General features: G+C 44.4%; 4 protein-coding genes and 1 long non-coding RNA gene across 15 annotated transcripts; 4 read left to right on the top strand and 1 right to left on the bottom strand.

Moving 5' to 3' along the window:
* Window positions 1–13227: 13227 nt before the first annotated feature.
* Window positions 13228–19109, bottom strand: fbxl15 (F-box and leucine-rich repeat protein 15). Of its 2 annotated transcripts, XR_005053290.1 has the most exons (7): window positions 18932–19109; window positions 18479–18638; window positions 17854–18356; window positions 16033–16180; window positions 15695–15736; window positions 14969–15067; window positions 13228–14238 (listed from the first exon to the last, which is right to left on the bottom strand). XR_005053290.1 is itself a non-coding variant. In XM_036988298.1 (6 exons), the coding sequence occupies exons 1-5, from the start codon at window positions 18955–18957 to the stop codon at window positions 15695–15697; spliced, it is 879 nt and encodes a 292-aa protein (XP_036844193.1). In that variant the 5' UTR covers window positions 18958–19109; the 3' UTR covers window positions 13228–14238; window positions 15652–15694. The 2 variants fall into 2 exon arrangements, 1 of the variants encoding a protein (XP_036844193.1); XM_036988298.1 differs by lacking the exon at window positions 14969–15067 and having other exon boundaries at window positions 15652–15736.
* Window positions 19110–19223: 114 nt separating this feature from the next.
* On the top strand, window positions 19224–21835 carry gpx9 (glutathione peroxidase 9). Its single transcript, XM_036988307.1, has 6 exons — window positions 19224–19364; window positions 19932–20228; window positions 20388–20481; window positions 20883–21013; window positions 21200–21330; window positions 21493–21835. The coding sequence occupies exons 3-6, from the start codon at window positions 20397–20399 to the stop codon at window positions 21548–21550; spliced, it is 405 nt and encodes a 134-aa protein (XP_036844202.1). The 5' UTR covers window positions 19224–19364; window positions 19932–20228; window positions 20388–20396; the 3' UTR covers window positions 21551–21835.
* A 756-nt stretch (window positions 21836–22591) lies between these two features.
* Window positions 22592–28797, top strand: LOC110531574 (NADH dehydrogenase [ubiquinone] 1 beta subcomplex subunit 8, mitochondrial). The gene is made up of 5 exons (XM_036988305.1): window positions 22592–22792; window positions 23197–23323; window positions 23662–23761; window positions 27523–27678; window positions 28631–28797. Exons 1-5 carry the CDS (start codon window positions 22681–22683, stop codon window positions 28721–28723), a joined length of 588 nt encoding a protein of 195 aa, XP_036844200.1. The 5' UTR covers window positions 22592–22680; the 3' UTR covers window positions 28724–28797.
* A 6893-nt stretch (window positions 28798–35690) lies between these two features.
* On the top strand, window positions 35691–60512 carry LOC118936687 (protein transport protein Sec31A-like). 8 transcript variants are annotated; one of them, XM_036988332.1, is made up of 28 exons: window positions 35691–35887; window positions 37060–37175; window positions 37554–37677; window positions 37797–37992; window positions 38475–38570; window positions 38729–38737; window positions 39105–39245; window positions 40639–40781; window positions 41348–41447; window positions 41966–42127; window positions 42646–42822; window positions 44411–44644; window positions 45216–45383; window positions 45600–45738; window positions 45972–46150; window positions 46544–46670; window positions 46998–47143; window positions 47324–47497; window positions 48619–48795; window positions 49077–49113; window positions 49147–49320; window positions 49680–50099; window positions 50542–50586; window positions 52580–52635; window positions 52955–53116; window positions 53765–53884; window positions 54040–54111; window positions 58853–60512. In XM_036988332.1, exons 2-28 carry the CDS (start codon window positions 37097–37099, stop codon window positions 59030–59032), a joined length of 3837 nt encoding a protein of 1278 aa, XP_036844227.1. In that variant the 5' UTR covers window positions 35691–35887; window positions 37060–37096; the 3' UTR covers window positions 59033–60512. The 8 variants fall into 8 exon arrangements, with proteins under 8 accessions (XP_036844227.1, XP_036844206.1, XP_036844209.1 ...); XM_036988311.1 differs by having other exon boundaries at window positions 35692–35887; window positions 49077–49320; XM_036988323.1 differs by having other exon boundaries at window positions 35695–35887; window positions 42670–42822; window positions 49077–49320.
* Window positions 50595–52543, top strand: LOC118966074. Of its 3 annotated transcripts, none has more exons than XR_005053297.1 (3): window positions 50595–50707; window positions 50770–50815; window positions 50999–52543. It is a non-coding gene; the product is annotated as an uncharacterized LOC118966074 (long non-coding RNA). The 3 variants fall into 3 exon arrangements; XR_005053295.1 differs by having other exon boundaries at window positions 50595–50815; window positions 50999–51681; window positions 51722–52542; XR_005053296.1 differs by having other exon boundaries at window positions 50595–50815; window positions 50999–51378; window positions 51454–52542.
* Window positions 60513–61297: the final 785 nt, after the last annotated feature.

A 61297-nucleotide genomic window follows, 5' to 3' on the forward strand; every position in this document is an offset into this window, starting at 1 on the left:
GTTACATCGGTCATCCTACCTGTCCAGGTCATTTCTCTCTGCTGTTACATCGGTCATCCTACCTGTCCAGGTCATTTCTCTCTGCTGTTACATATGTCATCCTACCTGTCCAGGTCATTTCTCTCTGCTGTTACATCTGTCATCCTACCTGTCCAGGTCATTTCTCTCTGCTGTTACATCTGTCATCCTACCTGTCCAGGTCATTTCTCTCTGCTGTTACATCGGTCATCCTACCTGTCCAGGTCATTTCTCTCTGCTGTTACATCGGTCATCCTACCTGTCCAGGTCATTTCTCTCTGCTGTTACATCTGTCATCCTACCTGTTCAGGTCATTTCTCTCTGCTGTTACATCGGTCATCCTACCTGTCCAGGTCATTTCTCTCTGCTGTTACATCGGTCATCCTACCTGTCCAGGTCATTTCTCTCTGCTGTTACATCGGTCATCCTACCTGTCCAGGTCATTTCTCTCTGCTGTTACATCGGTCATCCTACCTGTCCAGGTCATTTCTCTCTGCTGTTACATCTGTCATCCTACCTGTCCAGGTCATTTCTCTCTGCTGTTACATCGGTCATCCTACCTGTCCAGGTCATTTCTCTCTGCTGTTACATCGGTCATCCTACCTGTCCAGGTCATTTCTCTCTGCTGTTACATCTGTCATCCTACCTGTCCAGGTCATTTCTCTCTGCTGTTACATCGGTCATCCTACCTGTCCAGATCATTTCTCTCTGCTGTTACATCGGTCATCCTACCTGTCCAGGTCATTTCTCTCTGCTGTTACATCGGTCATCCTACCTGTCCAGGTCATTTCTCTCTGCTGTTACATCGGTCATCCTACCTGTCCAGGTCATTTCTCTCTGCTGTTACATCGGTCATCCTACCTGTCCAGGTCATTTCCACACCCCCAACCCCCTAAGAAGTTCCCTAAGAACAAATTATTTTGGCTAATCTTGGTACAAAAACATGATGTAAATGGATTCTTCAGAAACCCTTCCATCTACGCTCCAGGTCATCAAATAAGTCAACACTCAATGCACACAATGTCACTCACTATACTCTTAGAAAATAAATATCTGGATACAACTAAAAATAGTTTTATTGTATTCTTAATATAGGAGAGCCCTTAAAAAAAATCTATATAGAACCATTTTAGCTAAACAACAACTGTAACAATGTCTTTTAAAGACAATAAGTGCTTATTGGGCAAATGTATTTATGTTTTCAATAAACATTTTCAGATGAAATATAGTTTAATTGCCTGTTACGTGAACAGTGTTTCAGAGGGTTGGGTACTGTCTGTGGCAGAACATATACACAATACCACTGACAGTGGATGAGTAAAGATCTGTCTGAGGGGACGTTTAATTTGAGACAGACAACAGCAGCCTTGACCTTGATGGTGAAGAACAAAACATGGCAATAGCTGGGACATATAGTATGCAGACTATCACCAAAACACCGCCTGCAATTAACCTACACACTGGACACGGGATGGGAAGAGATATCCAGGAAGTCCAAAAGAGATGTGGAGAAGAACGACCTGATGTAACTGTTGTACCAGACCTGCAGTGTGTTCTGGTCCAGACCACCTGATGTAACTGTTGTACCAGACCTGCAATGTGTTCTGGTCCAGACAACCTGATGTAACTGTTGTACCAGACCTGCAGTGTGTTCTGGTCCAGACCACCTGATGTAACTGTTGTACCAGACCTGCAGTGTGTTCTGGTCCAGACCACCTGATGTAACTGTTGTACCAGACCTGCAGTGTGTTCTGGTCCAGACGACCTGATGTAACTGTTGTACCAGACCTGCAGTGTGTTCTGGTCCAGACGACCTGATGTAACTGTTGTACCAGACCTGCAGTGTGTTCTGGTCCAGACCACCTGATGTAACTGTTGTACCAGACCTGCAGTGTGTTCTGGTCCAGACCACCTGATGTAACTGTTGTACCAGACCTGCAGTGTGTTCTGGTCCAGACGACCTGATGTAACTGTTGTACCAGACCTGCAGTGTGTTCTGGTCCAGACCACCTGATGTAACTGTTGTACCAGACCTGCAGTGTGTTCTGGTCCAGACAACCTGATGTAACTGTTGTACCAGACCTGCAGTGTGTTCTGGTCCAGACCACCTGATGTAACTGTTGTACCAGACCTGCAGTGTGTTCTGGTCCAGACGACCTGATGTAACTGTTGTACCAGACCTGCAGTGTGTTCTGGTCCAGACCACCTGATGTAACTGTTGTACCAGACCTGCAGTGTGTTCTGGTCCAGACGACCTGATGTAACTGTTGTACCAGACCTGCAGTGTGTTCTGGTCCAGACCACCTGATGTAACTGTTGTACCAGACCTGCAGTGTGTTCTGGTCCAGACAACCTGATGTAACTGTTGTACCAGACCTGCAGTGTGTTCTGGTCCAGACCACCTGATGTAACTATTGTACCAGACCTGCAGTGTGTTCTGGTCCAGACGACCTGATGTAACTGTTGTACCAGACCTGCAGTGTGTTCTGGTCCAGACCACCTGATGTAACTGTTGTACCAGACCTGCAGTGTGTTCTGGTCCAGACCACCTGATGTAACTGTTGTACCAGACCTGCAGTGTGTTCTGGTCCAGACAACCTGTGTAACTGTTGTACCAGACCTGCAGTGTGTTCTGGTCCAGACCACCTGATGTAACTGTTGTACCAGACCTGCAGTGTGTTCTGGTCCAGACCACCTGATGTAACTGTTGTACCAGACCTGCAGTGTGTTCTGGTCCAGACCACCTGATGTAACTGTTGTACCAGACCTGCAGTGTGTTCTGGTCCAGATCACCTGATGTAACTGTTGTACCAGACCTGCAGTGTGTTCTGGTCCAGACCACCTGATGTAACTGTTGTACCAGACCTGCAGTGTGTTCTGGTCCAGACAACCTGATGTAACTGTTGTACCAGACCTGCAGTGTGTTCTGGTCCAGACAACCTGATGTAACTGTTGTACCAGACCTGCAGTGTGTTCTGGTCCAGACCACCTGATGTAACTGTTGTACCAGACCTGCAGTGTGTTCTGGTCCAGACCACCTGATGTAACTGTTGTACCAGACCTGCAGTGTGTTCTGGTCCAGACCACCTGATGTAACTGTTGTACCAGACCTGCAGTGTGTTCTGGTCCAGACCACCTGATGTAACTGTTGTACCAGACCTGCAGTGTGTTCTGGTCCAGACAACCTGATGTAACTGTTGTACCAGACCTGCAGTGTGTTCTGGTCCAGACAACCTGATGTAACTGTTGTACCAGACCTGCAGTGTGTTCTGGTCCAGACCACCTGATGTAACTGTTGTACCAGACCTGCAGTGTGTTCTGGTCCAGACCACCTGATGTAACTGTTGTACCAGACCTGCAGTGTGTTCTGGTCCAGACCACCTGATGTAACTGTTGTACCAGACCTGCAGTGTGTTCTGGTCCAGACCACCTGATGTAACTGTTGTACCAGACCTGCAGTGTGTTCTGGTCCAGACAACCTGATGTAACTGTTGTACCAGACCTGCAGTGTGTTCTGGTCCAGACCACCTGATGTAACTGTTGTACCAGACCTGCAGTGTGTTCTGGTCCAGACCACCTGATGTAACTGTTGTACCAGACCTGCAGTGTGTTCTGGTCCAGACGACCTGATGTAACTGTTGTACCAGACCTGCAGTGTGTTCTGGTCCAGACGACCTGATGTAACTGTTGTACCAGACCTGCAGTGTGTTCTGGTCCAGACGACCTGATGTAACTGTTGTACCAGACCTGCAGTGTGTTCTGGTCCAGACGACCTGATGTAACTGTTGTACCAGACCTGCAGTGTGTTCTGGTCCAGACGACCTGATGTAACTGTTGTACCAGACCTGCAGTGTGTTCTGGTCCAGACCACCTGATGTAACTGTTGTACCAGACCTGCAGTGTGTTCTGGTCCAGACCACCTGATGTAACTGTTGTACCAGACCTGCAGTGTGTTCTGGTCCAGACCACCTGATGTAACTGTTGTACCAGACCTGCAGTGTGTTCTGGTCCAGACAACCTGATGTAACTGTTGTACCAGACCTGCAGTGTGTTCTGGTCCAGATCACCTGATGTAACTGTTGTACCAGACCTGCAGTGTGTTCTGGTCCAGACCACCTGATGTAACTGTTGTACCAGACCTGCAGTGTGTTCTGGTCCAGACCACCTGATGTAACTGTTGTACCAGACCTGCAGTGTGTTCTGGTCCAGACCACCTGATGTAACTGTTGTACCAGACCTGCAGTGTGTTCTGGTCCAGACCACCTGATGTAACTGTTGTACCAGACCTGCAGTGTGTTCTGGTCCAGACAACCTGATGTAACTGTTGTACCAGACCTGCAGTGTGTTCTGGTCCAGACCACCTGATGTAACTGTTGTACCAGACCTGCAGTGTGTTCTGGTCCAGACGACCTGATGTAACTGTTGTACCAGACCTGCAGTGTGTTCTGGTCCAGACCACCTGATGTAACTGTTGTACCAGACCTGCAGTGTGTTCTGGTCCAGACAACCTGATGTAACTGTTGTACCAGACCTGCAGTGTGTTCTGGTCCAGACAACCTGATGTAACTGTTGTACCAGACCTGCAGTGTGTTCTGGTCCAGACCACCTGATGTAACTGTTGTACCAGACCTGCAGTGTGTTCTGGTCCAGACCACCTGATGTAACTGTTGTACCAGACCTGCAGTGTGTTCTGGTCCAGACCACCTGATGTAACTGTTGTACCAGACCTGCAGTGTGTTCTGGTCCAGACCACCTGATGTAACTGTTGTACCAGACCTGCAGTGTGTTCTGGTCCAGACAACCTGATGTAACTGTTGTACCAGACCTGCAGTGTGTTCTGGTCCAGACCACCTGATGTAACTGTTGTACCAGACCTGCAGTGTGTTCTGGTCCAGACCACCTGATGTAACTGTTGTACCAGACCTGCAGTGTGTTCTGGTCCAGACGACCTGATGTAACTGTTGTACCAGACCTGCAGTGTGTTCTGGTCCAGACAACCTGATGTAACTGTTGTACCAGACCTGCAGTGTGTTCTGGTCCAGACCACCTGATGTAACTGTTGTACCAGACCTGCAGTGTGTTCTGGTCCAGACCACCTGATGTAACTGTTGTACCAGACCTGCAGTGTGTTCTGGTCCAGACGACCTGATGTAACTGTTGTACCAGACCTGCAGTGTGTTCTGGTCCAGACGACCTGATGTAACTGTTGTACCAGACCTGCAGTGTGTTCTGGTCCAGACGACCTGATGTAACTGTTGTACCAGACCTGCAGTGTGTTCTGGTCCAGACCACCTGATGTAACTGTTGTACCAGACCTGCAGTGTGTTCTGGTCCAGACCACCTGATGTAACTGTTGTACCAGACCTGCAGTGTGTTCTGGTCCAGACCACCTGATGTAACTGTTGTACCAGACCTGCAGTGTGTTCTGGTCCAGACCACCTGATGTAACTGTTGTACCAGACCTGCAGTGTGTTCTGGTCCAGACGACCTGATGTAACTGTTGTACCAGACCTGCAGTGTGTTCTGGTCCAGACCACCTGATGTAACTGTTGTACCAGACCTGCAGTGTGTTCTGGTCCAGACGACCTGATGTAACTGTTGTACCAGACCTGCAGTGTGTTCTGGTCCAGACCACCTGATGTAACTGTTGTACCAGACCTGCAGTGTGTTCTGGTCCAGACCACCTGATGTAACTGTTGTACCAGACCTGCAGTGTGTTCTGGTCCAGAAAACCTGATGTAACTGTTGTACCAGACCTGCAGTGTGTTCTGGTCCAGATCACCTGATGTAACTGTTGTACCAGACCTGCAGTGTGTTCTGGTCCAGACAACCTGATGTAACTGTTGTACCAGACCTGCAGTGTGTTCTGGTCCAGACAACCTGATGTAACTGTTGTACCAGACCTGCAGTGTGTTCTGGTCCAGACAACCTGATGTAACTGTTGTACCAGACCTGCAGTGTGTTCTGGTCCAGACCACCTGATGTAACTGTTGTACCAGACCTGCAGTGTGTTCTGGTCCAGACAACCTGATGTAACTGTTGTACCAGACCTGCAGTGTGTTCTGGTCCAGACAACCTGATGTAACTGTTATATTTAAAATATATATATATATATTTCACCTTTATTTAACCAGGTAGGCTAGTTGAGAACACCTTTATTTAACCAGGTAGGCCAGTTGAGAACACCTTTATTTAATCAGGTAGGCTAGTTGAGAACACCTTTATTTAACCAGGTAGGCCAGTTGAGAACATCTTTATTTAACCAGGTAGGCCAGTTGAGAACACCTTTATTTAACCAGGTAGGCTAGTTGAGAACACCTTTATTTAACCAGGTAGGCTAGTTGAGAACACCTTTATATAACCAGGGAGGCTAGTTGAGAACACCTTTATTTAACCAGGTAGGCTAGTTGAGAACACCTTTATTTAACCAGGTAGGCTAGTTGAGAACACCTTTATTTAACCAGGTAGGCTAGTTGAGAACACCTTTATTTAACCAGGTAGGCTAGTTGAGAACACCTTTATTTAACCAGGTAGGCTAGTTGAGAACACCTTTATTTAACCAGGTAGGCTAGTTGAGAACACCTTTATTTAACCAGGTAGGCTAGTTGAGAACACCTTTATTTAACCAGGTAGGCTAGTTGAGAACACCTTTATTTAACCAGGTAGGCTAGTTGAGAACACCTTTATTTAACCAGGTAGGCTAGTTGAGAACACCTTTATTTAACCAGGTAGGCCAGTTGAGAACACCTTTATTTAACCAGGTAGGCTAGTTGAGAACACCTTTATTTAACCAGGTAGGCTAGTTGAGAACACCTTTATTTAACCAGGTAGGCTAGTTGAGAACACCTTTATTTAACCAGGTAGACTAGTTGAGAACACCTTTATTTAACCAGGTAGGCTAGTTGAGAACACATTTATTTAACCAGGTAGGCTAGTTGAGAACACCTTTATTTAACCAGGGAGGCTAGTTGAGAACACCTTTATTTAACCAGGTAGACTAGTTGAGAACACCTTTATTTAACCAGGTAGGCTAGTTGAGAACACCTTTATTTAACCAGGTAGGCTAGTTGAGAACACCTTTATTTAACCAGGTAGGCTAGTTGAGAACACCTTTATTTAACCAGGTAGGCCAGTTGAGAACACCTTTATTTAACCAGGTAGGCTAGTTGAGAACACCTTTATTTAACCAGGTAGGCTAGTTGAGAACACCTTTATTTAACCAGGTAGGCTAGTTGAGAACACCTTTATTTAACCAGGTAGGCTAGTTGAGAACACCTTTATTTAACCAGGTAGGCTAGTTGAGAACACCTTTATTTAACCAGGTAGGCTAGTTGAGAACACCTTTATTTAACCAGGTAGGCTAGTTGAGAACACCTTTATTTAACCAGGTAGGCCAGTTGAGAACACCTTTATTTAACCAGGTAGGCCAGTTGAGAACACCTTTATTTAACCAGGTAGGCTAGTTGAGAACACCTTTATTTAACCAGGTAGGCTAGTTGAGAACACCTTTATTTAACCAGGTAGGCTAGTTGAGAACACCTTTATTTAACCAGGTAGGCTAGTTGAGAACACCTTTATTTAACCAGGTAGGCTAGTTGAGAACACCTTTATTTAACCAGGTAGTCTAGTTGAGAACACCTTTATTTAACCAGGTAGGCTAGTTGAGAACACCTTTATTTAACCAGGTAGGCTAGTTGAGAACACCTTTATTTAACCAGGTAGGCTAGTTGAGAACACCTTTATTTAACCAGTTAGGCTAGTTGAGAACACCTTTATTTAACCAGGTAGGCTAGTTGAGAACACCTTTATTTAACCAGGTAGGCTAGTTGAGAACACCTTTATTTAACCAGGTAGGCCAGTTGAGAACACCTTTATTTAACCAGGTAGGCTAGTTGAGAACACCTTTATTTAACCAGGTAGGCTAGTTGAGAACACCTTTATATAACCAGGGAGGCTAGTTGAGAACACCTTTATTTAACCAGGTAGGCTAGTTGAGAACACCTTTATTTAACCAGGTAGGCTAGTTGAGAACACCTTTATTTAACCAGGTAGGCCAGTTGAGAACACCTTTATTTAACCAGGTAGGCTAGTTGAGAACACCTTTATTTAACCAGGTAGGCTAGTTGAGAACAAGTTCTCATTTGCAACTGCGACCTGGCCAAGATAAAGCATAGCAGTTCGACACATACAACAACAAAGAGTTTTACATGGAATAAACAAACATACAATCGATAATACAGTAGGAAAATCGATATACAATGTGTGCAAATGAGGTAGGATAAGAGAGGTTAGGCAGTAAATAGGCCGTGGTGGCAAAGTAATTACAATATAGCAATTAAACACTGGAATGGTAGGATGTGCAGAGGATGAATGTGCAAGTTGAGATACTGGGGTGCAAAGGCGCAAGATAAATAAATACAGTATGGGGAGATTGGATGGGCTAGAGGTGTATTTGGAGGGCGAGTTAGTTAGGATAATATCTATGAGGGTGCCCATGTTTACGGATTTGGGTTTGTACCTGGTAGGTTCATAGATAATTTGTGGGAGATTGAGGGCATCAAGCTTAGACTGTAGGATGGCCGGGGTGTTAAAGCATCTCCCAGTTTAGGTCACCTAGCAACACGAGCTCAGAATATAGATGGGGGGCAGAGGGTGGTGTCCAGGGCACAGCTGGGGGCAGAGGGTGGTCTACAACAAGCGACAACGGTGAGAGACTTGTTTCTGGAAAGGTGCATTTTTAGAAGTAGACGCTCGAATTGTTTTGTTTACAGACCTGGATAGTAAGACAGAACCCTGCAGGCTATCTCTGCAGTAGATTGCAACACAGCCCCCTTTGGCAGTTCTATCTTGGTGGAAAATGTTATAGTTAGGGATGGAAATTTTAGGGTTTTTGGTGGTTTTCCTAAGCCAGGATTCAGACACGGCTAAGACATCCGGGTTGGCAGAATGTGCTAAAGCAGTAAATAAAGCAAACTTAGGGAGTAGGCTTCTAATGTTAACATGCATGAAGCCAAGGATTTTACGGTTAAAGAAGTCAACAAATGAGAGCACCTGGGGAGTAGGAGTGGAGCTAGGCACTGCAGGTCCTGGATTAACTTCTTATGGCTGCAGGGGCAGTATTGAGTAGCTGGGATGAAAGGTGCCCAGAGGTGCTCAAAGTAAACTGCCTGCTCCTCAGTCCGAGTTTCTAATATATGCATATTATTATTCGTTAGGGATAGAAAACACCCTGAAGTTTGTAAAACTGTTTGAATGATGTCTGTGAGTATAACAGAACTCATATGGCAGGAAAAAACCTGAGAAGAAATCCAAACAGGAAGTGGAAAATCTGAGGTTGGTGGATTTTCAATCCAGCCCCTATTGAATACACAGTGGGATATGTTGTTCCACTAGATGTCAACCGTCTTTAGAAACTTGTTTGAGGATTCTACTGTGAAGTGGGACCGAATGAGAGAGGAATGAGTCAGAAGTCTGCCAGCAGTCACGTGCTGGTCATGCGCATTTCACATGAGAGGTAGCTGCGTTCCTTTGCTTTTCTGAAGACAAAGGAATTCTCCGGTTGGAATATTATTGAAGTTTTATGTTAAATACATCATAAAGATTGATTCCATACATCGTTTGACATGTTGCTACGGACAGTAACGGAACTTTTTGACATTTCGTCTGCAACTAGGGAACGCGCTTCATTACTTTGGATTTGGATTTGTTTACCAAACGCGCTAACAAAAGTAGCTCTTTGGACAAAAATGATGGACATTATCGAACAAATCAAACATTTAATGTGGAACTGGGATTCCTGGGAGCGCATTCTGATGAAGATCATCAAAGTGAATATTTATAATGCTATTTATGACTAATGTTGACTACCCAATATGGCGGATATCTTTTTGGCTGCTTTGTTATCTGAAAGCTGTACTCAGATTATTGCATGGTTTGCTTTTTCTGTAAAGCTTTTTTGAAATCTGACACAGCGGTTGCATTAAGGAGAAGTGTATCTATATTTACATGTCTAACAATTGTATTTTCATTGACATTTCGAATGAGTATTTCTGTAAACTGTTGTGGCTCTCTGCAATATCACCGGATGTTTTTGGAACTAGTGAACATAATGTGCCAATGTGTACTGAGATTTTTTAAATATAAATATGCACTTTATCGAACAAAACATACATGTATTGTATAACATGAAGACCTATGAGTGTCATCTGATGAAGATCATCAAAGGTTAGTCATAAATTTGATCTCTATTTGTGCTTTTCGTGACTCCTCTCTTTGGCTGGAAAAATGGCTGTGTTTTTCTGTGGCTTGGCTCTGACCTAACATAACCATTTGTGGTGCTTTTGCTGTAAAGCCTATTTGAAATCGGACACTTTGGTGGGATTAACAACAAGATTACATTTAAAAATGGTATACGATACATGTATGTTTGAGGAATTTGAATTATGAGATTTCTATTGTTTTGAATTTCACTGGCTGTTGTCATATCATCCCGTTAAACGGGATTACAGCCCTAAGAAGTTTTAACCTCTACATCACCAGAGGAACAGAGGAGAAGTAGGATAAGGGTACGGCTAAAGGCTATGAGAACTGGCCGTCTAGCACGTTCGGGAACAGAGAGTAAAGGGAGCAGGATTCTGGGCACGATAGCATAGATTCAAGGCATAATGTACAGACAAAGGTTTGGTAGGAAGAGAGTACATTGGAGGTAAACCTAGGCATTGAGTAATGAAGAGAGAGATATAGTCTCTAGAGATGTTTAAACCAGGTGATGTCATCGCATATGTGGGAGGTGGAACAACATGGTTGATTAAGGCATATTGATCAGGGCTACAGTGAAATAAGACAGTAATCACTAACCAGGACAGTGATGGACAAGGCATATTGATATTAGGGAGAGGCATGCATAGCCAAGTGATTGTATGGGTCCAGTGAGTGGTTGGGCTGGCTGGGGACACAGCGATTCAGACAGTTAGCAGGCCGGGGCTAGCAAGCTAGCAGTTAGCAGCTAGCAGAAGGGCCTTAGAGGTACGTCGCGATAGGGGAAAGTCTGTTTTTGCCTCCTAATGCAGTGATGTCGATAGACCAGTCGTGGAATTAGTAGGGTTCCAAGTAGCAGAGGGGTCTAAGTCCAATTGGCAAAATGGGTATAGTGGTCCAAGAAACTTGACGATGGATCAGCTAACAGTCCAATATGCTCTAGATAGCTATCAGGCCGTGGTTAGTTGGTTGTTGATCATTGCTAGACAGACACTTTCAAGTCTTGCCATAGATTTTCAAACAGATTTCAAGTCAAAACTGTAACTAGGCCCCTCAGGAACATTCAATGTCGTCTTGGTATACAACTCCAGTGTATAAATATTCTCAGATAGACATGATTGGATGGTCCTTATTACACATTGAATACAACTAGTTTCAATACTGCAACTCCTCAGTTGAACAATACAACGTGGGGTGATCACATTAAAATAGACTGTGTTGTAGGGTATTGTCCAGCTGAAAGGTGATGTCATCTCCCAGCGTCTGGTGGAAAGCAGACTGAACCAGGTTGTCCTCTATGACTTTGGCTGTGCTTTTAGCTCCATTCTGTTCATTTTTTATCCTGAAAAACTCCACAGTCTAGTAGGCAAGTTAGTTGAGAACAAATTCTTATTTACAATGACAGCCTAGGACCAGTGAGTTAACTGGGGCGGCAGGGTAGCCTAGTGGTTAGCGCGTTGGCCTAATAACCGAAAGGTTGCAAGTTTATATCCCCGAGCTGACAAGGTAAAAATCTGTCATTCTGCCCCTGAACAGGCAGTTAACCGTCATTGAAAATAAGAATTTGTTCTTAACTGACTTGCCTAGTTAAATAAAGGTTAAAAAAAATATTTAAAACTGCCTTGTTCAGGGGCAGAACGACAGATTTTTTACTCTTGACAACTCGTGGATTCAATCCAGCAACCTTTCGGATACTGGCCCAACGTTCTAACCACTAGTCTACCTGCCGCCCCCCAAAATCAAGGAAGATCATCAGGTAATAAATATGTATGATGTTCTATGTGCTTTCAATGATGATGTTCTCTCTCCCCCACCCCCTTGTCATTTCGTGCTAATTTGATGCCCGATCCCAGATAGCACACAAACCTCTGCCCAACGTAGGCACGATGTAACCATTACGCATTGGGATAATGCAGTTTAGACATAGTTTGTTAATTGGAAAGACGTCTTGCAGACATATATTTTTTTTCAGATACTACATTTTAAATGATGCAATTCTACATCGTTTCTACATCGTCCAGACATCAACATTCTATTCTCAAAAGCATTATAGGCTACTCTGCCTCCTCGGGCATTAAGCCTTAGCTAACCCACAAGAACACTTCAAAATATACAGTATTTGGTTACCTCAGGGACTGTCTCTGTATGTTTGTGCATCTTCCTTCAGATATTTACTGGCATAATATTCCTGTTGAGGTGTAACACTGGGTCCTCCAGCTAGTCAGAGAGCTGTCAGCATGTGAGGGTTCCTGAAGTAAGACCAACAGTGTTAAAAGTTCAAGTTGATTTCATTCAGCTTGTTGTTTGAGCGTTTGCTTGAGCCTGTCTGGGAGTGCCAGATGGGTGAGTGGGGTTTGCCAGATGGGTGAGTGGGGTTTGCCAGATGGGTGAGTGGGGTTTACCAGATGGGTGAGTGGGGTTTGCCAGATGGGTGAGTGGGGTTTGCCAGATGGGTGAGTGGGGTTTGCACTTTTTGGATTATTCCATTGATTGCATTGCACCAGGCAAACTAAATCAAGCACAGCATCTAAAAGACAACAGGCACAGGGTTGGTGCCATCCCCTACTGCCATTGTGGCCTTGAGCAAGGCATTTAACCCCTAAACTGTTACAAGGGTAAGGCTGTAAAACTGACCCTGTGTTGCTCCTAGCCTGTTGCATTAACAGTCAGGAGGCCGAGTACTGTGACAGTAAAAATACCCCACTTCTCAATTCGCAGTGAAGCATTGTGGGATAATTAGAAGAACAGTGTCACCTTCCATGCCTGAATTTAAGTACGTTTTCACTTAAAGTTCAATGCCGTGCACATGTACAGCCATCTGTTTGTTACAGGGAGAGAGCATTCCTTCCGGTTGTAATGTTATGTTTACACAAAGAGAAGTCCTGTTCCTTCCAACTGCCACCCAGAGAACGTAGTAAGATAACTAGCAAGACAAAGATAAAAACGCTCATTGGTTATAGATAGTGCTTTATATTCTCAGATAGACATGATTGGATGGTCCCTTATTACACATGGAATACAACTAGTTTCAATACTGTAACTCCTCAGTGGAACAATACAACGTGGGGTGATCACATTAACATAGACTTTACACTGCATGTTCCTCTCATGTTTCTTCCCAGATGTAAAACTGAGATTGTTTTTCAATAGTCACATATTACAAACAGAAACGTGTCCTTCTTCATAGCCTACCATATGAGAAAGCTTATGGAACTAAAATGTCGTTTTACAACTAGACCTACATGTTTTCAGACATTCAACATAGAAAAGCAGATTTCCTGAAGTAAACAGGCAAAAGGAGGAGTTCAAGATCACGGTATACAGAGTCTTATAACATGTTAAAATGACACATTTTAACAAAATGGTGGGCTGGGCCAAGACTGATCAGCTCAACTAACCATTAAAAATAATATTGTACGAAGAGAAGAGTTTCAGTCAATGTAAGGTCAATGCAAACACACAATATAAAACGTTTATTTACCGAATATAAAACATTTACTTACCTAATATATAAAAGTTTACCAAGCTAATCTGTATGAGACATTTAGAGGTGTATGTATCGTACACTTAGCAGAGTAACATGTCAATAAACACACAAAAACTCAACAATATGCTCTTATAGTTACGGCTTCTCCTTTGGTTGGAACGGTCCTTTTTTTAAAAGCTATAGATCACAAGACCATCTAAAGTGTTGTTAGTGTGTGATGAGATACAAATTAAATACCGCAGGAATCTTTTGGACTCGTGACAGCGTTACTGAAAAGTGCACGGCTTCCTTCAGTCTTTTCCTAAGTGCATAATTATAATCTGCAACATCACTGTAATAAATAAAAGAGACAAGTTTCACAATATATTTCCCATATACATCCGTTTTTGTTTGTTTCTTGAATTGCTTAATTGATGTCCCAGCATACACAGGGTGTGTTTCAATTGAAACAGGTCATTCTCCTAGTGGAGGAAAACCTGCACAAAAAAAAAACAATACCTCTGGTTACATAGACTGCAGAACATTAAAGTAGAGCCCAATATTCTGTCCTTTGTCCCTAAGTACGCACTGCTTTTACTGGTAATTACTGGTATAATAAATATTGTGGAAACTGTCTAGCCCGTACCTACACCTATCCAATACTTTACATATGGGGAGTAGTGAACAAGTGCACACTTCAGGAGATTTGTAGTTACATAACATTTATACTGCATGAATACATAGGAACACACCTAAACAGGTATTTAGAGCAAAAATACTTAAATATTTAGCTGATTCTGAGAAGTGTTAGCTAGCGAGCTAGCCTACCTGTTTCCAGTTGGTTGGATGAGTAATACAGATGTTCCTTAGCCTAGCTAGCCTACCTGTTTCCAGTTGGTTGGATGAGTAATACAATGTCCTTTAGCCTAGCTAGCCTACCTGTTTCCAGTTGGTTGGATGAGTAATACAGATGTACTTTAGCCTAGCTAGCCTACCTGTTTCTAGTTGGTTGGAAGGATGAGTAATACAGATGTCCTTTAGCCTAGCTAGCCTACCTGTTTCCAATTGGTTGGATGAGTAATACAGATGTACTTTAGCCTAGCTAGCCTACCTGTTTCCAATTGGTTGGATGAATAATACAGATGTACTTTAGCCTAGCTAGCCTACCTGTTTCCAGTTGGTTGGAAGGATGAGTAATACAGATGTCCTGTAGCCTAGCTAGCCTACCTGTTTCCAATTGGTTGGATGAGTAATACAGATGTCCTTTAGCCTAGCTAGCCTACCTGTTTCCAATTGGTTGGATGAGTAATACAGATGTCCTTTAGCCTAGCTAGCCTACCTGTTTCCAATTGGTTGGATGAGTAATACAGATGTACTTTAGCCTAGCTAGCCTACCTGTTTCTAGTTGGTTGGAAGGATGAGTAATACAGATGTCATTTAGCTTAGCTAGCCTACCTGTTTCCAATTGGTTGGATGAGTAATACAGATGTAATTTAGCCTAGCTAGCCTACCTGTTTCTAGTTGGTTGGATGAGTAATACAATGTCCTTAAGCCTAGCTAGCCTACCTGTTTCTAGTTGGTTGGAAGGATGAGTAATACAGATGTACTTTAGCCTAGCTAGCCTACCTGTTTCCAATTGGTTGGATGAGTAATACAGAGGTATTCTAGCCTAGCTAGCCTACCTGTTTCCAATTGGAAGGATGAGTAATACAGATATATTCTATCTAGCCTAGCCAGCCTACCTGTTTCCAATTGGTTGGATGAGTAATACAGATGTTCCTTAGCCTAGCTAGCCTACCTGTTTCCAATTGGTTGGATGAGTAATACAGATGTACTTTAGCTTAGCTAGCCTACCTGTTTCCAATTGGTTGGATGAATAATACAGATGTCATTTAGCCTAGCTAGCCTACCTGTTTCCAATTGGTTGGATGAGTAATACAGATGTACTTTAGCCTAGATCTGGAGGTTGATGAAGGGAGCGAACCCCACCACATCCTGCAGTATCACCAGGGAAATAGACAAACAGACAACAACAATACATTATAGATGATACTTCATATCCTTTCAGGTGGACATTTTGTTTTGTACGGTCCTTACAGTACAATTGCTTTCATCAATGCCTCAGTGAAACAATACAAGACACTGTGTGTTCAGCCATTCACATTAAAACGTGTTATTAACGCGATGTTATTAATTGGGGGGAGGGTGATATGTGATTTTTCAAATACACTAATTGTTGTGTTATAAATGACAGTAGTACTTGTACATGAGTGCGTCCTTCGCCCTCATACCTGCAGCAGCACAAGGGCCCTCTGTAGTGGTGGCTCCACGTCAATCTCAACGTTCCTCTTCCGCAGGGGGTCCAGACTGGACTCAGTCACGTTGTGACAGTGGTTCACCTTCAGAGACTGCAGCTTGGGGCAGTACTCTGCAACAGTCCTGCACGCACACACACACAGCAGGACCAAAAGGTGTAAGGGCAGGTTTACCAGTGGATATCAAAGTAGGAGTGCCAGTCTCCCCTTCATCCAAAGCAAGCTGGAGCAGGATGTACTCTGCGACCGTCCTGGACACAGCACGAAGAGGGTTCTTACAGGTGTGCCATTGCAGATGATCTAAAAAATGTGTCATGACATTACCCTGTTGGGTGAGGTTTATGACCCCCCCCCCCCTCCCCTCCCCCATAAATACCTTTTCTCTCTCTACTCTACAGAATGGACTCTTGGAAAGCCTTTTTTTAACATAGAGATAGTATGGTAACATCAAAAGGTTGGGGAATGGGACAATATTTCTGTAATCCAACCAGTTGAAAGTGTCCGTTGTTACTTAAAGAATATGATGTCAGATCAGTTGTCGTCTGGGACATTATTACTGATGATAGGATGACATAAATTCTATCTTGGAAAGTCTACACATTCTAGTTATCAGATTCACATGAAATTGTTATGCAATTGAAATGTTTAAATATGAAACTATTTGTGAAAATATTAAAATGTAATTTTATCTTTCTAAATGAGAGAATTGTTTTCATAAGTCATTTTATGCTCACTCAGTGGCCACGCCCAACTGTCTGGAGAGGGATGAAACATGTCCTTCTCTTCCCCAGTATAAAGCCTAGACTAGTATATGAACCTGACTAGAACCTGACTAGTATATCAACTTGACTAGTATAGGATCCTGACTAGAACCTGTACCAGACTAGCATGTGAACCAAACATGGTAATGAACCAGACTAGAACCTGGCTAGTACATGAACCTGGTTAGTACATTAACCTGACTAGTACATGAACCAGACTAGAACCTGACTAGTATATGAACCTGACTAGTATATGAACCAGACTAGTATATGAACCAGACTAGTACATGAACCAGACTAGTACATGAACCAGACTAGTACATGAACCAGACTAGTACATGAACCAGACTAGTACATGAACCAGACTAGTACATGAACCAGACTAGTATATGAACCAGACTAGTATATGAACCAGACTAGTACATGAACCAGACTAGTACATGAACCAGACTAGTATATGAACCAGACTAGTATATGAACCTGACTAGTACATGAACCAGACTAGTATATGAACCAGACTAGTATATGAACCAGACTAGTACATGAACCAGACTAGTACATGAACCAGACTAGTATATGAACCTGACTAGTATATGAACCAGACTAGTATATGAACCAGACTAGTACATGAACCAGACTAGTACATGAACCAGACTAGTACATGATCCTGACTAGCATATGATCCTGACGAGTATATTAACCTGCCTTGTACACGAACCTGACTGGTATATCAACCTGACTAGTATATGATCCTGACTAGAAGCTGATTAGTATATTAACCTGACTAAATATATGAACCTGACTAGAGCCTAAATAGTATATAACCCTGACTAGTATATTAACCTGACTAAGTATATTAACCTGACTAAGTATATGAACCTGACTAGAACCTGAATAAGTATATGAACCTGACTAGAACCTAAATAGTATATATGACTAGTATATAGATAACCTACATTAGCAAAATACAAGCACACACAGACAGAGAGAGATGATACCAATGATTTGAGCAGTCAGTGTATCAAAACAACAGTACCTGATGGAGTCGTTCCTAACCCTCAGGCAGCCTGTCAGGTCCAGCTGTTCCAGCTCCCTGCAGTTCTTGGCCACTTCCTCCACAGACACGTCTGTAATGTTGGCGTTGACCGCCACAGACAGCGACCTCATCTTCAGACACTTCTTGGATAAATAGCAGATGGCCTCGTCTTTGAGCTGGCGGCAGGCAGTCAGGTCGATGGACCTCAGGCCCCCACAGTGGTCAGCCAGGCTGCGTATGGACAGGCTGTCCACCCATTCACAGTGGGCCAGGCCCAGGTACTGCAGGTGTGTGCAGCTCAACGACACCGCTACTAAGGAGTGACGGGTCAGCCGGTCACATCCCCTCATGTCTACTCTCAGCAGGTGCTGGTTCTGGCCAATCACAGGCAGCAGCTCCGTGTCTGTCACCCAATCGGAGCAGTTCTGGACGGACAAGTTCTGTAGGACTTTGTTGTCCCTTAGTATGTTGCAGAATGCCTCCTTGGGAAGGCTAGGCCCTATCTGTGAACATTACAGGAGTGTGATCTTAAACTGAGTATTAGGCTAAATAGTGTATGAGCATTTAAGTACAAGAAACTGTAAGGAAATCCTGAAATAAATAGAATGGGTCATGTGTGGCCTACCTGTGTGAGGTCAAAGGTGCGACAGTTGGCCAGGTACACCTGGATGAGGGCATAGAACTGCTTGCTCACTCTCTGTAGCCGCACCAGCTGGCGTAATGGCAGGTAGCAGAAGATGTGCGTTACCAACACATCCTCCCAGGGCAAATCCAAGAGGTGACATCTGCCAACAGACATTTCAAACTTGATCAACTGATGAACAAGTTAATGGACAAATTTAGCACAGTCACACATCAACGTCTGCCTCGCGTTCGAACTAGCTCTACAAAGATTGATGGCTAGATATGTAGCTAGCTAGCTCAAGCGTAAAGCATGTGATGATTCTGCAGGACATGCATTCTCCAACTGCCGTAGCAAACTACAGTAGTAAGAATAGGTAACTAACGGTTAGCTAGTTCTGCTGACACGTTTTTATTGTAACGTTAAAACAAAAATACGTGCTTACAAAATACATACTTGCAACACTCTGTTTCCGCATCCATTTTGAATCCGCAGAAATATGCGAGATAGCTACATGTACAACGACAGTTTGTTAGCTATCTAGTGAGCCTTGGTTGAAGCTTGCTGGATCAGCGACAGCTTTTTTGGCTGTATTCCCAAACTTCCGGGTTCGGTCACTGGGTACGTTCCAGAATGCAGAGTCAACCTCTCTGCGCAGGAATAGGGAATCTATATCTCAGTAAATGTGTTTGTTTTGGGAGAAATAAAGCTGAGAAAAATAATACATTGGAGTAGTTATTGATGGTCTTTGACAAGTATGTGCGATATTTTGGTTAAAAAAAAATATACGACCGAGCGTTAGGATCCAAGTGACATTCGACGCCTGTGGATTTTACCGATACGCACCACCGGTCAATGTCTGTTACACGAGAGGAATATTATCTTTGCTGTAACCGCTCCAAATAAGGGAAAGCATTTCTTTTCTTTTGTCATATTGGCAATCGTAGGAATGACTTGATCAGTTCTTTATCAGAAGGAATTATTTTTATTATCCAATGGTTGCTCACAATGTGAAGAGCTTTGATTCATGTCAGTAAATAAAAAGTGTTCTACAAATGCAATGTATTAAAATGTATAGCAAACAAAAGGTATGGGCCAATCTTTGACACAGCAATAACCAATAGGCTCAATTAATTAAATATTAAATTCCATCTAAGCTTTGGTTATGTTGATCATACTTAATTCTCTACCATGTATAAAATAATCAATAATATGACGATATAGTACTTTATTTGTTTATTGTAAAATAGATCATATGTCCTATAGTGACCCCAGGAACGGCACCAATATTAGTATTTATTAGTATATTATTAGTATTTCCAATATATGCATTGATTTTCTTACATACCTGTCAAGTGAATAAGGAGAGATAACCAATGACTAACTGTCACTAACATGATCTGCATACCCATGCAAACTGTTGAACAAATAACCATCCTGTCAATTCATCTCTTAGCATGCCGCGACACAATGGAGTCAACCACGCTGAACAACTGCTGAGCCTATAGTTATGGTTCTCTGAATGAGGAGGACCAACCGGGTGGCTTTAGTGAATACCCACCGCAGACTGCTCTGCTCTGGATAAAGGCTACAAGCTAAAGAAGAAGTAGAACCTCTAATGGCGTGCGTTAAATCAATCTATGATTTCAGCGCTGAGACCTTGAACGGTCAGAGCGTTCCTCTCGGTATCTACAGGGGCAAGGTGCTCCTCATTGTCAACCTGGCCACCTTCTGAGGGTCAACGATAGAGGAGGTAGGCTAACGAGGATTCATGGTGCCAGCCTATACAGGCTAAAAGCCTAATGCGGGCATAGGCCAAACCTTTGATTGTGTTGTAGTATTAGAGATATTCTAGAGTCAGCCCAAGGGGAATGTTGAGGTGGTGTTCTAATTGTATGTGTCATCCTAACAGTACCACAGAATGAATGCACTCATGGAAATGTTTGGTGACCTCAACTTCACTGTCCTGGGATTCCCCTGCAATCAGTTTGGTCTTCAGGCACCTGGTAAGAGAGTCTTTTTGAAATAACAATAAAGGTTTTTGATCTGTTGTAACTTACAGGCCTACTTTGTCTCTAGGAGTAATGCTATGTGTCAAAACGCTCCCGAGTGGCGCATCGGTCTAAAGCACTGCATCTCACTACAGACCCTGGTTCAATTCCAGGCTGTATCACAACCAGTTGTGATTGGGAGTCCCAAAGGGTGGCGAACAATTAGCCCATTGTTGTCCTGGTTAGGGGTAGGCCGTCATTGTAAATAAGAATCTGTTCTTAAATGACTTGCCAAGTTAAATAGTATGCTTGTTTGTCATGCGTGATGACGAGACCAGTCTGTTTTTATAAATGCCTCTGTTTCAGAACTAATAAGCTCACTGGTCTGTTGCATTTGTTGTTGTTTCTTCCTTCAGAGGTAAATCATGAAACCCTCAACCTTCTCAAGTATGTAAGGCCAGGTGGGGGGTTTGTCCCCAAGTTCCCTGTGTTTGGCAAGATCGAGGTCAATGGGTTGAATGAAGAACCTCTTTTCGCCTATCTCAAGGTAGTATATTTGACATGTCCTCTTTTCGCCTATCTCAAGGTAGTATATTTGACATGTCCTCTTTTCGCCTATCTCAAGGTAGTATATGTCCTTATGCACTATTATGTACTGCACTCTGGGGACAAGTTGAATACCTTATGGACATTAGACCTCACTAACAGCATGTGTTAATGTCTTGTACAACAGGAGTCTTTGCCCTATGTGAACCCTGTCATAGGAGATATAAAGAAGTTCTACTGGTCACCCATCAAAGTCAACGACATTCGCTGGAACTTTGAGAAGTTTCTAATCGATTCTGATGGGGCGCCTTTCAGGCGGTAAGTTAAACACATTAATGAAACATGATTTGACAGTATATATAACATGTATCAATCATTCATGCATTCATTCATTCAATTAATTAATTAATTCATTCATTAACAAATAAGATTTGAAAATACTTAATGTCCTATTCTATAATGGCCTCTCCTTTTCCCCAGTTATGAACTTCATGGCCCTACTGAGAAAGTGGAAAAAGACATTGCAGGCCTACTATAAATGGAGTCATCTGTTCCCTTTATGGCTGTCAAGAAAGTGGGTCCTTCATCAGCAGAGGCAGAGTGACGATCCCTCAGTAAATGCAGACTAAATGCAGCTGAGCTGGATCTGATGGAGAAGGGAGAAGGACTCTGAGTTTCAGTGCATTCACTCAGAATATTAGATCCCTCCAGCCCCTGTTGGTGACCAGTAGGCATATCACTATGGTCTCAATATAACTAACTACTCCCTTTTGTTATTGTTGCAAAACAGAGGAAGTCAATAAATCTTTTGGCTGAAATCTTACAATGTGTTGTCCATTTAAGTGTTTAACATTGTTAAAACAACATGTGTAGGCTACAGTAGGAGAAACCCAAGTCTCCAGCTGCATAGAAACTCAAGCCTACTTGTATGGAAGGATATACAACATACACCATTTAACCGAGCACTGTGGATGTTTGAGAATAAAATAAACAATTCACTATTTGGATTGTTTTATGTTTGACATTTCTATACTTTGACATTTTTACGATCAAAGAGACTGCTATTCTGTAAAAAATACCCCCTTTTTTAAAGGAGGTAATGATGGTAGTAGACAAGGAAGAAAAGTGGAATATGTTTTGAGTGAATATGGAATGGAGGATATCACAGAACCTTTGGAAAAGCTACAGAAGAAGGAAATTGAACGTGACGAGAGTGAAGGTTGAATTAACTGCGGTGGCAGGTGGTGTGGTGAGGGAGCTTGGCGTCACGTGTAAAAACAGGGACACGTCCTCCAGTAGCTCAGAGATGGAGCCTGAGAGTGAGGTTGAATTAACTGCGGTGGCAGGTGGTGTGGTGAGGGAGCTTGGCGTCACGTGTACAAACAGGGACACGTCCTCCAGTAGCTCAGAGATGGAACCTGGGAGTGAGGATGCAGTATGGGGAGGACCGCCGAGTTTGAATGAAGTAGAATCTGGTCCAGTAGGACTGACATTTTTGGAGAAAGTGGTCGCTTGGCCTCACCCTCCAGTACAGTAGATGGCGGTGTATGCACCTTCAAGTTGGATGCAATCCACCAACCAAATCCCAAAGAAGAAGCGAAGAGAAGAAAAAAATAAAAAAAAAATTTCCCGAAGTTGTCACCGGACGCATGCGTATTTCACTGTTCAATGTCACAGCAACAATTGAACATGGCTGCCGTGGGTTTCAGAAATTGGGCTCGAGCTCTTTCCAGGGGGAAACAGCCAGGCTTCTCGGCGCTTTTCTCCCAAATCAGAGCAGGTTGGTTCATGGATCTGTATCGTTGTACAAATGCAAAATGCCTGCATCACGTTGGAATGGAAGTTAGAACATGCCAGGCAAAGTGTCGCTAACCTTGAGCTAGCCTACAACAGAGCTGCATCTCGTTCAGTGGTTTACTAACGTTAGTAAAAGCTTCATTCAGTATTATGTAGCTAACTGTCTACGATCAAATATTAGGCTAGATCCCATACACGGTAACCTGGCCAGCCAACTTTGCTGTCTTTGGATAACTTGTGCAAGTAGCTACGCTAGGTATATACACTGTATATTTCTTAAAGCAATTCCTAACGTTACTCTCAAACGGCTAGTTAGCTAACAATCCCACTCTGGTTGATCATGGGGCTAAATGGTACTGTATTAACTTATTTCCAAATGTTGTATAGCCTCTGGACCTTCCAAGGGCATGCTGCCAGGGCCATACCCCCAAACGCCCGAGGAGAGAGCAGCTGCAGCGAAGAAGTACAACATGAGGGTGGAGGATTATGAACCAATCCCGGATAATGGCGAGGGGTAAGGTAGCGTGGATAAGGAAGGGCACACATGCTATTGTTTTCCTGTCATCTATACACCACCCCATTACAGCAGGAGCTATGTTGCTTTGCCAGACAACTAGCAAATTGATTTGGTAATTCCGTCATCTCACTGAAATGACTGAGGCTCTGCATCCCAAACGGTATACAATTCCCTACATAGTGCACTAGTTTTGACCAGAGCCTTATGGGATGCACTATATATAAGGTATGAGAACCAATATTGGACAGCAATGGGAGTTTTAACGTTTCAGGATATGTGCATTACCTAAGGTTATTCACCTACACACTTTTTTTTTTCCTGTTGTGTTTCTGTAGGTATGGAGACTACCCACAATTGCCAGACAGATCCCAGCATGAGAGAGACCCCTGGTATTCCTGGGACCATCCAGACCTGAGGAGGAACTGGGGGGAGCCGGTAAGATAGAGGAGGAACTGGGGGGAGCCGGTAAGATAGAGGAGGAACTGGGGGGAGCCGGTAAGATAGAGGAGGAACTGGGGGGAGCCGGTAAGATAGAGGAGGAACTGGGGGGAGACGGTAAGATAGAGGACGAACTGGGGGGAGACGGTAAGATAGAGGACGAACTGGGGGGAGACGGTAAGATAGAGGACGAACTGGGGGGAGACGGTAAGATAGAGGAGGAACTGGGGGGGAGACTAATAGTGTTGTCAAGATACAGTATCAGATCTCACTCTACTTACACTGAACAAAAATATAAATCCAACATGTAAAAGGTTGGTTTCATATGCACAAGGTAGTAAAAAAAAATGCATATTTCCAATTTTGATCATTTGTTTACATCCCTGTTATTGAGCATTTCTTCTTTGCCAAGATAATTCATCCACCTGACAGGTGTGACATATCAAGAAGCTGATTAAACAGCATGAGCATTACAAAGGTACACCTTGTGCTGGGGACAATAAATGGCCACTAAAATGTAATGTTTTTTCACACAACACAATGCCACAGATGTCTCAAGTTTTGAGGGAGTGTGCAGTTGGTATGCTGACTGCAGGAATCTCCACCAGTGTTATGTTAATTTCTCTACCATAAGCCGCTTCAATGTCATTTTAGAGAATTTTGCAGTACTTCCAACCGGGCTCACAACCGCAGACCACGTGTAACCACGCAAGCCCAGGACCACCACATCCGGCCTCTTCACCTGCGGGATCGTCTGAGACCAGCCACCCGTACAGCTGATGAAACTGTGGGTTTGCACAAACAAAGAATATCTGCACAAGCTGTCAGAAACCGTCTCAGGGAAGCTCATCTTCGTGCTTGTTGTCCTCAACAGGGCCTTGACCTGACTGCAGTTTGGTGTCGTAACTGACTTCAGTGGGCAGATGGCCACTGGGAAAGAGGGGGAGGTGTGCTCTTCACGGGTGAATATCGGTTTTAACTGTACCGGGCAGATGGCAGACAGCATGTATGGCGTTGTGTGAGCGAGCAGTTTTCTGTTGTGAACAGAGTGCCCCATGGTGTGGTTATGGTATAGGCAGGCAGACATAAGCTACGGACAATGAACACAATTGCATTTAATCAAAGGCCATTTTGAATGCACAGAGATACCGTGCTGCAATCCTGAGGTCCATTGTCGTGCCATTCATCTGCCGCCATCACCTCATGTTTCAGCATGATAATGCACGGCTCCATGTCGCAAGGATCTGTACACAATTCCTGGAGGCTGAAAATGTCACCGTTCTTCCATTGCCTGCATACTCACCAGACATGTCACCCGTTGAGCATGTTTGGGATGCTCTGGATCCACGTGTACGACAGAGTGTTCCAGTTCCTGCCAATATCCAGCAACTTCACATATCCATTGAAGAGGAGTGGAACAACATTCCACAGGCCACAATCGACAGCCTGATCAACTCTATGTGAAGGAGATGTCGTGCTGCATGAGGCAAGTGGTGGTCACACCAGATACTGACTGGTTTTCTGATCCACACTCCAACCTTTTTTTTGGTAAGGGCGTTTGTGATCAACAGGTGCATATCTGTATTCCCAGGCATGTGAAATCCATAGATCAGGTCCTAATGAACTTATTTCAATGACCGATTTCCTCATGAACTGTAACTCAGTGAAATCTTTGCATGTTTGGTTCATTTCTTTTTCAGTGTATATTAAAAATAAAAGACATCTGCCTACAAGTATCGTGACTACACAACTGACTAATAAGACTATATATTAGGTCTGGGACCATACCAGTATCCCGATACTTGTTTAGTATCGTGACTACACAACTGACTAATAAGACCTTGTTTAGTACCGCGACTACACAACTGACTGCTAAGACTATATAGTAGGTCTGGGACAATACCAGTATCCCGATACTTGTTTAGTATCGTGACTACACAACTGACTAATAAGACTATATATTAGGTCTGGGACCATACCAGTATCCCGATACTTGTTTAGTATCGTGACTACACAACTGACTAATAAGACTATATAGTAGGTCTGGGACCATACCAGTATCCCGATACTTGTTTAGTATCGTGACTACACAACTGACTAATAAGACTATATATTAGGTCTGGGACCATACCAGTATCCCGATACTTGTTTAGTATCGCGACTACACAACTGACTAATAAGACTATATATTAGGTCTGGGACCATACCAGTATCCCGATACTTGTTTAGTATCGCGACTACACAACTGACTGCTAAGACTATATATTAGGTCTGGGACCATACCAGTATCCCGATACTTGTTTAGTATCGTGACTACACAACTGACTAATAAGACTATATAGTAGGTCTGGGACCATACCAGTATCCCGATACTTGTTTAGTATCGCGACTACACAACTGACTGCTAAGACTATATAGTAGGTCTGGGTCAATACCAGTATCCCGATATTTGTTTAGTATCGCGACTACACAACTGACTGCTAAGACTATATATTAGGTCTGGGACAATACCAGTATCCCGATACTTGTTTAGTATCGTGACTACACAACTGACTGCTAAGACTATATATTAGGTCTGGGACAATACCAGTATCCCGATACTTGTTTAGTATCGTGACTACACAACTGACTGCTAAGACTATATATTAGGTCTGGGACAATACCAGTATCCCGATACTTGTTTAGTATCGTGACTACACAACTGACTAATAAGACTATATAGTAGGTCTGGGACCATACCAGTATCCCGATACTTGTTTAGTATCGTGACTACACAACTGACTAATAAGACTATATAGTAGGTCTGGGACCATACCAGTATCCCGATACTTGTTTAGTATCGTGACTACACAACTGACTGCTAAGACTATATAGTAGGTCTGGGACCATACCAGTATCCCGATACTTGTTTAGTATCGTGACTACACAACTGACTAATAAGACTATATATTAGGTCTGGGACAATACCAGTATCCCGATACTTGTGACTCGTGACTACAACTGACTAATAAGACTATATAGTAGGTCTGGGACAATACCAGTATCCCGATACTTGTTTAGTATCGTGACTACACAACTGACTAATAAGACTATATAGTAGGTCTGGGACAATACCAGTATCCCGATACTTGTTTAGTATCGCGACTACACAACTGACTGCTAAGACTATATAGTAGGTCTGGGACAATACCAGTATCCCGATACTTGTTTAGTATCGCGACTACACAACTGACTGCTAAGACTATATAGTAGGTCTGGGACAATACCAGTATCCCGATACTTGTTTAGTATCGTGACTACACAACTGACTAATAAGACTATATATTAGGTCTGGGACAATACCAGTATCCCGATACTTGTTTAGTATCGCAACAAGAAAACAACACAAAGCAGATTAACTCATTTAGGAAAACGGCGCTAATGTTGGAAACAAACATGTTACCCAGAGTCACATTTTGTATTTATTTTCCAAGCTATAGCACACAACATTTTACACAAAGCAGTTTTTTATAAAGAGCCAAAGAGTTGCTTCGTGTAAATGTTTTGCCATGGGAAAATATGACAATATTGATATCGTTACTGTATTCACAGTGCGCCACTTGTTGTTTACTGTAAATTATTGTGTACATTTATGCACGTAGACATTTGAAAATGGCAGGACGTGAATGTGTGTAAGCTACGACTCATTATCTGCTCATGTATTTCCCCCCTGACTCATTGACAATATGGTTCTCGCCTGTTGCATGTTTTCGTTCTAGATCCACTGGGATTTTGACATGTTCATCAGGAATCGAGTGGACACGTCGCCCAGCCCTGTGGCCTGGCACACCATGTGCAAACATCTGTTTGGTTTCGTTGGATTCATGCTGCTGATGTTCTACCTTGGGGAGAAGTTTCCATCTTACCAGCCGGTGGTAAGTATTGCATTGAGCAAAGCATCAGTCTTTGTCTCCGTTGTAATCGCTGTTGTAACCCCCTAAGATGTCACAGACCAGAAGATAATATAATTATATGCCTTTCCTGTTGTATTGAAACCCTTTCCCATTTTGGTATCTCAAGACCTTTTTTACTATGACGGCAGGGTAGCCTAGTGGTTAGAGTGTAGGGACGGCAGGGTAGCCTAGTGGTTAGAGTGTAGGGATGGCAGGGTAGCCTAGTGGTTAGAGTGTAGGGACGGCAGGGTAGCCTAGTGGTTAGAGTGTAGGGACGGCAGGGTAGCCTAGTGGTTAGAGTGTAGGGGCGGCAGGGTAGCCTAATGGTTAGAGCGTTGGACTAGTAACCGGAAGGTTGCAAGTTCAAACCCCCGAGCTGACAAGGTACAAATCTGTTGTTCTGCCCCTGAACAGCCAGTTAACCCACTGTTCCTAGGCTGTCACTGTAAATAAGAATTTGTTCTTAACTGACTTGCCTAGTTAAATAAAGGTAAAATAAATAAAACATAAAAAAATCTGGATTTGAGAAGGGCTTTGGGTCTACCCCGTGGACACTAACATGGGATTTTACAGTTGGAGCAACAGACCTGATCCCTGAATACAGTTTAATGACGGGTGTACACGGAGTCGGAGATGATGCTACTGCTGTTAGTGTTTTCATTTGTTTCCTTGCCCTGCTACCAATTCAATAGTGTGAAGACATTGGTAACTGAAGTGCATTTATCATATTCCAACATATTTTGCTATTTCATTTCCTTATGATATTTCTGCTTTCTGGTATTTATTGAAGACCATTTGAGCACCTCTCACACACTCACCAAACACATGTTTTTAAAAAGTACAAAGGTCTTCAAATGTCCTCTTCTGTAGGAAAGGTGAATAGGTACATCCTGTCTGATGCCCCCTGTTAGGTCATCCCTGTTCTCTATTACAGGCACCCAAACAATATCCTTACAGCAACCTGCACCTAGAGAGAGGAGAGGATCCCGAGAAACAACCTGAAGAAGTCAAACATTTTAACATTTAAATATCTGCTTCTCTAAATGTGTATATTTCTGTCTAATAAAGAGTTATTAGTGTGACTTCAGTCACATTCCTTGATCTTTGATCTAGATCTTATTCTTTGGAAAGCTACTCCTTCTAAATCACATCACACTGATGTGTTCTGCCTACAACACAATGTCTTGACTAGTTCGTTTTTGTTTCGGTATGTTGCATTGAAAGTGGCTAATATTGCGTTGATTCAATCACAATTCCCACAGTAAAGGGAAACGTTGATAGTGTTAATTAAGGGAGAACAGTTCAATCTCATGCATCTCTGCGCAGGCTGTATGGCAGTCATGGGGAGTGGGGCGCCCGCCCACGCGAGCAGTTTAGAGGGAACATTGGTTATGAGTACGCTTGTCGTCGGCAAGTACTAGGGACTTTTTTTTAGGATAAAAATAAATGGAATAGAGTTCAGCGCAGGCAGAATCTTAGAGAAAAACATTGCTTTCTAATAGACACTGCGAGACAAATTCACCTTTCAGCAGGAAAACAGAAGCTCCCGAGTGGCACAGTGGTGTAAGGCACTGCATCTCAGTGCTAGACCCTGGTTCGATCCCGAGCTGTATCACAACCGGCCGTGATCGGGAGTCCCATAGGGCGATGCACAATTGGCCCAGTGTCGTCCGGGTTAGGGGATGGTTTGACCCGGGTAAGCCGTCATTGTAAATAAAGAATTTGTTCTTTAACTGACTTGCCTAGGTAAATAAAAGGTTAAAAAAATAAACTAAAACACAAGGCCAAATATACACGGGAGTTGCTTACCCAAGGTGAGAGAGTAACAATGGAAGCGGAAGTGATGCTTAATTATTTTGGCGTGAGTGAAGATAGAGGAACTCACCGGAATACTGTAACATCTAATGGAGATAAAAGACCTGATGTAGTAAATCAATATAAGCTTTGGTATGATAATGCCTCATTCCTTGTTCGAGTGCGATTCATGAACAAGGATGTTTTTTTGGGGGGGGGGACCCATTTATGGTCACAAAGTAGATGAAGGATGCATTGGAAGAAGTCGAGTCAGTCAGAGTGACCAGGAGTGGTGTGTTGTTGATTTCATTTGTGTGAAAATAACAAAAGCAGAAAGCACTGTGAATGCTACGATTATTGGAGTAGGACACTGATAAGCAAGATGGCGCCGATAGAGATGGCAGCTTCGCTTCAAGTCCACATAAGCATTTTGCTACACTCGCATTAACATCTGCTACCCATGTGTATGTGACCAATAACATCTGATAACCATGTGTATGTGACCAATAACATCTGCTACCCATGTGTATGTGACCAATAACATCTGCTACCCATGTGTATGTGACCAATAACATCTGCTAACCATGTGTATGTGACCAATAACATCTGCTAACCATGTGTATGTGACCAATAACATCTGCTAACCCTGTGTATGTGACCAATAACATATGCTAACCATGTGTATGTGACCAATAACATCTGCTAACCCTGTGTATGTGACCAATAACATCTGCTACCCATGTGTATGTGACCAATAACATCTGCTAACCATGTGTATGTGACCAATAACATCTGCTAACCCTGTGTATGTGACCAATAACATCTGCTACCCATGTGTATGTGACCAATAACATCTGCTAACCATGTGTATGTGACCAATAACATCTGCTAACCATGTGTATGTGACCAATAACATCTGCTAACCATGTGTATGTGACCAATAACATCTGCTAACCATGTGTATGTGACCAATAACATCTGCTAAACATGTGTATGTGACCAATAACATCTGCTAACCATGTGTATGTGACCAATAACATCTGCTAACCATGTGTATGTGACCAATAACATCTGCTAACCATGTGTATGTGACCAATAACATCTGCTAACCATGTGTATGTGACCAATAACATCTGCTAACCATGTGTATGTGACCAATAACATCTGCTAACCATGTGTATGTGACCAATAACATCTGCTAACCATGTGTATGTGACCAATAACATCTACTAACCATGTGTATGTGACCAATAACATCTGCTACCCATGTGTATGTGACCAATAACATCTGCTAACCATGTGTATGTGACCAATAACATCTGCTAACCATGTGTATGTGACCAATAACATCTGCTAACCATGTGTATGTGACCAATAACATCTGCTAACCATGTGTATGTGACCAATAACATCTGCTAACCATGTGTATGTGACCAATAACATCTACTAACCATGTGTATGTGACCAATAACATCTGCTAACCATGTGTATGTGACCAATAACATCTGCTAACCATGTGTATGTGACCAATAACATCTGCTAACCATGTGTATGTGACCAATAACATCTGCTAACCATGTGTATGTGACCAATAACATCTGCTAACCATGTGTATGTGACCAATAACATCTGCTAACCATGTATATGTGACCAATAACATCTGCTACCCATGTGTATGTGACCAATAAAATGTGATAATTGGTGTCATATCTGGTGTGTCGATGGAGATTGAGGCTTCATGGTTTAAGATGAACATGCCAGGCATAGTTGATTCAAGTCTCTTAACGCACACTGTGAATGGAAAGAAGGAGAAAGGGCTTTGTATTGTTGATGTTTGATGAAGTTCCCATGTAAAGCTGGGATATATGAGATATGTGGTGGGATCTGATGTACAAAATCCACTTTAATGTCGTAAATGTAAAAAAAAAAAAGGCCACTTGTCAAGTGTTTGCAAACGGAATAGAGTCTGAGGATGCACGGTGTTGCCATTGTGATGGGAATCACGTTCCAGGGTTCCCTGAGTGCCCTGTTAGGCTGAAGGTCAGAGTAGGAAGGGTCAGGGCTGTCGAGAAGGTGTCCTGTGTAGAGGCAGTGAAAATTGTTGAAGCAGCGCGTAGAGATGATGAAGCTATGGCAGAGGATGATCTCCAACAGTCTGTGGATGTCAGTCAATTGAGAGATCCTGAAATACTAATCGTATAGAAGGTGGATTTGGTTGTGTTTATTGAGCAGGTTTGTACATGACAGACTAACAAAAAACATCGAAGAAATTGTGAAAGGGACTAATAGGTTCTTAGATCTCCAGGATTTCACAGCTGACATTTCCCAGAAGGGAGCGGGATTGTCCAGTGTTGACGAGTGGGAAGGATGTGGCAGTAAAAGATGAGAAGAAGGCAGAGATGATGGCCAAAGCATTTGTCCAAGTGCAAAGCTCTGTAAATGTGTCAGAGGAGGAGGCGAGAGAGAACAAGAGAGTGCTGGAGAGGAGGGAGGATGTAAAGGATGCGTTGAATGCACCATTTACCATGGCAGAGGTCAAAAGGGCAATAGGTAATGCTAGGTTAACTTCACCTGGGAAAGATGAGATGTGCTATGTTATTTTTTACCATGGCAGAGGTGAAAAGGGCAATAAGTAATGCTGGGTTAACTTCACCTGGGAAAGATGAGATGTGCTATGTTATTTTTTTAAACCTTTATTTAACCAGGCAAGTCAGTTAAGAACAAATTATTGTTTTCAATGACGGCCTAGGAACAGATTTGTACATTGTCAGCTCGGGGGTTTGAACTTGCACCCTTCCGGTTACTAGTCCAACGCTCTAACCACTAGGCTACCCTGCCACCCCATGTTGGCCCATCTTAGTGATGAAGCACTGGATAAGGTATTGGTGTTGTACCACAGAGTGTGGGAATAGGATAAACTACCAGACAGCTGGAAGGAGCACTAGTGGTACCAATCTGGGAATAGGGGGAAACTACCAGACAGCTGGAAGGAGCACTAGTGGTACCAATCTGGGAATAGGAGAAACTACCAGACAGCTGGAAGGAGCACTAGTGGTACCAATCTGGAAGCCAGGGAAGGACAGGACAGCATTTGTAGTGCAGGAATGTGTGGTGGCAGTCAGGAAACACAGTACAGATATTCTGTCAGAGCTGATGGCCATACTGTTGGCCTTTCAGTGGGTGGAGGAAGTCAAGCCAGACAGAGTAGTTATTTTGCTCTGATTCATGTGCAGTGTTAATGAGTATTCAGTCCGTTAGGTCATGTAGAAGACAAGACCTGCTGTATGAGGTGCTACAAACCCCATGGCAGGATTAGACAGATGGGAATACAGATAAGATTGACTTGGTCCCAGCCCATGTGGGGGTGGAGGGGAACGAGGCAGTTGATGTACTGGCTAAACAAGCATTTAGTAGTGGGGATGTTGATGTACTGGCTAAACAAGCGCTTAGTAGTGGGGATGTTAATGTACTGGCTAAACAAGCGCTTAGTAGTGGGGATGTTGATGTACTGGCTAAACAAGCACTTAGTAGTGGGGATGTTGATGTACTGGCTAAACAAGTGCTTAGTAGTGGGGATGTTAATGTACTGGCTAAACAAGCACTTAGTAGTGGGGATGTTAATGTACTGGCTAAACAAGCTTAGTAGTGGGGATGTTGATGTACTGGCTAAACAAGTACTTAGTAGTGGGGATGTTAATGTACTGGCTAAACAAGCTTAGTAGTGGGGATGTTAATGTACTGGCTAAACAAGCACTTAGTAGTGGGGATGTTAATGTACTGGCTAAACAAGCACTTAGTAGTGGGGATGTTAATGTACTGGCTAAACAAGCACTTAGTAGTGGGGATGTTAATGTACTGGCTAAACAAGCACTTAGTAGTGGGGATGTTAATGTACTGGCTAAACAAGCTTAGTAGTGGGGATGTTAATGTACTGGCTAAACAAGCACTTAGTAGTGGGGATGTTAATGTACTGGCTAAACAAGCTTAGTAGTGGGGATGTTGATGTACTGGCTAAACAAGTACTTACTAGTGGGGATGTTAATGTTGTAGTTTCAATGAGCAAAGCAGAGGCAAAAAGCCTGATATAGACAGTGATGGTGTAGAGATGACAGGAGCAGGTTAAAAGCCTGATATAGACAGTGATGGTGTAGAGATGACAGGAGCAGGTTAAAAGCCTGATATAGACAGTGATGGTGTAGAGATGACAGGAGCAGGTTAAAAGCCTGATATAGACAGTGATGGTGTAGAGATGACAGGAGCAGGTTAAAAGCCTGATATAGACAGTGATGGTGCAGAGATGGCAGGCTAAAAGCCTGATATGGACAGTGATGGTGTAGAGATGACAGGAGCAGGTTAAAAGCCTGATATAGACAGTGATGGTGCAGAGATGGCAGGCTAAAAGCCTGATATGGACAGTGATGGTGTAGAGATGGCAGGAGCAGGTTAAAAGCCTGATATGGACAGTGATGGTGTAGAGATGGCAGGAGCAGTTTAAAAGCCTGATATAGACAGTGATGGTGTAGAGATGACAGGCAAAAAGCCTGATATAGACAGTGATGACAGGAGCAGGTTAAAAGCCTGATATGGACAGTGATGGTGTAGAGATGACAGGAGCAGGTTAAAAGCCTGATATAGACAGTGATGGTGTAGAGATGACAGGCAAAAAGCCTGATATAGACAGTGATGACAGGAGCAGGTTAAAAGCCTGATATGGACAGTGATGGTGCAGAGATGGCAGGTTACAAGCCTGATATGGACAGTGATGGTGTAGAGATGACAGGAGCAGTGGAATAGAGATACTAAGGGCAGGCATTTATTTCAAGTACAGAGGAAAGTCGGAGAGGGGAGGACGGCAGGAAGGGACAGAAAATAGCAGGCTATTTTTACAAGATTAAGGGTGGGACACAGCCGGTTGAATAAGACCTTAAGCGTGATGGATGAAAGCATCCAACAGGAAAGTGTGATTATTGCCAGGAAACAGAGACCGTGGAGCATGTATTGCTAGTGTGGGCAGTATCAGAGGGAAAGAGAGGCTGAGATCTAGTATGAGGGAGGAGGGGATACAGGAAATTAGTTTAAAGAGTGTATTGTGTAGAACATCATTAGATATAGTCTCAAATATTTTCGATTTTTTTTTAAAGAGTAATGGGGCTGGCAGGTAAGATTTAGTTTCTCCATCTCTGGCTCACACTCCAGTACAGTAGGTGGCGGTAATGCACCATCATGTTGGATGCCAACTGTCGATAAACCCCCACAGAAGAAGAAGAAGAAGAAGAAGAAGAAGAAGAAGAAGAAGGGCTGTGACTGGCCTCACACTCCACTACAGTAGGTGGCGGTGATACACCTTAAAAGTTGGATGCGATCTGCCAACCCTATCTCAAAAAAAGAAGAAGAAAGAGTTGCCTACCAAGACGTCAATGAATCGAATATTTTATAAGTAAACCAAGATAGACCACACCCTCTCGTTTCCAATGGGAACAAATGAGCCAAGCATGAGCTAGCGAGATCCTATTGGCGTGTTCTTGCACACATCTGCGTTATGTCCGTTAGGGACCCACTACCCTGTGAGGTGCGCGTGTGCAATAACTCAATTCGCCTTTGCGCCCCTTTTAAAAAACGCACATTTCCCCAAAAAAATTGCAAACTGCAAAACCTAGGCCACTCTTTTCATAACATATAGTTTTGGGAACAAAAAACTGTATTGAGATCAAACGTTTCATCGATAAGAAAATGTGTAGAATATCGGCTAAAATCCATCTGGTTCCATCTTCTCCCGCTGCCCGCAATCGGGCTTCCTCTCACTACCATAATATTGTACAATCCAGGTGTGCAAAACTCTTACCGATTTACCCAGAAAGACTCACAGCTGTAATCACGTCCAAATGTGATTCTAATTTGTATTGACTCAGGGATGTGAATATTTATGTAAATTAGATATCTGTATTTTTTATTTTCAATACATTTGTAAAAAGGTCTAAAACATGTTTTCATTATGGGTATTGCGTGTATAAAAAAAACAAATGTGGACAAAATCAAGCGGTATGAATACTTTCTGAAGGCACTGTATGTTTGTCTGGCTGAAGCTAGTTGCAACATTGTTCATCAGGAAATTAAAATGTATAGTTATAGATGTAATACTATTTTGGAAAAAAAAGAAAAATAATCTATTCAGTACTTTCAACTACTAACATATGAATAGGCTAGACAATCTTTACTGAACTGAAAACATTGCAAAACACAGCTAGCTACAGGTCAAATCAAGACACTGACTGCTATGATATTTGATACCATGTCGGCCACCGTAGAAGACGATAAACATCCAAGATTACGTTGGGAGTGCCCGGTGGTTTTCTACATCATTTGTAAGCTAGAAAGATTGATAATCATCAATTCCGACGTAAGTATTTTATATGAAGATATGGGGGTACTAACAATATAGTGTTAGAATATATTTATTCTAGCTTTTAGCTAGCTTGCTAGATTTATAAACTGAACGACACGTCTGCATGATTTAGCTGTCAAGCGCTAGCAGAAGCCAACGACACGAATCGGTAACTAGCCTAGCTAGCTACCGTTAGCTAACTAAAGAAACTGGTTGAATCAGGGATGGTTTATTGCTAATAGCTCAACCAGCATTAACTACCTATCTATTTATAGAACATATACGTTAAGGCGAAGAAAAGCCGTTGGCAGACGTGTATTACTAGCTAACCAAATGATGGGTGTTGGCTAGCTCAACGTTTTCTCATCACCCAGCAGCTCTCCATCTAACGGCTCGCTTCCTTCTCGTGTTGTTGATTCATGACACGTGATTGAAATTGATTCTTCTAACGTTTAGTAAATTGTTTCAGCTTATTAACCATCCCGAAATGTTACGTAGCTAGCTACTGTAACGCCCTACAATATGTTGTTTTGATTATTCAGAAACTATTAACGTTTGCTAGTTAGCTGTAGGTGGGTTCATAGTGTTTAGAAATCGGCTATCCCCATATGACGTCCATTACTGCCCAATGCAATACGCTTACCTTGGGTTTATTCCTTACGTCTTGCAACGGAAACTTTGTACCGTTTAAGAAGTCAACTGAGACAGACCTACCTGAGTTTTTCCGATAGAATCTCTCGTTTTCGTTGCAAAACTTTTTCAGTTTGGAGGAAACGTTTTGCAACATAATTTGCGTAATGAATACACTCCAGGGGTCATAACGTCAAGGGTATGTTCAATATGACAAAACTTTGTTCAACGTAACCAAAAACATTTCGAAATGTTTTGGCTATGTTCAACGTTTTAGTCAATGGAAACGGTGCTGAAGAGAAGAACGGTGTGATTATGGTGTCTCAGAGGGCTATTGTGTATGGTGGGCTGCACAATATTGTGCGATTGGCTACAAATGGTCACACTGGTGATTTATGTATCTCAATGTGTCACACCCATATTGATCAGGGTACACCCACCAAACAGAAGCAAACAGACCTCAAAAGCTGTTGAAGAATGCTGCACACGTTGAACTGAACTGAATGCACCCCAGTATTGAAACGTCATTAAAAGTGCTTGTTTTTCATTTTTTTTAGGACTTTGATAGAGGCATCCTAGCCCAATAGAGGAAAGATGAGGCTGAAAGAGATCCAGAGGACCGCTCATCCAGCATGGAGCCCTGCCCCCCACCACCCTATCTGCCTGGCTTTAGGTAGGGCACCAAATGTTACCTGTATCAGGCCTGTCCATACCTGTCCTACACTAACTCTAACCCTTCTACCTAATCTTAGGTAGGGTAGAACTGTTTTGTGTATCAGGACTGTCATGCACTAATACAGTAGATAGTTCCAGATGTTTAGGCATTCTTGCCAGTAGCCTCCCAGATCTGTTTATGCCATCTAGCCAACCTGCCTAACTTGGCAAACATGCATAAACAGACTTGGGAGCAGGCTTCTAAAAATCAGGAGTTGTGTAACTGATGATAACAGGCTTGACTTTTAATTCTGAATAACATACTTCTTGAGTTCTTGTGATTTATTAGATGTCTTTGTTGGTCTGTTTTGTTGTTGTTGTTGTTGTTGAGGAACAGGCACGTCAGCTCAGCAGCTGGATGCGTCATTCAACACCACTGCCGCCTTGGAAATATTCCAGGTGGATTTTGCCGATCCTTCCCTGGGCATGAAGCTCAAGGGGTCCCTACCTACTTCTAACAGGTAAGCAACAACAATGACCCGCTAACCCAATACTATACCAGTTATCAAGTTAATATATTATTGTATCAATACATACGATTCAACCTATAACATTTTGATTTTTGATATCTGTGCCTTAGGCTCCATAGTCTGGTGTGGGTGAACTTTGGAGAAGGAGAAGACGGTTTGGGAGGGAGACTGATTGGAGGCAGTGATAATGGCACGGTAACGGTGTATAGCCCAGAAGCCATCGTAACATCAGGGGCAGAGGCAATAATAGGACAGTCTGACAAACACACTGGGCCTGTCAGAGCACTAGACTTCAACCCCTTTCAGGTAATACTGGTAGCAGCCAGTCAAGGCTTTGGCCCTTTTCTCACTTGTAGTTTGACATGCAATTTAAAATGGCTACTAAATTACATTTAAATGAAGCTTTTAATATGAACTCTTAAAGGATATGTTCAATCCAATGTTCTCTATCATATTCCTCACATGTATTTTTTTTCTCTCATTTGAATGTACTCCACTCTCTCTCTCTCACTCTCTCTCTCTCACTCTCTCTCTCTCTCACTCTCTCTCTCTCTCACTCACTCACTCACTCACTCACTCACTCACTCACTCACTCACTCACTCACTCACTCACTCACTCACTCACTCACTCACTCACTCACTCACTCACTCACTCACTCACTCACTCACACTCTCTCTCACTCACTCACTCACTCACTCACACTCACTCACTCACTCACTCACTCACACTCTCTCTCTCACTCTCTCTCACACTCTCTCACACCCTCTCTCTCTCCTCTCTCTCTCAGAGTAATCTGTTGGCGTCAGGTGCAAACGATTCAGAGATCTACATCTGGGATTTGAACAATTTCAGCAATCCAATGACACCCGGGACAAAGTCACAGGTAAATGTCTCTGGGGGGAAGTTTGTCCCGTTCTCTTCTATTTCCATTCAACTTCTTCTCTAAATCAAAATGGTGGGTAATTCCAGGTGATTTAAATTCCTGGAATGAGTCTTAATTTAATTTTGAACCGTTTTCTCCATGTTTTCCCCTCTTTGTAGCTTTGTGAGGTAAGAGTGAAAGCCTGTGTGTGTGTGTGGTTGTTGTCTGGTGTGTGTTGGCTTTAACGTGTGGGCTGGTGGGAACAATAAATAACCTAACACTTCCCCCTATCAAGATATTACTGAAGTCTCAGAGGAATAGCCTGTGACGATAGTCTTCCACAGTGTGGCAGTGTTGGGAATTTTGGCTTTGCTTTTTGATGTGAAATAACACTTTTTTTATATATATATATATATATATATATATAGGGATGCTCTGGTATATATATATATTTTTAATCTCTAAAATGTGTGCCGTGACATTCTCCACTCAATAATTCCTGGAGGAATATCTATATTTGTAACAGTGCTGTTCCTTCTCTCCCCATCCACCTAGCCTCCTGAAGATATCAGTGTAGTGTCGTGGAACAGACAGGTGCAACACATCCTGGCCTCTGCGAACCCCAGTGGGAAAGCAGTGGTCTGGGACCTGAGGAAGAACGAGCCCATCATCAAGATTAGTGACCACAGCAACCGGGTGAGTACAGTAGATTGGTGACCACAGCAACAGGGTGAGTACAGTAGACTAGTGAGTACAGTAGATTGGTGACCACAGCAACTGGGTGAGTACAGTAGACTAGTGAGTACAGTAGATTGGTGACCACAGCAACCGGGTGGGTACAGTAGACTAGTGAGTACAGTAGATTAGTGACCACAGCAACCGGGTGGGTACAGTAGACTAGTGAGTACAGTAGATTAGTGACCACAGCAACAGGGTGAGTACAGTAGACTAGTGAGTACAGTAGATTGGTGACCACAGCAACTGGGTGAGTACAGTAGACTAGTGAGTACAGTAGATTGGTGACCACAGCAACCGGGTGGGTACAGTAGACTAGTGAGTACAGTAGATTAGTGACCACAGCAACAGGGTGAGTACAGTAGATTAGTGACCACAGCAACAGGGTGAGTACAGTAGACTAGTGAGTACAGTAGATTAGTGACCACAGCAACAGGGTGAGTATGGTCTGGTGTGTTGTAGATGCTCTGGTGTGTTGTAGATGCACTGTTTAGGGGATGCTCTGGTCTGATGTAGTGTGGTGTTGTAGATGCACTGTTCAGGGATGCTCTGGTCTGATGTAGTGTGGTGTTGTAGATGCACTGTTCAGGGATGCTCTGGTCTGATGTAGTGTTGTAGATGCACTGTTTAGGGATGCTCTGGTCTGATGTAGTGTTGTGTTGTAGATGCACTGTTCAGGGATGCTCTGGTCTGATGTGTTGTAGATGCACTGTTCAGGGATGCTCTGGTCTGATGTAGTGTTGTGTTGTAGATGCTCTGGTCTGATGTAGTGTTGTAGATGCACTGTTCAGGGATGCTCTGGTCTGATGTAGTGTTGTGTTGTAGATGCACTGTTCAGGGATGCTCTGGTCTGATGTAGTGTGGTGTTGTAGATGCACTGTTCAGGGATGCTCTGGTCTGATGTAGTGTTGTAGATGCACTGTTTAGGGATGCTCTGGTCTGATGTAGTGTTGTGTTGTAGATGCACTGTTCAGGGATGCTCTGGTCTGATGTAGTGTTGTAGATGCACTGTTCAGGGATGCTCTGGTCTGATGTAGTGTTGTGTTGTAGATGCTCTGGTCTGATGTAGTGTTGTAGATGCACTGTTCAGGGATGCTCTGGTCTGATGTAGTGTTGTGTTGTAGATGCACTGTTCAGGGATGCTCTGGTCTGATGTAGTGTTGTAGATGCACTGTTCAGGGATGCTCTGGTCTGATGTAGTGTTGTGTTGTAGATGCTCTGGTCTGGTGTTGTTGTAGATGCACTGTTTAGGGATGCTCTGGTCTGATGTTGTGTTGTAGATGCACTGTTCAGGGATGCTCTGGTCTGATGTAGTGTTGTAGATGCTCTAGTCTGATGTAGTGTTGTGTTGTAGATGCACTGTTCAGGGATGCTCTGGCACCCCGAGGTGGCCACCCAGTTGGTCCTGGCCTCAGAAGATGACCGCATGCCAGTCATTCAGATGTGGGACCTGCGCTTTGCCACGTCCCCTCTCAAAGTCCTGGAGAACCACACAAGGTGAGCCTCTGGGACATTGTGCCACACATCACTTCAACTGGAATTGTTATGTGATGATGATGATGGTGATGATATGGTCTCTGTTATGGCAGGTGGAGCTAAGTACTTCATGTTTCTAGCTCCAACAGTGCAGTATACAACAATATAACAATACAGCAGTTAAATAGCTTAATACTTATTTAGTAAAACATAGAAGGTATGTAAAAATGTACCCTATCCCCACCCCTGTGTAGGAAAGAGCTGCACTTTCTAGAGAGAAACTTTCCAGCTCTCTAGTTTTACATTCAGCCGATATCTAACCATAGTAATCCACATAAATGTTTGATTATTTTTATGTTTGTATACGTTGGTGTTGTGCCACTTTAATTGTCTGTATGTCGTTGGTTGTGTTTTTAGTGGTGTTGTATGTGTTACGTGGTTCAATCACATTTTCCTTTTTTTTTTAATGGATTAATAAAGTACAATGAGTTCTTCTAGCTCGGCGGCTGTTGTTGTTTCATAGTTGAAGTTAAAAGAGAGAGAGCCTCGACCGTCGGTGATGAAGGCTTGGTGTTTTTCCTCCTCAGGGGACTTCTGTCCATAGCGTGGAGCCAAGCAGACCCGGAGCTGTTGCTCAGTAGTGCTAAAGACAACAGGATCCTCTGCTGGAACCCAAACACTGGAGAGGTACCTGCTTTTCTGCTCTGTTCTAAAGGCCTCATGGTTGTCATGTGGTGCATATGGCCTCCCATCACAAAGCCCCCGCCATCTTTCCCTGCCCAGAGCTTCTTCAGATGCCTTCAGTTGTCTAGGTGATCTGTTTCTACAATGTCGTGGTGATCCAATCTCTCTCTCTCTCTCCCATCACAAAGCCCCCGCCATCTTTCCCTGCCCAGAGCTTCTTCAGATGCCTCTGTTGTCTAGGTGATCTGTTTCTACAATGTCGTGGTGATCCAATCTCTCTCTCTCTCTCCCATCACAAAGCCCCCGCCATCTTTCCCTGCCCAGAGCTTCTTCAGATGCCTCTGTTGTCTAGGTGATCTGTTTCTACAATGTCATGGTGATCCAATCTCTCTCTCTCTCCCGTCACAAGGCCCTCGCCATCTTTCCCTGCCCAGGGCTTCTTCAGATGCCTCTGTTGTCTAGGTGATCTGTTTCTACAATGTCGTGGTGATCCAATCTCTCTCTCTCTCCCGTCTCTCTAGGTGATCTATGAGTTACCAACGACCAATCAGTGGTGCTTTGACATCCAGTGGTGTCCCAGGAACCCAGCGCTGCTGTCGGCCGCCTCGTTTGACGGCTGGATCAGTGTTTACAGCGTGATGGGAGGAAGCCTGGAGGCCCAGCAGCAGAGCAGGGCTGATCAGGTAGAGAGCCTCCATCTGTGACCCATGTCTGTTTACTGTCTAAAGGAAACCGCCCACAATCCAGTGTTGCCGCTGGGAATCGTTCTGGATAAGAATGTCTGCTAAATGCTAAAACGTCAAAGGCTCCCTGTTTCCTATGTAGTGCACTACTTCTGACCAGGGGACAAAAGTGGTTTACTATTTATGGAATAGATATGATTGTAGTAACATTTTGCCGTAGTCAGGTGTCTAGCCTGGTATGGTTGTAGACCTCATTTGGGCGGAAGCGTATCCTAGTGGTTAGAGAGTTGGACTAGTAACTGAAAGGTTGCAAGTTCAAACCCCCGAGCTGACAATGTACAAATGTGTCGTTCTGCCCCTGAACAAGGCAGTTAACCCACTGTTCCTAGGCCGTCATTGAAAATAAGAATTTGTTCTTAACTGACTTGCCAAGTTAAATAAAGGTAAAAATATAATAATAATTTAAAGACCTCTGCTCATTTATCTTTCCTTTATATAATATTTAGATTGGAATGCAGTCTTTGTGTGGTGCTTTCCCACAGATCTCCTCGTCCTTTGACACCATGGATCCGTTTGGGACAGGCCAGGTGCTGCCCCCTCTGCAAGTTCCCCAACCCACCCCTCAGACCACCCTCGTCGCTCCGCTGAAGAAGCCCCCCAAGTGGGTTCGTAGGCCCGTAGGAGCCTCATTCGCTGTAAGTGCAATGGATTTGACCTTTAAAAAAAAAATATATATATATATATACATTTTTTGTATTTCAGAAGGTAAATAACATCAGTGAATGCCTATTGTGAGGAACCCCAATATGTTTAAGCAGTAAGGCATGACAACCCGTGGATTATGGTGGGGACACACGGTTAAAGTCTATTCTTAGGCATGACAACCCGTGTATTATGGTGGAAACACATGGTTAAAGTCTATTCTTAGGCATGACAACCTGTGGATTATGGTGGAAACACACGGTTAAAGTCTATTCTTAGGCATGACAACCTGTGGATTATGGTGGAAACACACGGTTAAAGTCTATTCTTAGGCATGACAACCTGCGGATTATGGTGGAAACACACGGTTAAAGTCTATTCTTAGGCATGACAACCTGCGGATTATGGTGGAAACACACGGTTAAAGTCTATTCTTAAGCATGACAACCTGTGGATTATGGTGGAAACACACGGTTAAAGTCTATTCTTAGGCATGACAACCTGCGGATTATGGTGGAAACACACGGTTAAAGTCTATTCTTAGGCATGACAACCCGTGGATTATGGTGTGGACACACGGTTAAAGTCTATTTTCTTAGGCATGACAACCCGTGGATTATGGTGGGGACACACGGTTAAAGTCTATTTTCTTAGGCATGACAACCCGTGGATTATGGTGGGGACACACGGTTAAAGTCTATTTTTAGGCATGACAACCTGCGGATTATGGTGGAAACACACGGTTAAAGTCTATTCTTAGGCATGACAACCTGCGGATTATGGTGGAAACACACGGTTAAAGTCTATTCTTAGGCATGACAACCCGTGGATTATGGTGGAAACACACGGTTAAAGTCTATTCTTAGGCATGACAACCGGTGGATTATGGTGGAAACACACGGTTAAAGTCTATTCTTAGGCATGACAACCCGTGGATTATGGTGGAAACACACGGTTAAAGTCTATTCTTAGGCATGACAACCCGTGGATTATGGTGGGGACACACGGTTAAAGTCTATTCTTAGGCATGACAACCCATGGATTATGGTGGAAACACACGGTTAAAGTCTATTCTTAGGAATGACAACCTGTGGATTATGGGGAAACACATGGTTAAAGTCTATTCTTAGGCATGACAACCCGTGGATTATGGTGGAAACACACGGTTGAAGTCTATTCTTAGGCATGACAACCCGTGGATTATGGTGGAAACACACGGTTAAAGTCTATTCTTAGGCATGACAATCTGTGGATTATGGTGGAAACACACGGTTAAAGTCTATTCTTAGGAATGACAACCTGTGGATTATGGGGAAACACATGGTTAAAGTCTATTCTTAGGCATGACAACCCGTGGATTATGGTGGAAACACACGGTTGAAGTCTATTCTTAGGCATGACAACCCGTGGATTATGGTGGAAACACACGGTTAAAGTCTATTCTTAGGAATGACGTAAAGTGCTACTCTTTGGTCACGCTCTACTCTTAAAGGGACAGTACGTGCTTATGACAAGTCTTACAATGTATTATAACTGCATCATAGTAATAGTACCCCCCCCCCCATCCTCTTCTCCTTGTAGTTTGGTGGGAAGCTGATCACCTTTGAGAGTCCTAAGGCTCCAGTCCAGAGCCCACAGCCCGTCCCTGTCCCCAGGCAGGTGTTTGTGAGCCAGGTCACCACGGAAACAGAGCTCCTCCAACGTTCCAGAGAGCTGCAGGCTGCTCTGCAATCTGGATCCTTGTCAGACTACTGCCAGGCCAAGATCCACAAGGCCCCCACAGACTCTGAACAGGATATATGGAGGTTTCTCCTGGTAGGTGTTATGACACTGCACAGTGGCACGAAAGGTTCATTTTTTAAAGGAATAATGGACGATTTTGGCGATTAAGCAACTTTTCTACATACCCCAGGGTCAAACAATGTAACATTATAGAGACGGTGTGACATTTTTGTCATTTAATCCCTTTTTCTCCTCACCCAGGGTCATATGATCTCATGGATACCATTTTTTGCCTCTGCATGCAGTTTTGAAGGTAGTTTCGGGAGCCATTGCTAACTGGCGTTAGCACAATGACTGGAAGTCTCCTGGAACTGTTAGCATGCTAAAATAGTACCCATGAATTCATCTGACCCTCGTTAAGTAGAAAAGTTGCTTCATTGCCAAAATGTTTTTAAAAAGTCCAGTTATCAGTGTCCCTGTCTGTCCTTCCGACTGGACAGTAGTGGGACTCACAGAACACCTATGGAGAGGACGCATTTCCATGAACAGTAGGCTTCTCTGTACAATGTATTTGGATAGAAAGGCCAAGACCAACATATGATGAACACAAGTTCTGTAAGGGTTGTGTAGGTTTCTAATGTCGTCCACCTCCTGATGTTTGCAGGTCAACTTTGAAGATGAAGCCCGGGTCAAATTCCTGAGACTTTTGGGTTTCAGCAAAGAGGATTTAGAGAGAAAGATATCCACCTGTTTGGGGAAGAACCTGCAGCCTAACGGACACGGAGTGGATGCCAACGATCTGGCTGAGAAGATACAGCTTCTCTCTACTCAGGTCAGTCCAGGAACAAACCTCTTCATAGCTCATTTCTCTTTTATAGTAGTCCTACTGCTCGTCTAGACTGCAGTTCTTCCACCGTCCACTAGAGGGCAGTGACGAGTTTCAGAAGCAATATGTGGTCTCTGTTCATAACAACATGAATCCTGTCACGTTTTTATATTATCACCGCCAACCTTCCGTAAAAGTACGTTGTCCTCGTTTCGTTTCCAGAGGTCAGAAGAATCCGGGGATGAGGTTGACTGCACCAAGACTCCGGGTTCATCCTCGCCCTCTGACTTTTTCAGTCAGATCCCACCACAACCACAAGACAAGGAGAAGAAGATCAGCTTCCCGATCCCTGTCTCAGCAGGTACTGCTCGTCTTCCGTTCAGTATCCCAGCAGTAGGACGTGACTTCAGCTCTCTCTTCCTGTGAAATCTAAACAGTACGGACTGGTTTCCCGGACACATAACAAATAGAATGTTCAACGTAAAACCTTTTTTTTTTGTCTTAATATGAATCTGTTGTCCTGGTAACTGGCCCTGTGTATGACTGTAACTCTCCCGTATCTCATTCAGTTGCTTTATGCTCCTGTTGTATTAGATGCAGATGGTCTGATCAGCCAGGCTCTGCTGGTGGGAAACTTTGAGGGAGCGGTGGACCTGTGTCTGAACGAGGGGCGCTACGCTGAGGCCATCCTACTGGCGATCAGTGGAGGACAGGAGCTACTGCAGAAGACCCAGCAGACATACCTGGAGAAGCAGAGGAACAGCATCTCTATGGTAAGACGGGGGGGGACATACCTGGACGAGCAGAGGAACAGCATCTCTATGGTAAGACAGGGGACATACCTGGAGAAGCAGAGGAACAGCATCTCTATGGTAAGACAGGGGGGGACATACCTGGACGAGCAGAGGAACAGCATCTCTATGGTAAGACAGGGGACATACCTGGACGAGCAGAGGAACAGCATCTATGGTAAGACGGGGGACATTTGGGACTTACCCTCGCGGCTATTTGATTTATATCATATTTGTATGACTTGATTACTAGCTAGTAAAGTTAGTTTAGTTCAGAATATAGTTATTTTATATCAACAGGGCAAAATAATCTGATTTTACTGAGTCAACATGAATACATACAACATGGTTAAGTTTACTGTCGACCGTCCTCAGCTGATCTCATCCGTGGTGACCCAGAACTGGGGAGACATCGTGCAGAGCTGTGCCTTGGATAACTGGAAGGAGGCTCTCGCTGCACTCCTAACCTACGCTCACCCCAAAGAGTTTGCTCATCTGTGTGGTAAGAACAAGATGTTGAGGATCGTAACAAAGGCATCAGTAAACCCAGGCTTGTTTTTACCTTGAGTTCAGCACTTATTTCTGCAAGTCACTAGAAATCTATTTCAGAAGAGAGACCTGATTGTACCTGATGGTCTCTTCAGCTTCTTGTTCCTAACCCCTCCCTCCCTTTCCCCTGGTAGAAGATGTAACAGAGGTCAGTTATAGTCCTATCTAACCCCTCCCTCCCTTTCTCCTGGTTGGACTATAACTGACCTCTGTTACATCTAACCTCTCCTCCTCTCTCTCCCACTCTTCCTTGCTCTCCCGCCCTCTCCTGGTACTGTAGAGACCCTGGGGTCGCGTCTGGAGGGGGAGAGGACAGAGAAACGCTGTCTGCAGGCATGTCTCTGTTACATTTGCTCTGGGAACATTGAGAAACTAGTGGAATGCTGGGCCCTGCAGAGGGACTGCTCATCTCCCCTGGTTTTAGAGGTAAGAAATCATTTTTTTATATATCTATCTATATATTTATCCTTAATTTAACCATGGAAGTCACTTTACCAAGTGAACCCAAGCGTTATGATGATGTGATAACTGGCCACAGATACCATCTGTATTGACGTGGCAGTAACCAGGTGGTAACATTATGTCGTCTGTGTGATTGACCGCCAGGACTTGGTAGAGAAGATGATGGTTCTGCGTAAGTCTGTGGAGCGTCTGAGGAACAGCGAGGTGGCTGTACAGAGTCCTGTCCTGGCTGACAAGCTGACTCACTACGCTGGTCTCCTAGCTTCACAAGGCAGCCTGGCTACAGCCCTGTCCTACCTGCCAGACACCTCAGACCAGGTAAACACAACCTCCCACTCCTCTTCAAGATACCTTATCAACCAGGAAGTGTTTTAAACGTGTCCTCGTGCTTCAAAGACACTGTGTTTTCTCTCTCCTGGATCGTGTTCAGACCTGCATTTTAATATGTAAGTTGTGCTTCGTTGATCTTGCCTGGTGAAAGAGAACTAATGCTGTTGTCGTCCAGAAAGGGTTTTTCCTACCATCTGTTACTCCAGAGGGCTGTACTGCAGAGCAGGATCAATGAGTTAGTCAGCTTACTTTGATCAACAACCAGAAATTACTACACATTTTCTGGTTCATTAACAAAGCTAAACATCCATGTGTTCTTGGCTGTTGAGTCAATAAAACCATGCCTAAATATTATGTATTATTATTATTATTATTATTATTATTATTTGAGAAGCTTGAAATGGGTAAGTTAGCCTGCTAACTCCCTGGTTTATAGTTTACCCCCTCGGGCAGACTGACTCATCAAACTGTTGGAAATATGTCCAGTACTATTATAACTGTGTTGTGGTGTTTGTCCTCCTGCAGGCTGAAGCATCAAACTGTTGGAAATATTTCCAGTACTATTATAACTGTGTTGTGGTGTTTGTCCTCCTGCAGGCTGAAGCATCAAACTGTTGGAAATATTTCCAGTACTATTATAACTGTGTTGTGGTGTTTGTCCTCCTGCAGGCTGAAGCATCAAACTGTTGGAAATATTTCCAGTACTATTATAACTGTGTTGTGGTGTTTGTCCTCCTGCAGGCTGAAGCATCAAACTGTTGGAAATATTTCCAGTACTATTATAACTGTGTTGTGGTGTTTGTCCTCCTGCAGGCTGAAGCATCAAACTGTTTGAAATATTTCCAGTACTATTATAACTGTGTTGTGGTGTTTGTCCTCCTGCAGGCTGAAGCATCAAACTGTTGGAAATATTTCCAGTACTATTATAACTGTGTTGTGGTGTTTGTCCTCCTGCAGGCTGAAGCATCAAACTGTTTGAAATATTTCCAGTACTATTATAACTGTGTTGTGGTGTTTGTCCTCCTGCAGGCTGAAGCATCAAACTGTTGGAAATATTTCCAGTACTATTATAACTGTGTTGTTGTTCTGTGGTGTTTGTCCTCCTGCAGGCTTGCATCATGATGATGAGAGACCGGCTGTTCCACGCCCAGGGAGAGGGAGGAGCTGCAGGGGGGCAACAGCCCCCACCGTGCCCTTACAACAGAGTCAGGGTGACTGGGGGCGACCCTGCCCCTGCTCAGGCCCCTGCTGTCCCCGTCCAAGCACAACCACCAACACAGACACCGGTATGCAACAATAAACACACGTAAAAATGATTGAGAATTCTAAAACCCAAAGTAAACAGATGTATTTCCATTGATTTATACATTGATGAATCTAATCTCCACTTGAAGATATCATAGCAGTTGCTAGCGTTCATGTCGTGGAACATCAGCTTGGTAAAGTGTTATTCTCTCGTGTGTGTTTCTGTGGCTGCGTTCCAGTCTACTGTTGAAGTAGTTCACTATAAAGGGAATAAGGGTGCCGTTTGGGACGCCGGCTGTGTGTAAATTATGTTCCTCTCCAGGGGCCCTACCAGCCTCCTCTTCCTGTGATGTCAGTGGGTGGCCAGCCTCCTCCTCCTGTGATGTCAGTGGGTGGCCAGCCTCCTATGACGACAGTCTTCACTCCTCAAGCTGCTGCTCTCTCCAGAGGGCCGCCTCCTCCTTCGTATGGCGGTCTGCCACCCTCCTCCCCTGCTCCTCCACCGAGTGGGCTGCCACGTACAGGACTACGGCCAGCCTACCCTCAACATCCTGCCACTGCCCCAGGTAGGCACTCGCCCTCCGTCCAGGGCCGTGTTCAGCAGGTGTTATGTCTGGAACTGACCCTGTGTGTGTAGTATGCTTACTGACTTCATCTGGTTGGTTTTCTATCCTGTGTGTTTGTTCTACCTTGTTATTTTTAGTGCTACATTTGATATTGATTGCTGCATTGTTGGGTTTGAAGCTTGTAAGAAAGGCATTTCATTGTACTTGTGTATGTGACATTGAAACATGTTTGTTCTACATTATATATTTCTATCTGAACGTAATATACAAGCTGTGCCCTGCTGAACCAGGTACTGTCACCTGCCAGACACTACTCCAGACTGGTCTTGATGTAACATGTCTGTCTCCTGTCTGTTCAGGGTTCTCTCCACTCCAGCCATTCCAGCCACAACAGCAGCCCATGTCTGCAGGACTAGGTGGCCCCGGCCTCTCTGCCTTCCCTACAGGACCTGCTATGCCAGGCTCCAGCCTATCTGGACACCCCCTGCCTCCGTTCTCTGCCCCTGGCGGCCTCCCCACCATGCCCAGCCCAGGGCCACCTCCGTCAGGCTTCACCCCCACCTCGCTCCCTTCAGGCCCCATGCCACTCAGCTACCAGCAGCCTGGGGCCCCCGTCGGCATGTACCCACCAGGGGGGTCTCACCTTCACAGCCAAGGCCCACCTGCAGGTCCCCCCTCTGGTCCGTACCCACCCCTGGGACCTGGGTACCCACAAGGAGGTCCTGGAGCCCCGGCCGTCAAGTCCTTCTCTGCTCCGTCGGTTGCTCCTCCTCCTACAGGTACTGACCATGATGCAATTCATGTGTTGCTTCCCAAATGCCATCCTATGCCTGGTATAGTGCACTACTGTTGACCTGGGCTCATACCGTCAGTAGGACCCTACTGTTGACCGGGGATCGTTGCGGTCGGTAGGGCCCTACCGGTTGACCGGGGATCGTTACGGTCGGTAGGGCCCTACCGGTTGACCGGGGATCGTACTATAAAGGGAATGGGGTGTAATTTGGGACACAGGCCTGTAACACCACTGATTATCTGTTGTGATAGTCATCTTTAATCATATCTTTATTAATTTATGCTTAAACAAGAATCCACCATTCCTTCTTTAACACTTGTCTCTTTTATAGATACTAAATCATGTGTAGTGAGATTTGAGACGTGAATAACGTTAATGTTAATTTATAAATGCTTCTGATTGAGCTGTCCCCCTTGTTTAACTTTCAGGGTACTTCCCTTGGCTGAGTACTCCCCTTGTTGACGATGATGAAGGTGACAGGGATAGGTTTGGATGTGGTGGGATAAGACAGGGCTAGGTTTAGATATGGTGGGATAAGACAGGGCTAGGTTTAGATATGGTGGGATAAGACTGTGTTAATGCAGACAGGGCTAGGTTTAGATATGGTGGGATAAGACAGAGCTAGATTTAGATATGGTGGGATAAGACCGGGCTAGGTTTAGATATGGTGGGATAAGACTGTGTTAATGCAGACAGGGCTAGGTTTAGATATGGTGGGATAAGACAGGGCTAGGTTTAGATATGGTGGGATAAGACAGGGCTAGGTTTAGATATGGTGGGATAAGACTGTGTTAATGCAGACAGGGCTAGGTTTAGATATGGTGGGATAAGACTGTTAATGCAGATAGGGCTACGTTTAGATATGGTGGGATAAGACAGGGCTAGGTTTAGATATGGTGGGATAAGACTGTGTTAATGCAGACAGGGATAGGTTTAGATATGGTGGGATAAGACTGTTAATGCAGACAGGGCTAGGTTTAGATATGGTGGGATAAGACAGGGCTAGGTTTAGATATGGTGGGATAAGACTGTGTTAATGCAGACAGGGCTAGGTTTAGATATGGTGGGATAAGACTGTGTTAATGCAGACAGGGCTAGGTTTAGATATGGTGGGATAAGACAGGGCTAGGTTTAGATATGGTGGGATAAGACTGTGTTAATGCAGACAGGGATAGGTTTAGATATGGTGGGATAAGACTGTTAATGCAGACAGGGCTAGGTTTAGATGTGGTGGGATAAGACTGTGTTAATGCAGACAGGGCTAGGTTTAGATATGGAGGGATAAGACTGTTAATGCAGACAGGGCTAGGTTTAGATATGGTGGGATAAGACAGGGCTAGGTTTAGATATGGTGGGATAAGACTGTGTTAATGCAGACAGGGATAGGTTTAGATATGGTGCGATAAGACTGTTAATGCAGACAGGGCTAGGTTTAGATGTGGTGGGATAAGACTGTGTTAATGCAGACAGGGCTAGGTTTAGATATGGTGGGATAAGACTGTGTTAATGCAGACAGGGATAGGTTTAGATATGGAGGGATAAGACTGTGTTAATGCAGACAGGGATAGGTTTGGAGGGATAAGACTGTGTTAATGCAGACAGGGATAGGTTTGGAGGGATAAGACTGTGTTAATGCAGACATGTAGAAAGGTGTTTGCTTGTGCCGTCACATGATTTTACAGGAACGCGTTGAGCCGGTCTTTGATTTATAACAAACATTGTAACGATGTAGTGAAATAATCCATGCTAAATCACTGTTGTTGGTGATTTACATTTACTAATTTAATACCGAAATATCTGTTTTAAGTTTATGATATTTGAGTACTAAAAAATGTAAATTTACCACAGTATTAGGCTATGCCAAGTAGTGAAGATAATGCAACAACAATGTGTTATTATTGTCAGTCAGTGTGTCCAATCTAACTGCACTGTGATGCTGCCTGGCCGTGGCCTGCTGTCTGAAGTGACCTGCTGCCTGGCCGTGGCCTGCTGTCTGAAGTGACCTGCTGCCTGGCCTGCTGTCTGTTGAAGTGACCTGCTACCTGGCCGCGGCCTGCTGTCTGAAGTGACCTGCTGTCTGAAGTGACCTGCTGCCTGGCCGTGGCCTGCTGTCTGAAGTGACCTGCTGCCTGGCCTGCTGTCTGAAGTGACCTGCTGCCTGGCCGTGGCCTGCTGTCTGAAGTGACCTGCTACCTGGCCGTGGCCTGCTGTCTGAAGTGACCTGCTACCTGGCCGTGGCCTGCTGTCTGAAGTGACCTGCTACCTGGCCGTGGCCCGCTGTCTGTTGAAGTGACCTGCTACCTGGCCGTGGCCCGCTGTCTGTTGAAGTGACCTGCTACCTGGCCGTGGCCTGCTGTCTGTTGAAGTTACCTGTTTGTTGCTACTCAAGTGGCTTTGGCTGCTGTCTGGATTCTTAAAAAGCGTCAGGTGTCTTGTGGCTGACTATTCATCTTTCACTATCTATAGGACAAGATGGCTGGAACGACCCACCAGCAGTACGAGGGGGTTCTAGGAAGAAAAAGGTATCTCCTCTGGATAAATGACCTTCATACCGGATTCCCCATCCTCTCTGATAACATGGACTAGCTCAGACTGGAGAAATGTGGACCAGTAGACCATCTTGGAAATGTTAATAGCTACAATCTTAGTTGTATGTAAACCAGTATTCAGTGAATCCATGTTCTCCAGATGTTGTAGACGGGTCTTTGCTATTTCAGTACTTTCACGTGTTTAAACATGCAGTAAGATCTTAGCTGTATGTTAACCAGTATAAGGTGAAGCTTTTATGTCTGTAATAATAAACCTGCCAGTGTGTGAATCTGTGTTCTGTCCGCGTCTCAGGTTGTCCCAGACAACTACACCCCTCCGGCTCCCATCACCGCCCCTGTTATGGGGGGTTTCCCCATGGAGGGCCATCATCATCAGCCCCAAGGACAGCAGGGCCACGACCCCAGCCGCACGCAGCAGTTCCCCCCAGGGGCCCCTCAGGAGCCCAGCGTACAGGTCAGTGACAACCTTGTCTCTTCTGTGTTTCTCCATGCCCAGTTCTGGAGCCAGAATACAGTGGGATTTCTGGTAGCATGAGACTAGTGCCAACCTAACCCAGTACCATTTACTTTCGAATTAAAGGCCTGCCAGGCCGACCTCTAACCCCTAAAGTCAGGCTACCATTTACTTATAGGTAGGCCGACCTCTAACCCCTAAAGTCAGGCTACCATTTACTTATAGGTAGGCAGATCTCTAACCCCTAAAGTCAGGCTACCATTTACTTTCTTATTAAAGGCCTGGCAGCCTGACCTCTAACCCCTAAAGTCAGGCTACCAGTTACTTATAGGTAGGCAGATATCTAACCCCTAAAGTCAGGCTACCAGTTACTTATAGGCAGGCAGATCTCTAACCCCTAAAGTCAGGCTACCAGTTACTTCTAGGTAGGCAGATCTCTAACCCCTAAAGTCAGGCTACCAGTTACTTATAGGTAGTCAGATCTCTAACCCCTAAAGTCAGGCTACCAGTTACTTATAGGTAGTCAGATCTCTAACCCCTAAAGTCAGGCTACCAGTTACTTATAGGCAGGCTGACCTCTAACCCCTCAAGTCAGTCTACCAGTTACTTATAGGTAGGCAGATCTCTAACCCCTGTGTGTCCCTTCAGCTCCTCCAGGCGCTGCCGGCTGAGAGGGTGGAGCAGAGAGAGATCCCTGCAGAGCACATGGTCCTCAAGCAGACCTTCGACAGCCTGGTTCAACGCTGCCAGCTAGCCGCACAAGACCCAGTAAGTCTTTACACAAGGCGGTAGTATCGGCTCTTGTGATTCAAAAGACAGAATTTCTACCCGTCTATCTGCATAAGACACACAGAGCCATTCTGAAGGTGCTGCTGTTCGAGTCTGACGTCCTAATATTCAATATATTTATTTATTTTCCTCAGCAAACAAAGAGGAAACTTGACGATGCATCGAAACGCCTTGGGTACCTGTATGACAAGCTGAGAGAGCATTCGGTGAGAACACAGAGCAGATACTCTACCACAGGGCCCCAGCCTTAGAGTTCACAAATCTGCTGTTTAAAAACACACACACCTTCAAAAAAAATAATCTGTGTTTTTTAAAACCTGTGTTTTTATATTGAAAGTCGGCTGTTTTTAGATTTTTTGCTTCAATAGAGTGATCAGGGACATGTAGCTATAGTTTTCCTTCACAGAAAATACATTAGTGCAACACATTCTGGCAGAAAATAGCTTCGTTTTCATCAGATGACAACAGAAGTGGAACGCCATTTGGCTGGCAGCCACACAAGTAAATGAGTTTACAATTAAAAAGCACTGTCTTTTTTTTTTTTGCAAAAACGATGCATGGCCATCATATTTCTGTTTAGCATAGAGACAATGTAGCCAGCTACATTTCCCAATGTTTTGCTTGAAGTTAATCTTGTATTTAACCAGAGAAAAGTTGGCTACACGGAAAAGTAGCTACACATCAGTCAGAGCGCTATCTGCTGATAGAATGCCGTTCCTGAAGTCTCATCCGAGTGGAGAAGTGCAACTGAAGCACAAAATTAGTCTGATGCAGAGCAGAAATTACAATAAGAAGCATTTTAGATTTGCTGTACAAAACGCAGCAAGATATTTCTTATTCGTTTTATCTTCTTTCTTTTCTGTGTGAAAATCACACAATTCTGTATTAACGCAACTCCTGTACCATGATGTCAGTTAGTTCTCATTTTAATCCAGTCATGGTGCTCCACTCCATAACAGACCCAGTCATGGTGCTCCACTCCATAACAGACCCAGTCACGGTGCTCCACTCCATAACAGACCCAGTCATGGTGCTCCACTCCATAACAGACCCAGTCATGGTGCTCCACTCCATAATAGACCCAGTCATGGTGCTCCACTACATAATAGACCCAGTCATGGTGCTCCACTACATAACAGACCCAGTCATGGTGCTCCACTACATAACAGACCCAGTCATGGTACTCCACTCCATAACAGACCCAGTCATGGTGCTCCACTCCATAACAGACCCAGTCATGGTGCTCCACTCCATAACAGACCCAGTCATGGTGCTCCACTCCATAACAGACCCAGTCATGGTGCTCCACTACATAACAGACCCAGTCATGGTGCTCCACTACATAACAGACCCAGTCATGGTGCTCCACTACATAACAGACCCAGTCATGGTGCTCCACTACATATCAGACCCAGTCAAGTTAGTCCACTACATAACAGACCCAGTCATGGTGCTCCACTACATAACAGACCCAGTCATGGTGCTCCACTACATAACAGACCCAGTCAAGTTAGTCCACTACATAACAGACCCAGTCATGGTGCTCCACTCCATAACAGACCCAGTCAAGTTAGTCCACTACATAACAGACCCAGTCATGGTGCTCCACTACATAACAGACCCAGTCAAGTTAGTCCACTACATAACAGACCCAGTCAAGTTAGTCCACTCCATAACAGACCCAGTCAAGTTAGTCCACTACATAACAGACCCAGTCAAGTTAGTCCACTACATAACAGACCCAGTCATGGTGCTCCACTACATAACAGACCCAGTCATGGTGCTCCACTACATAACAGACCCAGTCAAGTTAGTCCACTACATAACAGACCCAGTCATGGTGCTCCACTACATAACAGACCCAGTCATGGTGCTCCACTCCATAACAGACCCAGTCATGGTGCTCCACTCCATAACAGACCCAGTCATGGTGCTCCACTACATAACAGACCCAGTCATGGTGCTCCACTACATAACAGACCCAGTCATGGTGCTCCACTACATAACAGACCCAGTCATGGTGCTCCACTACATATCAGACCCAGTCAAGTTAGTCCACTACATATCAGATCCAGTCATGGTGCTCCACTCCATAACAGACCCAGTCATGGTGCTCCACTCCATATCAGACCCAGTCATGGTGCTCCACTCCATATCAGACCCAGTCATGGTGCTCCACTCCATAACAGACCCAGTCATGGTGCTCCACTCCATAACAGACCCAGTCATGTTGCTCCACTCCATAACAGACCCAGTCATGGTGCTCCACTCCATAACAGACCCAGTCATGTTAGTCCACTACATATCAGATCCAGTCATGGTGCTCCACTCCATAACAGACCCAGTCATGTTAGTCCACTCCATAACAGACCCAGTCATGGTGCTCCACTCCATAACAGACCCAGTCATAGTGCTCCACTCCATAACAGACCCAGTCATGTTAGTCCACTCCATAACAGACCCAGTCATGGTGCTCCACTACATAACAGACCCAGTCATGGTGCTCCACTCCATAACAGACCCAGTCATGGTGCTCCACTCCATAACAGACCCAGTCATGGTGCTCCACTCCATAACAGACCCAGTCATGGTGCTCCACTCCATAACAGACCCAGTCATGGTGCTCCACTCCATAACAGACCCAGTCATGGTGCTCCACTCCATAACAGACCCAGTCATGGTGCTCCACTACATAACAGACCCAGTCATGGTGCTCCACTACATAACAGACCCAGTCATGGTGCTCCACTACATAACAGACCCAGTCATGGTGCTCCACTACATAACAGACCCAGTCATGGTGCTCCACTACATAACAGACCCAGTCATGGTGCTCCACTACATAACAGACCCAGTCATGGTGCTCCACTACATAACAGACCCAGTCATGGTGCTCCACTACATATCAGACCCAGTCAAGTTAGTCCACTACATATCAGATCCAGTCATGGTGCTCCACTCCATAACAGACCCAGTCATGGTGCTCCACTACATATCAGACCCAGTCATGTTACTCCACTACATATCAGACCCAGTCATGGTGCTCCACTACATATCAGACCCAGTCAAGTTAGTCCACTACATAACAGACCCAGTCATGGTGCTCCACTCCATATCAGACCCAGTCATGGTGCTCCACTACATATCAGACCCAGTCAAGTTAGTCCACTACATAACAGACCCAGTCAAGTTAGTCCACTCCATAACAGACCCAGTCATGGTGCTCCACTCCATATCAGACCCAGTCATGGTGCTCCACTCCATAACAGACCCAGTCATGGTGCTCCACTCCATAACAGACCCAGTCATGTTGCTCCACTCCATAACAGACCCAGTCATGTTAGTCCACTCCATAACAGACCCAGTCGTGGTGCTCCACTCCATAACAGACCCAGTCATGGTGCTCCACTCCATAACAGACCCAGTCATGTTAGTCCACTACATATCAGATCCAGTCATGTTAGTCCACTCCATAACAGACCCAGTCATGTTAGTCCACTCCATAACAGACCCAGTCATGGTGCTCCACTCCATAACAGACCCAGTCATGGTGCTCCACTCCATAACAGACCCAGTCATGTTAGTCCACTCCATAACAGACCCAGTCATGGTGCTCCACTACATAACAGACCCAGTCATGGTGCTCCACTCCATAACAGACCCAGTCATGGTGCTCCACTCCATAACAGACCCAGTCATGGTGCTCCACTCCATAACAGACCCAGTCATGTTGCTCCACTCCATAACAGACCCAGTCATGGTGCTCCACTACATAACAGACCCAGTCATGGTGCTCCACTCCATAACAGACCCAGTCATGGTGCTCCACTCCATAACAGACCCAGTCATGGTGCTCCACTCCATAACAGACCCAGTCATGGTGCTCCACTCCATAACAGACCCAGTCATGGTGCTCCACTCCATAACAGACCCAGTCATGGTGCTCCACTCCATAACAGACCCAGTCATGGTGCTCCACTCCATAACAGACCCAGTCATGGTGCTCCACTCCATAACAGACCCAGTCATGGTGCTCCACTCCATAACAGACCCAGTCATGGTGCTCCACTACATTACAGATCCAGTCATGTTAGTCCACTCCATAACAGACCCAGTCATGTTAGTCCACTCCATAACAGACCCAGTCATGGTGCTCCACTACATAACAGACCCAGTCATGGTGCTCCACTCCATAACAGACCCAGTCATGGTGCTCCACTCCATAACAGACCCAGTCAAGTTAGTCCACTACATAACAGACTCAGTCAAGTTAGTCCACTACATAACAGACCCAGTCATGGTGCTCCACTACATAACAGACCCAGTCAAGTTAGTCCACTACATAACAGACCCAGTCATGGTGCTCCACTCCATAACAGACCCAGTCATGGTGCTCCACTCCATAACAGACCCAGTCATGGTGCTCCACTCCATAACAGACCCAGTCATGGTGCTCCACTCCATAACAGACCCAGTCATGGTGCTCCACTCCATAACAGACCCAGTCATGGTGCTCCACTCCATAACAGACCCAGTCATGGTGCTCCACTCCATAACAGACTCAGTCATGGTGCTCCACTCCATAACATACCCAGTCATGGTGCTCCACTCCATAACAGACCCAGTCATGGTGCTCCACTCCATAACAGACCCAGTCATGGTGCTCCACTCCATAACAGACCCAGTCATGGTGCTCCACTCCATAACAGACCCAGTCATGGTGCTCCACTCCATAACAGACCCAGTCATGTTAGTCCACTCCATAACAGACCCAGTCATGGTGCTCCACTCCATAACAGACCCAGTCATGTTAGTCCACTCCATAACAGACCCAGTCATGTTACTCCACTACATATCAGACCCAGTCAAGTTAGTCCACTACATAACAGACCCAAAGGAAATCTGTACATGCCTATAGTAACTTTAAATTCTCCCCTCATCCTGTAGCTGTCTAACAACATCCTGGGGGGTTTACATGAGATCAGCCGCTGCGTGGCGGGCCAGAACTACCAGCGTGGCCTGGAGGTCCACACTGCTGTGGTCACCAGCAGCAACTTCAGCGAGATCCAAGCCTTCATGCCCATCCTCAAAGTGGTCATGACCATCGCCAACAAGCTGGGCGTCTGACCACTGATCCCACACCAAGGCAGGCTTCTAGAATAAACCTTATTTCCTATAATGCTCTACTTTTGACCAGACCCTATGGGCTCTTTACGGGCCCCGTGGGCCCTATGATTTATGAGGGCCCCGAGGGGTCTATGAGGGCCCCCGAGGGCTCTTGTCAAAAGTAGTGCTCTATATAGGGAGTAGAGTGCCATTTGGAACACTCAAAACACACCAAGATAAAAACAGCCTTCAGTGTTATCATATGGATGGATCACAATGTTATAGATTAGATATGTATTTATTTTTCAGCTGTTGAAATGTGCTTTGATAAAGAACATGATTGCAGATGTGTGGTTTTCGCTTGACTAAAGCCGACTCATTGAAAAGGTTTCAGACTTGGCTGATGACGAGAGGTGTTCTTCTCTCCTGAGAAGACGAGTCACTGGGGTGGTTATCAACAGCAAAACACCCAATAGTACTAAAGAAGTTGAGTCCTTTTAGCTTTTCGATGGGAAGATACCTGATGTTAAATATTAAAGAGGTGGGGGTTTACTGATGTGGGAGGATTGTAGATCGCTGAGGATTTTAATGTCATATGTTTGAGAGTGGAGAAAGATACGCAAATGTGACTGAACAATGTGGGCTTGGATTCTCTGGCTGTCAGTAGTTCTAAACATGGTAACACATCCAACTAAGGGAAGACTTTGGAGAGCGAGGTTGTTTTCGTCCACCTTCCTACCTCATCTTTCCTTAACAAACCACACAACGTCCAGCTGATTTTTACAATAGTTAGGAAGAGTGAATGAGTTATATACACTTTTGTAATGCATACTGTACCACAGCGCTGAAATTTTTACTTTTCACTGACAGCCCAGTGTGCTCTACAGCCCAGTGTGCTCTACAGCCCAGTGTGCTCTACAGACCAGTGTGCTCTACAGACCAGTGTGCTCTACAGACCAGTGTGCTCTACAGACCAGTGTGCCATCTCTTACTTTGTTCCGTTTTTCAGGCCAAAGCACTGCAACGACTAGCTCTGATCCAGGGTGTTACGTGCAGCTTGTTGACTCAGAGCTGTGTCAGAGCCTGCACATTACGCCCTGGTCCAGAGCTATGCAACAACAGAATGTAATTTGATGATTCTTGTGGAGTTGCTGGATGTTTTTTATAGTCAGTCCCCGTTAGTCACTATAGAGCGGCCCACTGCTGTCAGCTAGCTTGTGTGATTGAGATACTGTATGAGAACTGTGTGTGTCCTGGTTGTTGGCTTTGCCCCCTGTTTATAGTGTGCTGGCTTCTGTTGTGTATAAACTGTAATGAGCACACCAGTGTAAACAGCTTTGGCGTGGTTACACTCGACATTTCATGCTGATTGAAGAACGTGGCGGTTATCGACTGAAATATGAATTATGGCAAAGAAACCCATGAATAAATATCTTGAAATATCTTTGTGAATTGTAAGTGGTGCGTAAGCTACACTCCCCCTATTTTTTTTTTGTCGTTGACGATTTCCCTGTTTTAATAATTAATTAGTATTTCCCCATTTTTTTTTTAAATCATGAAATAATAATTTCCTGTGTTTAAGGAATTAGCAATTACCCCTGTTTTACTAAGGAATTAGATATTTCTTATTTGACCTGTTGCATCCTATATTTAGTTTCTAATTGTGCGTAGCCATAGAAACGACCTTCCCACGTCACCTTGTTCATTTTCAGGAGGGGGTTTGTGCACAAAAAATGATCACACCAGAGCTGATCCATTCTAGTGTTTTGTTCTCATTGGGAGTGGCCTATGATTACGTATGTACTTAATATTAGTCGATCTAATGTGCTAAATCAAATGTTTGAGAGCTGGAGCAGTGTAAAGGCGTTCTCTAGAGTGATGAATCCCGCTTCACCATCTGGCAGTCCGACGAACGCATCTGAGTTTGGCGGATGCCAGGAGAACGCTACCTGTCCTACTGCATAGTGCCAACTGTGAAGTTTGGTGTAGGAGGTATAATGGTCTGGGGCTGTTTTTCATGGTTCGGGATAGGCCCCTTAGTTCCAGTGAAGGGAAATCTTAATGCTACAGCATGCATTCTAGACAATTATGTGCTTCCAACTTTGTGGCAGCAGTTTGGGGAAGGCCCTTTCCTGTTTCAGCATGATAACAATGCCCCCGTGCACAAAGCGAGGTCCATACAGAAAGGGTTTGTTGAGATCGGTGTGGAAGAACTTCACTGGCCTGCACAGAGCCCTGACCTCAACTCCATCAAACACCTTTGAGAAAAATTGGAACGCCGACTGG

Source organism: Oncorhynchus mykiss, chromosome 1, assembly GCF_013265735.2.
Source record: "Oncorhynchus mykiss isolate Arlee chromosome 1, USDA_OmykA_1.1, whole genome shotgun sequence".
Lineage (NCBI taxonomy): Eukaryota > Metazoa > Chordata > Actinopteri > Salmoniformes > Salmonidae > Oncorhynchus > Oncorhynchus mykiss.

Excerpts from the sequence above, each read along its gene's own strand:
- gpx9 (XM_036988307.1), top strand. The coding sequence starts at position 20,397 with ATGAATGCACTCATGGAAATGTTTGGTGACCTCAACTTCACTGTCCTG. Across the intron at positions 20,482-20,882 it reads GTTTGGTCTTCAGGCACCTG|AGGTAAATCATGAAACCCTC; the intron begins GTAAGAGAGTCT and ends TTCTTCCTTCAG. Across the intron at positions 21,331-21,492 it reads GATGGGGCGCCTTTCAGGCG|TTATGAACTTCATGGCCCTA; the intron begins GTAAGTTAAACA and ends CCTTTTCCCCAG.
- LOC110531574 (XM_036988305.1), top strand. The coding sequence starts at position 22,681 with ATGTCACAGCAACAATTGAACATGGCTGCCGTGGGTTTCAGAAATTGG. Across the intron at positions 22,793-23,196 it reads TTTCTCCCAAATCAGAGCAG|CCTCTGGACCTTCCAAGGGC; the intron begins GTTGGTTCATGG and ends AATGTTGTATAG. Across the intron at positions 23,324-23,661 it reads ATCCCGGATAATGGCGAGGG|GTATGGAGACTACCCACAAT; the intron begins GTAAGGTAGCGT and ends GTGTTTCTGTAG.
- LOC118936687 (XM_036988311.1), top strand. The coding sequence starts at position 37,097 with ATGAGGCTGAAAGAGATCCAGAGGACCGCTCATCCAGCATGGAGCCCT. Across the intron at positions 44,645-45,215 it reads ATATATGGAGGTTTCTCCTG|GTCAACTTTGAAGATGAAGC; the intron begins GTAGGTGTTATG and ends TGATGTTTGCAG. Across the intron at positions 45,384-45,599 it reads TACAGCTTCTCTCTACTCAG|AGGTCAGAAGAATCCGGGGA; the intron begins GTCAGTCCAGGA and ends TTTCGTTTCCAG.
- fbxl15 (XM_036988298.1), bottom strand. The coding sequence starts at position 18,957 with ATGGATGCGGAAACAGAGTGTTGCAA. Across the intron at positions 16,181-17,853 it reads GTTAGGAACGACTCCATCAG|GACTGTTGCAGAGTACTGCC; the intron begins GTACTGTTGTTT and ends GTGTGCGTGCAG. Across the intron at positions 15,737-16,032 it reads GGGCCCTTGTGCTGCTGCAG|GATGTGGTGGGGTTCGCTCC; the intron begins GTATGAGGGCGA and ends GTGATACTGCAG.